Raw genomic sequence first — 69,659 nt, 5'->3', positions numbered from 1 at the left:
CTCAGCTCCCGAGTGCCTCATGCAGGTCCCCTCAGGTCTACTCCGCTCCGACTGCCAGTAAGGTAGGCCTCAACCAAATCCCCAGTCTGTAGTTATAGGCGCTGTTCAGCTCCGGACTGTCTCGCGTGGGTCCACTCCGCACTGCTGAGCTCCGACTCCCTTCAAGGTAGGCCTCACCCAAATCCCCAGTCTGTAATTATAGGCGCTGCTCAGCTCCGGACTGTCTCGTGTGGGTCCGCTCCGCACTGCTGCGCTCCGACTCCCTTCAAGGTAGGCCTCACCCAAGTCCCTGGTGTGTAGTTATAGGCGCTGCTCAGCTGCTGACTGTCTCATGCAGGTTTGCTCTGCTCTGCTCCAACTCCCAGCAAGTTAGGCCTCACCCGAATCCCCAGTCTGTAGTTATAGGCGCTGCTCTGCTCAAGAGTGTCTCATGCAGGTCCGCTCAGCCTTGCTCCGCTCTGGCCGCCAACAAGGTAGGCCTCGCCCCAATCCCCAGTCTATAGTTACAGGCGCTGCTCAGCTCCCAACCATCTCGTGCAAATCAGCTCCACTCCGACTACAAGCAAGTTAGGCCTCACCCAAATCGTCGGTCTGTAGTTACAGGCGCTGCTCAGCTCCCGAGTGTCTCATGCAGGTCCCCTCTGGTCTACTCCGCTCCGACGGCCAGCAAGGTAGGCCTCACCCAAATCCCCAGCCTGTAGTTATATGCGCAGCTCAGCTCCTGACTGTCTCATGCAGGTCGTCTCCGCTCTGACTCCCAGCAAGGTAGGCCTGAGCCAAATCCTCGGTCTGCAGTAATAGGCGCTGCTCAGCTCCAGACTGTCTCATGCAGGTACGCTCCCCTCTGCTTCGCTCCGACTCCCAGCAAGATAGGCCTCACCCCAATCCCCAGTCTGGACTAATAGGCGCTGCTCAGCTCCTGACAGACTCATGCAAATCAGCTCCGCTCCGACTCCCAGCAAAGAAGGCCTCACCCCAATCCCCAGTCTGTAGTTAAAGGCGCTGCTCAGCTCCCGACTCTCTCATGCAGGTCCGCTCCGACTCTCAACAAGGTAGGCCTCGCCCCAATCCCCAGTCTATAGTTATAGGCGCTGCTCAGCTTCCGACTGTCTAATGCAAATCAGCTCCGCTCCGACTCCTAGCAAGGTAGGCCTCACCCAAATCCCTGGTCTGTAGTTATAGCCGCTGCTCAACTCCAGACTGTGTCATGTAGGTCCGCTCCACTCCGACTTGCAGCAAGGTAGGCCTCACCCAAATCCCCAGTCTGTAGTTATAGGCGCTGCTCAGCTCCCGAATGTCTCATGCTGGTCTGCTCCAATCTGCTCCGCTCCAACTCCCAGAAATTTGGGCCACACCAAAACGTCCAGTCTCAAGTTATAGGGGCTGCTCAGCTCCCGACTGTCTCATGCAGGACCTCTCCGCTCTGCGCCGACTCCCAGCAAGATAGGCCTCACCCCAATCCCCAGTCTGGAGTTATAGGCGCTGCTCAGCTCCTGAGTGTCTCAGGCAAATCAGATCCGCTCCGCCTCCAATCAAGGTAAGCCTCAGCCAAATCCTAGATCTGTAGCTACAGGCGCTGCTCAGCTCCCGGATGTCTCATGCAGGACCCCTCCGCTCTGCTCCAACTCTCAGCAAGATAGGCCCCACCTCAATCCCCAGTCTGGAGTTATAGGCGCTGCTCAGTTCCCGACTGTCTCATGCAGGTCCGGTCCGCTCTGCTCCGACTCCCAACAAGTTAAGCCAAACCAAAATCCCCGGTCTGTAGTTACAGGTGCTGATCAACTCAAGAATGTCTCATGCAGGTCCGCTCAGCCCTGCTCCTCTCTGACCGCCAGCAAGGTAGGCCTCGCCCCAATCCCCAGTCTATAGTTACAGGCGCTGCTCAGCTCCCAACCATCTCGTGCAAATCAGCTCCACTCCGACTACAAGCAAGGTAGGCCTCACCCAAATCCTCGGTCTGTAGTTACAGGCACTGCTCAGCTCCCAAGTGTCTCATGCAGGTCCCCTCCGGTCTACTCCGCTCCGACTGCCAGCAAGGTAGGCCTCACCCAAATCCCCAGTCTGTAGTTATAGGCGCTGCTCAGCTCCCGACTGTCTCATGCAGGTCCGCTCTGCTCTGCTCCAACTCCCAGCAAGTTAGGCCTCACCTGAATCCCCGATCTGTAGTTATAGGCGCTGCTCATCTCCCAACTATCTCATGCAGGTCCACTCCGCCCTGCTCCGACTCCCAGCAAGTAGTGCTCACCCCAATCCCTGGTCTGTAGTTATAGGCGCTGCTCAGCTCCCGACTGTCTCATGCTGGTCCGCTCCGCTCTGCTCCGCTCCAACTCCCAGCAAGTTAGGCCACACCAAAATCCCCAGTCTGAAGTTATAGGGGCTGCTCAGCTCCCGAGTGTCTCACGCAGATCTGCTCTGCTCCGCTGCGACTACCAGCATGGTAGGCCTTAGCCAAATCCCCAGCCTGTAGTTATATGCGCAGCTCAGCTCCCGACTGTCTCATGCAGGTCTGCTCCGCTCCGACTCCTAGCAAGGTAGGCCTCACCCAAATCCCTGGTCTGTAGTTATAGCCGCTGCTCAGCTCCAGACAGTGTCATGTAGGTCTGGCCACTCCGACTTGCAGCAAGGTAGGCCTCACCCAAATCCCCAGTCTGTAGTTATAGGCACTGCTCAGCTCCCGACTGTCTCATGCTGGTCCGCTCCAATCTGCTCCGCTCCAACTCCCAGAAAGTTAGGCCATACCAAAACACCCAGTCTGAAGTTATAGGCGCTGCTCAGCTCCCGACTGTCTCATGCAAATCAGCTCCGCTCCGTCTCCCAGCAATGTAGGCCTCACCCAAATCCCCGGTCTGTAGTAACAGGCGCTGCTCAGCTCCCGAGTGTCTCATGCAGGTCCCCTCCGATCTGCTCTTCTCCGCTGCTACTCCCAGCATGGTAGGCCTCACCCAAATCCACAGCCTGTAGTTATATGCGCAGCTCAGCTCCTGACTGCCTCATGCAGGTCCTCTCTGGTCTACTCCGCTCCGACTCCCAGCAAGGTAGGTCTCACCCAAATCCCTGATCTGTAGTTATAGCCACTGATCAGCTCCCGACTGTCTCATGCTGGTCCGCTCCAATCTGCTCCGCTCCAACTCCCAGCTATGTAGGCCTCACCCAAATACCCGGTCTGTAGTTATAGGCACTGCTTAGCTCCGGACTGTCTCGTGTAGGTCTGCTCCGGTCCAACTCCTAGCAAGGCAGGTCTCACCCAAATCCCTGACTGTGGTTATAGCCGCTGCTCAGCTCCCGACTGTCTCATGCTGGTCCACTCCAATCTGCCCCGCTCCAACTCCCAGTGAGATAGGCCTCACCCAAATCCCCGGTCTGTAGTTATAGGCGCTGCTCAGCTCCCGAATGTCTCATGCAGGTCTGCGCCGCTCTGCGCTGCTCCGACTCCCAGCGTGGTAGGCCTCACCGAAATCCACCGTCTGTAGTAATACGCGCTGATCAGCTCCTGACTGTCTCATGCAGATCCGCTCTGCTCAGACTCCCAGCAATGTAGGCCTCACCCAAATCCCTGGTCTGTAGTTATAGGCGCTGCTCAGCTCCCTAGTGTCTCCTGCAGGTCCCCTCTGGTCGGCTCTGCTCCGCTCCGACTCCCAGCAAGGTAGGCCTCAACCAAATCCCCAGTCTGTAGTTATACGCGCTGTTCAGCTCCGGACTGTCTCGTGTGGGTCCCCTCCGCACTGCTGCACTCCGACTCCCTTCAAGGTAGCCCTCACCCAAATCCCCAGTCTGTAGTTATAGGTGCTGTTCAGCTCCCGAGTGTCTCATGCAGGTCCCCTCCGGTCTGCTCTTCTCTGCTCCGCTCCGCTCTGCTACATCTCCCACCGAGGTCGGCCTCACCCAAATCGCGGCCTGTAGTAATTCGTGCTGATCAGCTTCTAACTGTCTCATGAACGTCCGCTCTTCTCGTACTCCCAGCAATGTAGGCCTCACCCAAATCCCCGGTCTGTAGCTACAGGCGCTGCTCAGCTCCCGAGTGTCTCATGCAGGTCCCCTCCGGTCTGCTCTGCTCCTCTGCGACTCTCAGCATGGTAGGCCTCACCCAAATCCCCAGCCTGTAGTTATATGCGCAGCTCAGCTCCCAACTGTCGCATGCAGGTCTTCTCCGCTCCGACTCCTAGCAAGGTAGGCCTCACCCAAATCCCTGGTCTGTAGTTATAGCCGCTGCTCAGCTCTCGACTGTCTCATGCTGGTCTGCTCCAATCTGCTCCGCTCCAACTCCCAGCAAGTTAGGCCACACCAAAATCCCCAGTCTCAAGTTATAGGGGCTGCTCAGCTCCCGACTGTCTCATGCAAATCAGCTCAGGTCCGACTCCCAGCAAGGTAGGCCTCAGCCAAATCCTCGGTCTGTAGTTACAGGCGCTGCTCAGCTCCCGGATGTCTCATGCAGGACCCCTCCGCTCTGCTCCGACTCCCAGCAAGATAGGCCTCACCCCAATCCCCAGTCTGGAGTTATAGGCGCTGCTCAGCTTCCGACAGACTCATGCATAACATCTCCGCTCCGACTCCCAGCAAGGGAGACCTCAGCCAAATCCTCGGTCTGCAGTTATAGGCGCTGCTCAGCTCCAGACTGTCCCATGCAGGTCTGCTCCCCTCTGCTACGACTACCAGCGTGGTAGGCCTCACCCAAATCCACCGCCTGTAGTAATACGCGCTGATCAGCTGCTGACTGTCTCATGCAGATCCGCTCTGCTCAGACTCCCAGCAATGTAGGCCTCACCCAAATCCCCGGTCTGTAGCTACAGGCGCTGCTCAGCTCCCGGGTGTCTCATGCAGGTCCCCTCCGGTCTGCTCTGCTCCTCTGCGACTCTCAGCATGGTAGGCCTCACCCAAATCCCCAGCCTGTAGTTATATGCGCAGCTCAGCTCCCGACTGTCTCATGCAGGTCTGCTCCGCTCCGACTCCTAGCAAAGTAGGCCTCACCCAAATCCCTGGTCTGTAGTTATAGCTGCTGCTCAGCTCCAGACAGTGTCATGTAGGTCTGGCCACTCCGACTTGCAGCAAGGTAGGCCTCACCCAAATCCCCAGTCTGTAGTTATAGGCACTGCTCAGCTCCCGACTGTCTCATGCTGGTCCGCTCCAATCTGCTCCGCTCCAACTCCCAGAAAGTTAGGCCACACCAAAACACCCAGTCTGAAGTTATAGGCGCTGCTCAGCTCCCGATTGTCTCATGCAAATCAGCTCCGCTCCGTCTCCCAGCAATGTAGGCCTCACCCAAATCCCCGGTCTGTAGTTATAGGCGCTGCTCAGCTCCCGATTGTCTCATGCAGGTCTGCGCCGCTCTGCGCTGCTCCGACTCCCAGCGTGGTAGGCCTCACCGAAATCCACCGCCTGTAGTAATACGCGCTGAGCAGCTCCTGACTGTCTCATGCAGATCCGCTCTGCTCAGACTCCCAGCAATGTAGGCCTCACCCAAATCCCTGGTCTGTAGTTATAGGCGCTGCTCAGCTCCCTAGTGTCTCATGCAGGTCCCCTCTGGTCGGCTCTGCTCCGCTCCGACTCCCAGCAAGGTAGGCCTCAACCAAATCCCCAGTCTGTAGTTATACGCGCTGTTCAGCTCCGGACTGTCTCGTGTGGGTCCCCTCCGCACTGCTGCACTCCGACTCCCTTCAAGGTAGCCCTCACCCAAATCCCCAGTCTGTAGTTATAGGTGCTGTTCAGCTCCCGACTGTCTCATGCAGGTCCGCTCCGCTCTGCTACATCTCCCACCGAGGTCGGCCTCACCCAAATCCCGGCCTGTAGTAATTCGTGCTGATCAGCTTCTAACTGTCTCATGAACGTCCGCTCTTCTCGTACTCCCAGCAATGTAGGCCTCACCCAAATCCCCGGTCTGTAGCTACAGGCGCTGCTCAGCTCCCGAGTGTCTCATGCAGGTCCCCTCCGGTCTGCTCTGCTCCTCTGCGACTCTCAGCATGGTAGGCCTCACCCAAATCCCCAGCCTGTAGTTATATGCGCAGCTCAGCTCCCAACTGTCTCATGCAGGTCTTCTCCGCTCCGACTCCTAGCAAGGTAGGCCTCACCCAAATCCCTGGTCTGTAGTTATAGCCGCTGCTCAGCTCTCGACTGTCTCATGCTGGTCTGCTCCAATCTGCTCCGCTCCAACTCCCAGCAAGTTAGGCCACACCAAAATCCCCAGTCTCAAGTTATAGGGGCTGCTCAGCTCCCGACTGTCTCATGCAAATCAGCTCCGGTCCGACTCCCAGCAAGGTAGGCCTCAGCCAAATCCTCGGTCTGTAGTTACAGGCGCTGCTCAGCTCCCGGATGTCTCATGCAGGACCCCTCCGCTCTGCTCCGACTCCCAGCAAGATAGGCCTCACCCCAATCCCCAGTCTGGAGTTATAGGCGCTGCTCAGCTTCCGACAGACTCATGCATAACATCTCCGCTCCGACTCCCAGCAAGGGAGACCTCAGCCAAATCCTCGGTCTGCAGTTATAGGCGCTGCTCAGCTCCAGACTGTCCCATGCAGGTCTGCTCCCCTCTGCTACGACTACCAGCGTGGTAGGCCTCACCCAAATCCACCGCCTGTAGTAATACGCGCTGATCAGCTGCTGACTGTCTCATGCAGATCCGCTCTGCTCAGACTCCCAGCAATGTAGGCCTCACCCAAATCCCCGGTCTGTAGTTACAGGCGCTGCTCAGCTCCCGACTGTCTCATGCAGGTCCTCTCCGGTCTGCTCCGCTCCGCTGCGACTCCCAGCATGGTAGGCCTCACCTAAATCCCCAGCCTGTAGTTATATGCGCAGCTCAGCTCCCGACTGCGTCATGCAGGTCCTCTCTGGTCTACTCCGCTCCGACTCCCAGCAAGGTAGGCCTCACCCAAATCCCCAGTCTGTAGTTATAGGCGCTGCTCAGCTCCCGACTGTCTCATGCAGGTCCGCTCCGCTCTGCTACATCTCCCACCGAGGTCGGCCTCACCCAAATCCCGGCCTGTAGTAATTCGTGCTGATCAGCTTCTAACTGTCTCATGCAGGTCCGCTCTTCTCAGACTCCCAGCAATGTAGGCCTCACCCTAATCCCCGGTCTGTAGCTACAGGCGCTGCTCAGCTCCCGAGTGTCTCATGCACGTCCCCCCGGTCTGCTCTGCTCCTCTGCGACTCTGAGCATGGTAGGCCTCACCCAAATCCCCAGCCTGTAGTTATATGCGCAGCTCAGCTCCCAACTGTCTCATGCTGGTCTGCTCCGCTCCGACTCCTAGCAAGGTAGGCCTCAGCCAAATCCTCGGTCTGTAGTTACAGGCGCTGCTCAGCTCCCGGATGTCTCATGCAGGACCACTCCGCTCTGCTCCGACTCCCAGCAAGATAGGCCTCACCCCAATCCCCAGTCTGGATTTATAGGCGCTGCTCAGCTCCCGACTGACTCATGCAAATCATCTCCGCTCCGACTCCCAGCGAAGTAGGCCTCACCCCAATCCCCAGTCTGGAGTTATAGGCACTGCTCTGCTCTCGACTGACGCATCCAGGTCCGCTCAGCTTCGACTCCCAGCAAGGTAGGCCTGACCCAAATCCCCAGTCTGTAGTTATAGGCGCTGCTCAGCTCCGGACTGTCTTGTGTGGGTCCGCTCCGCACTGCTGTGCTCCGACTCTCTTCAAGGTAGGCCTCACCCAAATCCCCAGTCTGTAGTTATAGGCGCTGCTCAGCTCCCGACTGTCTCATGCAGGTCCGCTCTGCTCCACTCCCAGCAAGTTAGGCCTCACCTGAATCCCCGATCTGTAGGTATAGGCGCTGCTCATCTCCCAACTATCTCATGCAGGTCCACTCCACTCTGCTCCGACTCCCAGCAAGTAGGCCTCACCTGAATCCCCGATCTGTAGGTATAGGCGCTGCTCATCTCCCAACTATCTCATGCAGGTCCGCTCCGCTCTGCTCTGATTCCCAATAAGGTAGGCCTCGCCCCAATCCCCAGTCTATAGTTATAGGCGCTGCTCAGCTCCCGACTGTCTCATGCAAATCAGCTCCGCTCCGACTCCCACCGAGGTCGGCCGCACCCAAACCCTCGGTCTGTAGTTACAGGCGCTGCTCAGCTCCCGGATGTCTCATGCAGGACCACTCCGCTCTGCTCCGACTCCCAGCAAGATAGGCCTCACCCCAATCCCCAGTCTGGAGTTATAGGCGCTGCTCAGCTCCCGACTGAATCATGCAAATCAGCTCCGCTCCGACTCCCAGCAAGGTAGGCCTAACCCACATCCACGGTCTGTAGTTGTACGCGCTGCTCAGCTCCGGACTGTCTCGTGTGGGTCCGCTCCGCACTGCTGCGCTCCGACTCCCTTCAAGGTAGGCCTCACCCAAATGCCTGGTTAGTAGCTATAGGCACTGCTCAGCTACCGACTGTCTCAAGCAGGTCCGGTCCGCTCTCCTCCAACTCCCAGAAAGTTAGGCCAAACCCAAATCCCCGGTCTGTATTTACAGGCGCTGCTCAGCTCCTGACTGTCTCATGCAGGTCCGCTCCGCTCTGCTCTGCTCCGACTCCCAATAAGGTAGGCCTCAGCCAAATTCTCGGTTTGTAATTACAGGCGCTGCTCAGCTCCCGAGTGTCCCATGCAGGTCCCCTCCGGTCAACGCCGCTCCAACTCCCAACAAGGTAGCCCTGGCCCAATTCCCCAGTCTATAGTTATAGGCGCTGCTCAGCTCCCGACTGTCTCATGCAGGACCCCTCCGCTCTGCTCCGACTCCCAGCAAGATAGGCCTCACCCCACTCCCCAGTCTGGACGTATAGGCGCTGCTCAGCTCCTGACTGACTCATGCAAATCAGCACCGCTCCGACTCCCAGCAAGATAGGCCTCAGCCAAATCCTCGGTCTGTAGTTACAGGCGCTGCTCAGCTCCAGAGTGTCTCATGCAGGTCCCCTCCGGTCTACTCCGCTCCGACTGCCAGCAAGGTAGGCCTCAACCAAATCCCCAGTCTGTAGTTATAGGCGCTGTTCAGCTCCCGACTGTCTCGTGTGGGTCCACTCCGCACTGCTGCGCCCCGACTCCCTTCAAGGTAGGCCTCACCCAAATCCCCAGTCTGTAGTTACAGGCGCTGCTCAGCTTCGGACTGTCTCGTGCAAATCAGCTCCACTCCGACTACAAGCAAGGTAGGCCTCACCAAATCCTCAGTCTGTAGTTACAGGCGCTGCTCAGCTCCCGAGTGTCTCCTGCAGGTCCCCTCCGGTCTACTCCGCTCCGACTGCCAGCAAGGTAGGCCTCACCCAAATCCCCAGTCTGTAGTTATAGGTGCTGTTCAGCTTCCGACTGTCTCATGTAGGTCCGCTCCGCTCTGCCACGTCTCCCACCAAGGTCGGCCTCACCCAAATCCCGGCCTGTAGTAATACGTGCTGATCTGCTTCTAACTGTCTCATGCAGGTCCGCTCTGCTCAGACTCCCAGCAATGTAGGCCTCACCCTAATCCCCGGTCTGTAGTTATAGGCGCTGCTCAGCTCCCGAGTGTCTCATGCAGGTCACCTCCGGTCCGCTCTGCTCCTCTGTGACTCTCAGCATGGTAGGCCTCACCCAAATCCCCAGCCTGTAGTTATATGCGCAGCTCAGCTCCCAACTGTCTAATGCAGGTCTGCTCCGCTCCGACTCCTAGCAAGGTAGGCCTCACCCAAATCCTCGGTCTGTAGTTACAGTCGCTGCTCAGCTCCCGAGTGTCTCCTGCACGTCCCCTCCGGTCTACTCCGCTCCGACTGCCAGCAAGGTAGGCCTCAACCAAATCCCCAGTCTGTAGTTATAGGCAGGCGCTGTTCAGCTCCGGACTGTCTCGTGTGGGTCCACTCCGCACTGCTGCGCTCCGACTCTCTTCAAGGTAGGCCTCACCCAAATCCCCAGTCTGTAGTTATAGGTGCTGTTCAGCTCCGGACTGTCTCGTGTGGGTCTGCTCCGCTCCAACTCCTAGCAAGGTAGGTCTCACCCAAATCCCTGACTGTAGTTATAGCCGCTGCTCAGCTCCCGACTGTCTCATGCTGGTCCGCTCCAATCTGCTCCGCTCCAACTCCCAGTGAGATAGGCCTCACCCAAATCCCCGGTCTGTAGTAATAGGCGCTGCTCAGCTCCCGATTGTCTCATGCAGGTCTGCGCCGCTCTGCGCTGCTCCGACTCCCAGCGTGGTAGGCCTCACCGAAATCCACCGCCTGTAGTAATACGCGCTGATCAGCTCCTGACTGTCTCATGCAGATTCGCTCTGCTCAGACTCCCAGCAATGTAGGCCTCACCCAAATCCCTGGTCTGTAGTTATAGGCGCTGCTCAGCTCCCTAGTGTCTCATGCAGGTACCCTCTGGTCGGCTCTGCTCCGCTCCGACTCCCAGCAAGGTAGGCCTCAACCAAATCCCCAGTCTGTAGTTATACGCGCTGTTCAGCTCCGGACTGTCTCGTGTGGGTCCCCTCCGCACTGCTGCACTCCGACTCCCTTCAAGGTAGCCCTCACCCAAATCCCCAGTCTGTAGTTATAGGTGCTGTTCAGCTCCCGACTGTCTCATGCAGGTCCGCTCCGCTCTGCTACATCTCCCACCGAGGTCGGCCTCACCCAAATCCCGGCCTGTAGTAATTCGTGCTGATCAGCTTCTAACTGTCTCATGAACGTCCGCTCTTCTCGTACTCCCAGCAATGTAGGCCTCACCCAAATCCCCGGTCTGTAGCTACAGGCGCTGCTCAGCTCCCGAGTGTCTCATGCAGGTAACCTCCGGTCTGCTCCGCTCCAACTCCCAACAAGGTTGGTCTCGCCCAAATCCCCAGTCTATAGTTATAGGCACTGCTCAGCTCCCGAGTGTCTCATGCAAATCAGCTCCGGTCCGACTCCAAGCAAGGTAGGCCTCAGCCAAATCCTCGGTCTGTAGTTACAGGCGCTGCTCAGCTCCCGGATGTCTCATGCAGGACCCCTCCGCTCTGCTCCGACTCCCAGCAAGATAGGCCTCACCCCAATCCCCAGTCTGGAGTTATTGGCGCTGCTCAGCTTCCGACAGACTCATGCATAACATCTCCGCTCCGACTCCCAGCAAGGGAGACCTCAGCCAAATCCTCGGTCTGCAGTTATAGGCGCTACTCAGCTCCAGACTGTCCCATGCAGGTCTGCTCCCCTCTGCTACGACTACCAGCGTGGTAGGCCTCACCCAAATCCACCGCCTGTAGTAATACGCGCTGATCAGCTGCTGACTGTCTCATGCAGATCTGCTCTGCTCAGACTCCCAGCAATGTAGGCCTCACCCAAATCCCCGGTCTGTAGTTACAGGCGCTGCTCAGCTCCCGACTGTCTCATGCAGGTCCTCTCCGGTCTGCTCCGCTCCGCTGCGACTCCCAGCATGGTAGGCCTCACCTAAATCCCCAGCCTGTAGTTATATGCGCAGCTCAGCTCCCGACTGCGTCATGCAGGTCCTCTCTGGTCTACTCCGCTCCGACTCCCAGCAAGGTAGGCCTCACCCAAATCCCCAGTCTGTAGTTATAGGCGCTGCTCAGCTCCCGACTGTCTCATGCAGGTCCGCTCTGCTCTGCTCCGACTCCCAGCAAGTTAGGCCTCACCTGAATCGCCGATCTGTAGTTATAGGCGCTGCTCACCTCCCAACTATCTCATGCAGGTCCACTCCGCTCTGCTCCGACTCCCAGGAAGTAGGGCTCACCCAAATCCCTGGTCTGTAGTTATAGGCGCTGCTCAGCTCCGGACTGTCTCGTGTGGGTCCACTCCGCACTGCTGCGCTCCTACTCTCTTCAAGGTAGGCCTCACCCAAATCCCCAGTCTGTAGTTATAGGTGCTGTTCAGCTCCCGACTGTCTCATGCAGGTCCGCTCCGCTCTGCTACGTCTCCCACCGAGGTCGGCCTCACCCAAATCCCGGCCTGTAGTAATTCGTGCTGATCAGCTTCTAACTGTCTCATGCAGGTCCGCTCTTCTCAGACTCCCAGCAATGTAGGCCTCACCCTAATCCCCGGTCTGTAGCTACAGGCGCTGCTCAGCTCCCGAGTGTCTCATGCAGGTCCCCTCCGGTCTGCTCTGCTCCTCTGCGACTCTCAGCATGGTAGGCCTCACCCAAATCCCCAGCCTGTAGTTATATGCGCAGCTCAGCTCCCAACTGTCTCATGCTGGTCTGCTCCGCTCCGACCCCTAGCAAGGTAGGCCTCACCCCAATCCCCAGTTTGTAGTTATAGGCGCTGCTCAGCTCCCGACTCTCTCATGCAGGTCCGCTCCGCTCTGCTCTGCTCCAACTCCCAGCAAGATAGTCCTCACCCCAATCCCCAGTCTGGAGTTATAGGCGCTGCTCAGCTCCCAACTGACTCATGCAAATCAGCTCCGCTCCGACTCCCAGCAAGGTAGGCCTAACCCAAATCCACGGTCTGTAGTTGTAGACGCTGCTCAGCTCCGGACTGTCTCGAGTGGGTCCGCTCCGCACTGCTGCGCTCCGACTCCCTTCAAGGTAGGCCTCACCCAATTGCCTGGTCTGTAGCTATAGGCGCTGCTCAGCTACCGACTGTCTCATGCAGGTCCGGTCCGCTCTGCTCCGACTCCCAGAAAGTTAGGCCAAACCCAAATCTCCAGTCTGTAGTTACAGGCGCTGCTCAGCTCGCGAGTGTCTCATGCAGGTCCGCTCAGCTCTGCTACGCTCTGACCCCCAGCAAGTTAGGCCTCAACCAAATCCCTGGTCTGTTGTTATAGGCGCTGCTCAGCTCCTGACTGTCTCATGCAGGTCTGCTCCGCTCTGCTCTGCTCCGACTCCCAATAAGGTAGGCCTCAGCCAAATCCTCGGTTTGTAATTACAGGCGCTGTTCAGCTCCCGACTGTCTCATGCAAATCAGCTCCGCTCCGACTCCACGCTAGGAAGGCTTCAGCCAAATCCTCGGCCTGTAGTTACAGGTGCTGCTCAGCTCCCGAGTGCCTCATGCAGGTCCCCTCCGGTCTACTCCGTTCCGACTGCCAGTAAGGTAGGCCTCAACCAAATCCCCAGTCTGTAGTTATAGGCGCTGTTCAGCTCCGGACTGTCTCGCGTGGGTCCACTCCGCACTGCTGCGCTCCGACTCCCTTCAAGGTAGGCCTCACCCAAATCCCCAGTCTGTAGTTATAGGCGCTGCTCAGCTCCGGAGTGTCTCGTGTGGGTCCGCTCCGCACTGCTGCGCTCCGACTCCCTTCAAGGTAGGCCTCACCCAAATCCCTGGTGTGTAATTATAGGCGCTGCTCAGCTGCTGACTGTCTCATGCAGGTTTGCTCTGCTCTGCTCTGCTCCAACTCCCAGCAAGTTAGGCCTCACCCGAACCCCGGTCTGTAGTTATAGGCGCTGCTCTGCTCCCGACTGTCTCATGCAGGTCCGCTCCGCTCTGCTCCGACTCCCAACAAGTTAGGCCAAACCCAAATCCCCGGTCTGTAGTTACAGGTGCTGCTCAACTCAAGAATGTCTCATGCAGGTCCGCTCAGCCCTGCTCCGCTCTGGCCGCCAGCAAGGTAGGCCTCGCCCCAATCCCCAGTCTATTGTTACAGGCGCTGCTCAGCTCCAACCATCTCGTGCAAATCAGCTCCACTCCGACTACAAGCAAGGTAGGCCTCACCCAAATCCTCGATCTATAGTTACAGGCGCTGCTCAGCTCCCAACCATCTCGTGCAAATCAGCTCCACTCCGACTACAAGCAAGGTAGGCCTCACCCAAATCCTCGATCTGTAGTTACAGGCGCTGCTAAGCTCCCGAGTGTCTCATGCAGGTCCCCTCCGGTCTACTCCGCTCCGACTGCCAGCAAGGTAGGCCTCAACCAAATCCCCAGTCTGTAGTTATAGGCGCTGCTCAGCTCCCAACTGTCTCATGCAGGTCCGGTCCGCTCTGCTCCGACTCCCAGCAAGTTAGGCCACACCAAAATCCCCAGTCTCAAGTTATAGGGGCTGCTCAGCTCCCGACTGTCTCATGCAAATCAGCTCCGCTCTGACTCCCAGCAAGGTAGGCCTCACCCAAATCCTCGGTCTGTAATTACAGGCGCTGCTCAGCCCCCGAGTGTCTCATGCAGGTAACCTCCGGTCTGCTCCACTCCGCTGCGACTCCCAGCATGGTAGGCCTCACCCAAATCCCCAGCCTGTAGTTATATGCGCAGCTCAGCTCCCGACTGCCTCATTCAGGTCCTCTCCGGTCTACTCCGCGCCGACTCCCAGCAAGGTAGGCCTCACCCAAATCCCCAGTCTGTAGTTATAGGTGCTGCTCAGCTCCGGACTGTCTCGTGTGGGTCCGCTACGCACTGCTGTGCTCCGACTCCCTTCAAGGTAGGCCTCACCCAAATCCCCAGTCTGTAGTTATAGGCGCTGCTCATCTCCCGACTGTCTCATGCAGGTCCGCTCTGCTCTGCTCCAACTCCCAGCAAGTTAGGCCTCACCTGAATCCCCGATCTGTAGTTATAGGCGCTGCTCATCTCCCAACTATCTCATGCAGGTCCACTCCGCCCTGCTCCGACTCCCAGCAAGTAGGGCTCACCCCAATCCCCGGTCTGTAGTTATAGGCGCTGCTCAGCTCCCGACTGTCTCATGCTGGTCCGCTCCGCTCTGCTCCGCTCCAACTCCCAGCAAGTTAGGCCACACCAAAATCCCCAGTCTGAAGTTATAGGGGCTGCTCAGCTCCCGAGTGTCTCACGCAGATCTGCTCTGCTCCGCTGCGACTACCAGCATGGTAGGCCTTAGCCAAATCCCCAGCCTGTAGTTATATGCGCAGCTCAGCTCCCGACTGTCTCATGCAGGTCTGCTCCGCTCCGACTCCTAGCAAGGTAGGCCTCACCCAAATCCCTGGTCTGTAGTTATAGCCGCTGCTCAGCTCCAGACAGTGTCATGTAGGTCTGCTCCGCTCCGACTTGCAGCAAGGTAGGCCTCACCCAAATCCCCAGTCTGTAGTTATAGGCGCTGCTCAGCTCCCGACTGTCTCATGCTGGTCCGCTCCAATCTGCTCCGCTCCAACTCCCAGAAAGTTAGGCCACACCAAAACACCCAGTCTGAAGTTATAGGCGCTGCTCAGCTCCCGACTGTCTCATGCAAATCAGCTCTGCTCCGTCTCCCAGCAATGTAGGCCTCACCCAAAGCCCCGGTCTGTAGTAACAGGCGCTGCTCAGCTCCCGAGTGTCTCATGCAGGTCCCCTCCGGTCTGCTCTTCTCCGCTGCTACTCCCAGCATGGTAGGCCTCACCCAAATCCCCAGCCTGTAGTTATATGCGCAGCTCAGCTCCCGACTGCCTCATGCAGGTCCTCTCTGGTCTACTCCGCTCCGACTCCCAGCAAGGTAGGCCTCACCCAAATCCACGGTCTGTAGTTATAGGCGCTGCTCAGCTCCGGAGTGTCTCGTGTGGGTCTGCTCCGCTCCGACTCCTAGCAAGGTAGGTCTCACCCAAATTCCTGATCTGTAGTTATAGCCACTGCTCAGCTCCCGAGTGTCTCATGCTGGTCCGCTCCAATCTGCTCCGCTCCAACTCCCAGCGAGATAGGCCTCACCCAAATCCCCGGTCTGTAGTTTTAGGCGCTGCTCAGCTCCCGATTGTCTCATGCAGGTCTGTGCCGCTCTGCGCTGCTCCGACTCCCAGCGTGGTAGGCCTCACCTAAATCCACCACCTGTAGTAATACGCGCTGATCAGCTCCTGACTGTCTCATGCAGATCCGCTCTGCTCAGACTCCCAGCAATGTAGGCCTCACCCAAATCCCTGGTCTGTAGTTACAGGCGCTGCTCAGCTCCTTAGTGTCTCATGCAGTTCCCCTCCGGTCTGCTCTGCTCCGCTCCGACTCCCAGCAAGGTAGGCCTCAACCAAATCCCCAGTCTGTAGTTATACGCGCTGTTCAGCTCCGGACTGTCTCATGCAGGTCCGCTCTGCTCTGCTCTGCTCCACTCCAAGCAAGTTAGGCCTCACCTGAATCCCCGATCTGTAGTTATGGGCGCTGCTCATCTCCCAACTATCTCATGCAGGTCCACTCCGCTCTGCTCCGACTCCCAGCAAGTAGGGCTCACCCCAATCCCTAGTCTGTAGTTATAGGCGCTGCTCAGCTCCCGACTGTCTCATGCTGGTCCGCTCCAATCTGCTCCGCTCCAACTCCCAGCAAGTTAGGCCACACCAAAATCCCCAGTCTGAAGTTATAGGGGCTGCTCAGCTCCCGATTGTCTCATGCAGATCTGCTCTGCTCCGACTCCCAGCATGGTAGGCCTCACACAAATCCCCGGTCTGTAGTTATAGGCGCTACTCAGCTCCAGACTGTCTCATCCAGGTTTGCCCTGCTCTGCTCTGTTCCGACTCCCAGCAAGTTAGGCCAAACCCAAATCCCCGGTCTGTAGTTACAGGTGCTGCTCAGCTCGAGAGTGTCTCATGCAGTTCCGCTCCGCTCTGCTCTGCTCGGATGCCCAACAAGGTAGGCCTCGCCCCAATCCCCAGTCTATGGTTATAGGCGCTGCTCAGCTCCCAACTGTCTCATGCAAATCAGCTCCACTCCGACTACAAGCAAGGTAGGCCTCACCCAAATTCTTGGTCTCTAATTACAGGCGCTGCTCAGCTCCGGACTGTCTCATGCGGGTCCGCTCCGCTCTGCTCCTACTCCCACCGAGGGGGCCTCACCCAAATCCCCGGCCTGTTGTAATACGGGCTGATCAGCTTCTGACTGTCTCATGCAGATCCGCTCTGCTCAGATTCCCAGCAATGTAGGCCTCACCCAAATCCCCGGTCTGTAGTTACAGGCGCTGCTCAGCTCCCGAGTGTCTCATGCAGGTCCCCTCCGGTCTGCTCTGCTCCGCTGCGACTCTCTGCAAGGTAGGCCTCGCTCAAATCCCCAGCCTGTAGATATATGCGCAGCTCAGCTCCTGACTGTCTCATGCAGGTCTGCTCCGCTCTGCTCTGCTCCGACACCCATCAAGGTAGGCCTCACCCCAATCCCTGGTCTGTAGTTATAGGCGCTGCTCAGCTCCCGACTGTCTCAGGCTGGTCCGCTCCGCTCTGCTCCGCTCCAACTCCCAGCAAGTTAGGCCACACCAAAATCCCCAGTCTGAAGTTATAGGGGCTGCTCAGCTCCCGACTGTCTCATGCAGATCTGCTCTGCTCCGATTCCCAGCATGGTAGGCCTCACACAAATCCCCGGTCTGTAGTTATAGGCGCTACTCAGTTCCTGACTGTCTCATCCAGGTTTGCCCTGCTCAGCTCTGTTCCGACTCCCAGCAAGTTAGGCCAAACCCAAATTCCTGGTCTGTAGTTACAGGTGCTGCTCAGCTCGAGAGTGTCTCATGCAGTTCCGCTCCGCTCTGCTCTGCTCGGACGCCCAACAAGGTAGGCCTCACCCAAATCCCCGGTCTGTAGTTATATGCGCCGCTCAGCTCCCGACTGTCTCATGCAGGTTTGCTCTGCTCTGCTCTGCTCCAACTCCCACCAAGTTAGGCCTCACCCGAATTCCCAGTCTGTAGTTATAGGCGCTGCTCTGCTGCAGACTGTCTCATGCAGGTCCGGTCCGCTCTGCTCCGACTCCCAACAAGTTAGGCCAAACCCAAATCCCCGGTCTGTAGTTACAGGTGCTGCTCAGCTCAAGAGTGTCTCATGCAGGTCCGCTCAGCCCTGCTCCGCTCTGACCGCCAGCAAGGTAGGCCTCGCCCCAATCGCCAGTCTGTAGTTACAGGCGCTGCTCAGCTCCCAACCATCTCGTGCAAATCAGCTCCACTCCGACTACAAGCAAGGTAGGCCTCACCAAAATCCTCAGTCTGTAGTTACAAGCGCTGCTCAGCTCCCGAGTGTCTCCTGCAGGTCCCGTCCGGTCTACTCCGCTCCGACTCTCTTCAAGGTAGGCCTCACCCAAATCCCCAGTCTGTAGTTATAGGTGCTGTTCAGCTCTCGACTGTCTCATGCAGGTCATCTCCGCTCTGCCACGTCTCCCCCAACGAGGTCGGCCTCACCCAAATCCCGGCCTGTAGTAATACGTGCTGATCAGCTTCTAACTGTCTCATGCAGGTGCGCTCTTCTCAGACTCCCAGCAATGTAGGCCTCACCCTAATCCCCGGTCTGTAGTTATAGGCGCTGCTCAGCTCCCGAGTGTCTCATGCAGGTCACCTCCGGTCCGCTCTGCTCCTCTGCGACTCTCAGCATGGTAGGCCTCACCCAAATCCCCAGCCTGTAGTTATATGCGCAGCTCAGCTCCCAACTGTCTCATGCTGGTCCGCTCCAATCTGCTCCGCTCCAACTGCCAGCAAGGAAGGCTTCACCCAAATCCCCGGTCTGTAGTTATAGGGGCTGATCAGCTCCAGACTGTCTCATGCAGGTTCGCTCCCCTCTGCTCCGCTCTGACTCCCAGCAAGGAAGGCTTCACCCAAATCCCCGGTCTGTAGTTATAGGCGCTGCTCAGCTGCTGACTGTCTCATGCAGGTTTGCTCTGCTCTGCTCCAACTCCCAGAAAGTTAGGCCTCACCCGAATCCCCGGTCTGTAGTTATAGGGTCTGCTCAGCTCCCGAGTGTCTCATGCAGGTCCGCTCCGGTCCACTCCGCTCCAACTCCCAACAAGGTAGGCCTCGCCCAAATCCCCAGTCTATAGTTATAGGCGCTGCTCAGCTCCCGACTTTCTCATGCAAATCAGCTCCGCTCCGACTCCAAGCAAGGTACGCCTCAGCCAAATCCTCGGTCTGTAGTTACAGGCACTGTTCAGCTCCCGGATGTCTCATGCAGGAATCCTCCGCTCTGCTCCGACTCCCAGCAAGATAGGCCTCATCCCAATCCCCAGTCTGGAGTTATAGGCGCTGCTCAGCTCCCGACTGACTCATGCAAATCAGCTCCGCTCCGACTCCCAGCAAGGTAGGCCTGAGCCAAATCCCCAGTCTGTTGTTATAGGCGCTGCTCAGCTCCTGACTGTCTCATGCAGGTCCACCCCGTTCTGCTCTGCTCCGACTCCCAACAAGGTAGGCCTCGTCCCAATCCCCAGTCTATAGTTATAGGCGCTGCTCAGCTCCCGACTTTCTCATGCAAATCAGCTCCGCTCCGACTCCAAGCAAGGTACGCCTCAGCCAAATCCTCGGTCTGTAGTTACAGGCACTGTTCAGCTCCCGGATGTCTCATGCAGGAATCCTCCGCTCTGCTCCGACTCCCAGCAAGATAGGCCTCATCCCAATCCCCAGTCTGGAGTTATAGGCGCTGCTCAGCTCCCGACTGACTCATGCAAATCAGCTCCGCTCCGACTCCCAGCAAGGTAGGCCTGAGCCAAATCCCCAGTCTGTTGTTATAGGCGCTGCTCAGCTCCTGACTGTCTCATGCAGGTCCACCCCGTTCTTCTCTGCTCCGACTCCCAACAAGGTAGGCCTCGTCCCAATCCCCAGTCTATAGTTATAGGCGCTGCTCAGCTCCCGACTTTCTCATGCAAATCAGTTCCGCTCCGACTCCAAGCAAGGTACGCCTCAGCCAAATCCTCGGTCTGTAGTTACAGGCACTGTTCAGCTCCCGGATGTCTCATGCAGGAACCCTCCGCTCTGCTCCGACTCCCAGCAAGATAGGCCTCATCCCAATCCCCAGTCTGGAGTTATAGGCGCTGCTCAGCTCCCGACTGACTCATGCAAATCAGCTCCGCTCCGACTCCCAGCAAGGTAGGCCTGAGCCAAATCCCCAGTCTGTTGTTATAGGCGCTGCTCAGCTCCTGACTGTCTCATGCAGGTCCACCCCGTTCTGCTCTGCTCCGACTCCCAACAAGGTAGGCCTCGTCCCAATCCCCAGTCTATAGTTATAGGCGCTGCTCAGCTCCCGACTGACTCATGCAAATCAGCTCCGCTCCGACTCCCAGCAAGGTAGGCCTCACACAAATCCTCGGCCTGTAGTTACAGGCGCTGCTCAGCTCCTGAGTGTCTCATGCAGATCCCCTCCGGTGTGCTCTGCTCAGCTCGAACTCCCAGCAAGGTAGGCCTCACCCAAATCCCCGTTCTGTAGTTATAGGCGCTGCTCAGCTTCCGACTGTCTCATGCAGGTCCGGTCCACTCTGTTCCGACTCCCAGCAAGTTAGGCCACACCAAAATCCCCAGTCTGAAGTTATAGGCGCTGGTCAGCTCCCGACTGTCTCATGCAGGTCTGCTCCCCTCTGCTACGACTCCCAGTGAGGTAGGCCTCACCCAAATCCCCAGCCTGTAGTTATATGCGCAGCTCAGCTCCCGACTGTCTCATGCAGGTCCGTTCCGCTCTGCTCCGCTCCGACTCCTAGCAAGGTAGACCTCACCCAAATCCCCAGCCTGTAGTTATATGCGCAGCTCAGCTCCCGACTGTCTCATGCAGGTCTGTTCCGCTCCGACTCCTAGCAAGGGAGGCCTCACCCAAATCCCTGGTCTGTAGTTATAGCCACTGCTCAGCTCCAGACTGTGTCATGTAGGTCCGCTCCACTCCGACTTGCAGCAAAGTAGGCCTCACCCAAATCCCCAGTCTGTAGTTATAGGTGCTGCTCAGCTCCCGAATGTCTCATGCTGGTCCGCTCCAATCTGCTCTGCTCCAACTCCCAGAAATTTAGGCCACACCAAAACCCCCAGTCTGAAGTTATTGGGGCTGCTCAGCTCCCGACTGTCTCATGCAGGACCTCTCCGCTCTGGCCGACTCCCAGCAAGATAGGCCTTACCCCAATCCCCAGTCTGGAGTTATAGGCGCTGCTCAGCTCCCAACTGTCTCATGCAAATCAGCTCCGCTCGGACTCCCAGCAAGTTAGGCCAAACCCAAATTCCCGGTCTGTAGTTACAGGTGCTGCTCAGCTCGAGAGTGTCTCATGCAGTTCCGCTCCGCTCTGCTCTGCTCGGACGCCCAACAAGGTAGGCCTCACCCAAATCCCCGGTCTGTAGTTATATGCGCCGCTCAGCTCCCGACTGTCTCATGCAGGTTTGCTCTGCTCTGCTCTGCTCCAACTCCCACCAAGTTAGGCCTCACCCGAATTCCCAGTCTGTAGTTATAGGCGCTGCTCTGCTGCAGACTGTCTCATGCAGGTCCGGTCCGCTCTGCTCCGACTCCCAACAAGTTAGGCCAAACCCAAATCCCCGGTCTGTAGTTACAGGTGCTGCTCAGCTCAAGAGTGTCTCATGCAGGTCCGCTCAGCCCTGCTCCGCTCTGACCGCCAGCAAGGTAGGCCTCGCCCCAATCGCCAGTCTGTAGTTACAGGCGCTGCTCAGCTCCCAACCATCTCGTGCAAATCAGCTCCACTCCGACTACAAGCAAGGTAGGCCTCACCAAAATCCTCAGTCTGTAGTTACAAGCGCTGCTCAGCTCCCGAGTGTCTCCTGCAGGTCCCGTCCGGTCTACTCCGCTCCGACTCTCTTCAAGGTAGGCCTCACCCAAATCCCCAGTCTGTAGTTATAGGTGCTGTTCAGCTCTCGACTGTCTCATGCAGGTCATCTCCGCTCTGCCACGTCTCCCCCAACGAGGTCGGCCTCACCCAAATCCCGGCCTGTAGTAATACGTGCTGATCAGCTTCTAACTGTCTCATGCAGGTGCGCTCTTCTCAGACTCCCAGCAATGTAGGCCTCACCCTAATCCCCGGTCTGTAGTTATAGGCGCTGCTCAGCTCCCGAGTGTCTCATGCAGGTCACCTCCGGTCCGCTCTGCTCCTCTGCGACTCTCAGCATGGTAGGCCTCACCCAAATCCCCAGCCTGTAGTTATATGCGCAGCTCAGCTCCCAACTGTCTCATGCTGGTCCGCTCCAATCTGCTCCGCTCCAACTGCCAGCAAGGAAGGCTTCACCCAAATCCCCGGTCTGTAGTTATAGGGGCTGATCAGCTCCAGACTGTCTCATGCAGGTTCGCTCCCCTCTGCTCCGCTCTGACTCCCAGCAAGGAAGGCTTCACCCAAATCCCCGGTCTGTAGTTATAGGCGCTGCTCAGCTGCTGACTGTCTCATGCAGGTTTGCTCTGCTCTGCTCCAACTCCCAGAAAGTTAGGCCTCACCCGAATCCCCGGTCTGTAGTTATAGGGTCTGCTCAGCTCCCGAGTGTCTCATGCAGGTCCGCTCCGGTCCACTCCGCTCCAACTCCCAACAAGGTAGGCCTCGCCCAAATCCCCAGTCTATAGTTATAGGCGCTGCTCAGCTCCCGACTTTCTCATGCAAATCAGCTCCGCTCCGACTCCAAGCAAGGTACGCCTCAGCCAAATCCTCGGTCTGTAGTTACAGGCACTGTTCAGCTCCCGGATGTCTCATGCAGGAATCCTCCGCTCTGCTCCGACTCCCAGCAAGATAGGCCTCATCCCAATCCCCAGTCTGGAGTTATAGGCGCTGCTCAGCTCCCGACTGACTCATGCAAATCAGCTCCGCTCCGACTCCCAGCAAGGTAGGCCTGAGCCAAATCCCCAGTCTGTTGTTATAGGCGCTGCTCAGCTCCTGACTGTCTCATGCAGGTCCACCCCGTTCTGCTCTGCTCCGACTCCCAACAAGGTAGGCCTCGTCCCAATCCCCAGTCTATAGTTATAGGCGCTGCTCAGCTCCCGACTTTCTCATGCAAATCAGCTCCGCTCCGACTCCAAGCAAGGTACGCCTCAGCCAAATCCTCGGTCTGTAGTTACAGGCACTGTTCAGCTCCCGGATGTCTCATGCAGGAATCCTCCGCTCTGCTCCGACTCCCAGCAAGATAGGCCTCATCCCAATCCCCAGTCTGGAGTTATAGGCGCTGCTCAGCTCCCGACTGACTCATGCAAATCAGCTCCGCTCCGACTCCCAGCAAGGTAGGCCTGAGCCAAATCCCCAGTCTGTTGTTATAGGCGCTGCTCAGCTCCTGACTGTCTCATGCAGGTCCACCCCGTTCTTCTCTGCTCCGACTCCCAACAAGGTAGGCCTCGTCCCAATCCCCAGTCTATAGTTATAGGCGCTGCTCAGCTCCCGACTTTCTCATGCAAATCAGTTCCGCTCCGACTCCAAGCAAGGTACGCCTCAGCCAAATCCTCGGTCTGTAGTTACAGGCACTGTTCAGCTCCCGGATGTCTCATGCAGGAACCCTCCGCTCTGCTCCGACTCCCAGCAAGATAGGCCTCATCCCAATCCCCAGTCTGGAGTTATAGGCGCTGCTCAGCTCCCGACTGACTCATGCAAATCAGCTCCGCTCCGACTCCCAGCAAGGTAGGCCTGAGCCAAATCCCCAGTCTGTTGTTATAGGCGCTGCTCAGCTCCTGACTGTCTCATGCAGGTCCACCCCGTTCTGCTCTGCTCCGACTCCCAACAAGGTAGGCCTCGTCCCAATCCCCAGTCTATAGTTATAGGCGCTGCTCAGCTCCCGACTGACTCATGCAAATCAGCTCCGCTCCGACTCCCAGCAAGGTAGGCCTCACACAAATCCTCGGCCTGTAGTTACAGGCGCTGCTCAGCTCCTGAGTGTCTCATGCAGATCCCCTCCGGTGTGCTCTGCTCAGCTCGAACTCCCAGCAAGGTAGGCCTCACCCAAATCCCCGTTCTGTAGTTATAGGCGCTGCTCAGCTTCCGACTGTCTCATGCAGGTCCGGTCCACTCTGTTCCGACTCCCAGCAAGTTAGGCCACACCAAAATCCCCAGTCTGAAGTTATAGGCGCTGGTCAGCTCCCGACTGTCTCATGCAGGTCTGCTCCCCTCTGCTACGACTCCCAGTGAGGTAGGCCTCACCCAAATCCCCAGCCTGTAGTTATATGCGCAGCTCAGCTCCCGACTGTCTCATGCAGGTCCGTTCCGCTCTGCTCCGCTCCGACTCCTAGCAAGGTAGACCTCACCCAAATCCCCAGCCTGTAGTTATATGCGCAGCTCAGCTCCCGACTGTCTCATGCAGGTCTGTTCCGCTCCGACTCCTAGCAAGGGAGGCCTCACCCAAATCCCTGGTCTGTAGTTATAGCCACTGCTCAGCTCCAGACTGTGTCATGTAGGTCCGCTCCACTCCGACTTGCAGCAAAGTAGGCCTCACCCAAATCCCCAGTCTGTAGTTATAGGTGCTGCTCAGCTCCCGAATGTCTCATGCTGGTCCGCTCCAATCTGCTCTGCTCCAACTCCCAGAAATTTAGGCCACACCAAAACCCCCAGTCTGAAGTTATTGGGGCTGCTCAGCTCCCGACTGTCTCATGCAGGACCTCTCCGCTCTGGCCGACTCCCAGCAAGATAGGCCTTACCCCAATCCCCAGTCTGGAGTTATAGGCGCTGCTCAGCTCCCAACTGTCTCATGCAAATCAGCTCCGCTCCGACTCCCAGCAAGGTAGGTCTAACCCAAATCCCCGGTCTATAGTTACAGGTGCTGCTCAGCTCGCGAGTGTCTCATGCAGGTCCGCTCAGCTCTGCTCCGCTCTGACCCCCAGCAAGGTAGGCCTCAACCAAATCCCCGGTCTGTTGTTATAGGCGCTCCACAGCTCCCGACTGTCTCATGCAGGTCCGCTCCGCTCTGCTCTGATTCCCAATAAGGTAGGCCTCGCCCCAATCCCCAGTCTATAGTTATAGGCGCTGCTCAGCTCCCGACTGTCTCATGCAAATCAGCTCCGCTCCGACTCCCACCGAGGTCGGCCGCACCCAAACCCTCGGTCTGTAGTTACAGGCGCTGCTCAGCTCCCGGATGTCTCATGCAGGACCACTCCGCTCTGCTCCGACTCCCAGCAAGATAGGCCTCACCCCAATCCCCAGTCTGGAGTTATAGGCGCTGCTCAGCTCCCGACTGACTCATGCAAATCAGCTCCGCTCCGACTCCCAGCAAGGTAGGTCTAACCCAAATCCACGGTCTGTAGTTGTACGCGCTGCTCAGCTCCGGACTGTCTCGTGTGGGTCCGCTCCGCACTGCTGCGCTCCGACTCCCTTCAAGGTAGGCCTCACCCAAATGCCTGGTCTGTAGCTATAGGCACTGCTCAGCTACCGACTGTCTCATGCAGGTCCGGTCCGCTCTCCTCCAACTCCCAGAAAGTTAGGCCAAACCCAAATCCCCGGTCTGTATTTACAGGCGCTGCTCAGCTCCTGACTGTCTCATGCGGGTCCGCTCCGCTCTGCTCTGCTCCGACTCCCAATAAGGTAGGCCTCAGCCAAATTCTCGGTTTGTAATTACAGGCGCTGCTCAGCTCCCGAGTGTCCCATGCAGGTCCCCTCCGGTCAACGCCGCTCCAACTCCCAACAAGGTAGCCCTGGCCCAATTCCCCAGTCTATAGTTATAGGCGCTGCTCAGCTCCCGACTGTCTCATGCAGGACCCCTCCGCTCTGCTCCGACTCCCAGCAAGATAGGCCTCACCCTACTCCCCAGTCTGGACGTATAGGCGCTGCTCAGCTCCCGACTGACTCATGCAAATCAGCACCGCTCCGACTCCCAGCAAGATAGGCCTCAGCCAAATCCTCGGCCTGTAGTTACAGGTGCTGCTCAGCTCCCGAGTGCCTCATGCAGGTCCCCTCCGGTCTACTCCGCTCCGACTGCCAGTAAGGTAGGCCTCAACCAAATCCCCAGTCTGTAGTTATAGGCGCTGTTCAGCTCCGGACTGTCTCGCGTGGGTCCACTCCGCACTGCTGCACTCCGACTCCCTTCAAGGTAGGCCTCACCCAAATCCCCAGTCTGTAGTTATAGGCGCTGCTCAGCTCCGGACTGTCTCGTGTGGGTCCGCTCCGCACTGCTGCGCTCCGACTCCCTTCAAGGTAGGCCTCACCCAAATCCCTGGTGTGTAGTTATAGGCGCTGCTCAGCTGCTGACTGTCTCATGCAGGTTTGCTCTGCTCTGCTCTGCTCCGCTCCAACTCCCAGCAAGTTAGGCCTCACCCGAACCCCGGTCTGTAGTTATAGGCGCTGCTCTGCTCCCGACTGTCTCATGCAGGTCCGCTCCGCTCTGCTCCGACTCCCAACAAGTTAGGCCAAACCCAAATCCCCGGTCTGTAGTTACAGGTGCTGCTCAACTCAAGAGTGTCTCATGCAGGTCCGCTCAGCCCTGCTCCGCTCTGACCGCCAGCAAGGTAGGCCTCGCCCCAATCCCCAGTCTATAGTTACAGGCGCTGCTCAGCTCCCAACCATCTCGTGCAAATCAGCTCCACTCCGACTACAAGCAAGGTAGGCCTCGCCCAAATCCTCGATCTATAGTTACAGGCGCTGCTCAGCTCCCAACCATCTCGTGCAAATCAGCTCCACTCCGACTACAAGCAAGGTAGGCCTCACCCAAATCCTCGATCTGTAGTTACAGGCGCTGCTCAGCTCCCGAGTGTCTCATGCAGGTCCCCTCCGGTCTACTCCGCTCCGACTGCCAGCAAGGTAGGCCTCAACCAAATCCCCAGTCTGTAGTTATAGGCGCTGCTCAGCTCCGGACTGTCTTGTGTGGGTCCGCTCCGCACTGCTGTGCTCCGACTCTCTTCAAGGTAGGCCTCACCCAAATCCCCAGTCTGTAGTTATAGGCGCTGCTCAGCTCCCGACTGTCTCATGCAGGTCCGCTCTGCTCCACTCCCAGCAAGTTAGGCCTCACCTGAATCCCCGATCTGTAGGTATAGGCGCTGCTCATCTCCCAACTATCTCATGCAGGTCCACTCCACTCTGCTCCGACTCCCAGCAAGTAGGCCTCACCTGAATCCCCGATCTGTAGGTATAGGCGCTGCTCATCTCCCAACTATCTCATGCAGGTCCGCTCCGCTCTGCTCTGATTCCCAATAAGGTAGGCCTCGCCCCAATCCCCAGTCTATAGTTATAGGCGCTGCTCAGCTCCCGACTGTCTCATGCAAATCAGCTCCGCTCCGACTCCCACCGAGGTCGGCCGCACCCAAACCCTCGGTCTGTAGTTACAGGCGCTGCTCAGCTCCCGGATGTCTCATGCAGGACCACTCCGCTCTGTTCCGACTCCCGGCAAGATAGGCCTCACCCCAATCCCCAGTCTGGAGTTATAGGCGCTGCTCAGCTCCCGACTGACTCATGCAAATCAGCTCCGCTCCGACTCCCAGCAAGGTAGGCCTAACCCAAATCCACGGTCTGTAGTTGTACGCGCTGCTCAGCTCCGGACTGTCTCGTGTGGGTCCGCTCCACACTGCTGCGCTCCGACTCCCTTCAAGGTAGGCCTCACCCAAATGCCTGGTTAGTAGCTATAGGCACTGCTCAGCTACCGACTGTCTCAAGCAGGTCCGGTCCGCTCTCCTCCAACTCCCAGAAAGTTAGGCCAAACCCAAATCCCCGGTCTGTATTTACAGGCGCTGCTCAGCTCCTGACTGTCTCATGCGGGTCCGCTCCGCTCTGCTCTGCTCCGACTCCCAATAAGGTAGGCCTCAGCCAAATTCTCGGTTTGTAATTACAGGCGCTGCTCAGCTCCCGAGTGTCCCATGCAGGTCCCCTCCGGTCAACGCCGCTCCAACTCCCAACAAGGTAGCCCTGGCCCAATTCCCCAGTCTATAGTTATAGGCGCTGCTCAGCTCCCGACTGTCTCATGCAGGACCCCTCCGCTCTGCTCCGACTCCCAGCAAGATAGGCCTCACCCCACTCCCCAGTCTGGACGTATAGGCGCTGCTCAGCTCCTGACTGACTCATGCAAATCAGCACCGCTCCGACTCCCAGCAAGATAGGCCTCAGCCAAATCCTCGGTCTGTAGTTACAGGCGCTGCTCAGCTCCAGAGTGTCTCATGCAGGTCCCCTCCGGTCTACTCCGCTCCGACTGCCAGCAAGGTAGGCCTCAACCAAATCCCCAGTCTGTAGTTATAGGCGCTGTTCAGCTCCGGACTGTCTCGTGTGGGTCCACTCCGCACTGCTGCGCTCCGACTCCCTTCAAGGTAGGCCTCACCCAAATCCCCGGTGTGTAGTTATAGGCGCTGCTCAGCTGCTGACTGTCTCATGCAGGTTTGTTCTGCTCTGCTCTGCTCCAACTCCCAGCAAGTTAGGCCTCACCCGAATCCCCGGTCTGTAGTTACAGGTGCTGCTCAGCTCAAGAGTGTCTCATGCAGGTCCGCTCAGCCCTGCTCTGCTCTGACCGCCAGCAAGGTAGGCCTCGCCCCAATCGCCAGTCTATAGTTACAGGCGCTGCTCAGCTCCCAACCATCTCGTGCAAATCAGCTCCACTCCGACTACAAGCAAGGTAGGCCTCACCAAATCCTCAGTCTGTAGTTACAGGCGCTGCTCAGCTCCCGAGTGTCTCCTGCAGGTCCCCTCCGGTCTACTCCGCTCCGACTGCCAGCAAGGTAGGCCTCACCCAAATCCCCAGTCTGTAGTTATAGGTGCTGTTCAGCTCCCGACTGTCTCATGTAGGTCCGCTCCGCTCTGCCACGTCTCCCACCAAGGTCGGCCTCACCCAAATCCCGGCCTGTAGTAATACGTGATGATCTGCTTCTAACTGTCTCATGCAGGTCCGCTCTGCTCAGACTCCCAGCAATGTAGGCCTCACCCTAATCCCCGGTCTGTAGTTATAGGCGCTGCTCAGCTCCCGAGTGTCTCATGCAGGTCACCTCCTGTCCGCTCTGCTCCTCTGTGACTCTCAGCATGGTAGGCCTCACCCAAATCCCCAGCCTGTAGTTATATGCGCAGCTCAGCTCCCAACTGTCTAATGCAGGTCTGCTCCGCTCCGACTCCTAGCAAGGTAGGCCTCACCAAAATCCTCGGTCTGTAGTTACAGTCGCTGCTCAGCTCCCGAGTGTCTCCTGCACGTCCCCTCCGGTCTACTCCGCTCCGACTGCCAGCAAGGTAGGCCTCAACCAAATCCCCAGTCTGTAGTTATAGGCAGGCGCTGTTCAGCTCCGGACTGTCTCGTGTGGGTCCACTCCGCACTGCTGCGCTCCGACTCTCTTCAAGGTAGGCCTCACCCAAATCCCCAGTCTGTAGTTATAGGTGCTGTTCAGCTCCGGACTGTCTCGTGTGGGTCTGCTCCGCTCCAACTCCTAGCAAGGTAGGTCTCACCCAAATCCCTGACTGTAGTTATAGCCGCTGCTCAGCTCCCGACTGTCTCATGCTGGTCCGCTCCAATCTGCTCCGCTCCAACTCCCAGTGAGATAGGCCTCACCCAAATCCCCGGTCTGTAGTTATAGGCGCTGCTCAGCTCCCGATTGTCTCATGCAGGTCTGCGCCGCTCTGCGCTGCTCCGACTCCCAGCGTGGTAGGCCTCACCGAAATCCACCGCCTGTAGTAATACGCGCTGATCAGCTCCTGACTGTCTCATGCAGATTCGCTCTGCTCAGACTCCCAGCAATGTAGGCCTCACCCAAATCCCTGGTCTGTAGTTACAGGCGCTGCTCAGCTCCCTAGTGTCTCATGCAGGTCCCCTCTGGTCGGCTCTGCTCCGCTCCGACTCCCAGCAAGGTAGGCCTCAACCAAATCCCCAGTCTGTAGTTATACACGCTGTTCAGCTCCGGACTGTCTCGTGTGGGTCCCCTCCGCACTGCTGCACTCCGACTCCCTTCAAGGTAGCCCTCACCCAAATCCACAGTCTATAGTTACAGGCGCTGCTCAGCTCCCAACCATCTCGTGCAAATCAGCTCCACTCCGACTACAAGCAAGGTAGGCCTCACCCAAATCCTCAGTCTGTAGTTACAGGCGCTGCTCAGCTCCCGAGTGTCTCCTGCAGGTCCCCTCCGGTCTACTCCGCTCCGACTGCCAGCAAGGTAGGCCTCACCCAAATCCCCAGTTTGTAGTTATAGGTGCTGTTCAGCTCCCGACTGTCTCATGCAGGTCCGCTCCGCTCTGCCACGTCTCCCACCGAGGTCGGCCTCACCCAAATCCCAGCCTGTAGTAATACGTGCTGATCTGCTTCTAACTGTCTCATGCAGGTCCGCTCTGCTCAGACTCCCAGCAATGTAGGCCTCACCCTAATCCCCGGTCTGTAGTTATAGGCGCTGCTCAGCTCCCGAGTGTCTCATGCAGGTCCCCTCCGGTCCGCTCTGCTCCTCTGTGACTCTCAGCATGGTAGGCCACACCCAAATCCCCAGCCTGTAGTTATATGCGCAGCTCAGCTCCCAACTGTCTCATGCAGGTCTGCTCCGCTCCGACTCCTAGCAAGGTAGGCCTCACCCAAATCCTCGGTCTGTAGTTACAGTCGCTGCTCAGCTCCCGAGTGTCTCCTGCACGTCCCCTCCGCACTGCTGCACTCCGACTCCCTTCAAGGTAGCCCTCACCCAAATCCCCAGTCTGTAGTTATAGGTGCTGTTCAGCTCCCGACTGTCTCATGCAGGTCCGCTCCGCTCTGCTACATCTCCCACCGAGGTCGGCCTCACCCAAATCCCGGCCTGTAGTAATTCGTGCTGATCAGCTTCTAACTGTCTCATGAACGTCCGCTCTTCTCGTACTCCCAGCAATGTAGGCCTCACCCAAATCCCCGGTCTGTAGCTACAGGCGCTGCTCAGCTCCCGAGTGTCTCATGCAGGTCCCCTCCGGTCTGCTCTGCTCCTCTGCGACTCTCAGCATGGTAGGCCTCACCCAAATCCCCAGCCTGTAGTTATATGCGCAGCTCAGCTCCCAACTGTCTCATGCAGGTCTGCTCCGCTCCGACTCCTAGCAAGGTAGGCCTCACCCAAATCCCTGGTCTGTAGTTATAGCCGCTGCTCAGCTCCCGACTGTCTCATGCTGGTCTGCTCCAATCTGCTCCGCTCCAACTCCCAGCAAGTTAGGCCACACCAAAATCCCCAGTCTCAAGTTATAGGGGCTGCTCAGCTCCCGACTGTCTCATGCAAATCAGCTCCGCTCTGACTCCCAGCAAGGTAGGCCTCACCCAAATCCTCGGTCTGTAATTACAGGCGCTGCTCAGCCCCCGAGTGTCTCATGCAGGTAACCTCCGGTCTGCTCCGCTCCAACTCCCAACAAGGTTGGTCTCGCCCAAATCCCCAGTCTATAGTTATAGGCACTGCTCAGCTCCCGAGTGTCTCATGCAAATCAGCTCCGGTCCGACTCCAAGCAAGGTAGGCCTCAGCCAAATCCTCGGTCTGTAGTTACAGGCGCTGCTCAGCTCCCGGATGTCTCATGCAGGACCCCTCCGCTCTGCTCCGACTCCCAGCAAGATAGGCCTCACCCCAATCCCCAGTCTGGAGTTATAGGCGCTGCTCAGCTTCCGACAGACTCATGCATAACATCTCCGCTCCGACTCCCAGCAAGGGAGACCTCAGCCAAATCCTCGGTCTGCAGTTATAGGCGCTGCTCAGCTCCAGACTGTCCCATGCAGGTCTGCTCCCCTCTGCTACGACTACCAGCGTGGTAGGCCTCACCCAAATCCACCGCCTGTAGTAATACGCGCTGATCAGCTGCTGACTGTCTCATGCAGATCCGCTCTGCTCAGACTCCCAGCAATGTAGGCCTCACCCAAATCCCCGGTCTGTAGTTACAGGCGCTGCTCAGCTCCCGACTGTCTCATGCAGGTCCTCTCCGGTCTGCTCCGCTCCGCTGCGACTCCCAGCATGGTAGGCCTCACCTTATTCCCCAGCCTGTAGTTATATGCGCAGCTCAGCTCCCGACTGCGTCATGCAGGTCCTCTCTGGTCTACTCCGCTCCGACTCCCAGCAAGGTAGGCCTCACCCAAATCCCCAGTCTGTAGTTATAGGCGCTGCTCAGCTCCCGACTGTCTCATGCAGGTCCGCTCTGCTCTGCTCCGACTCCCAGCAAGTTAGGCCTCACCTGAATCCCCGATCTGTAGTTATAGGCGCTGCTCACCTCCCAACTATCTCATGCAGGTCCACTCCGCTCTGCTCCGACTCCCAGGAAGTAGGGCTCACCCAAATCCCCGGTCTGTAGTTATAGGCGCTGCTCAGCTCCGGACTGTCTCGTGTGGGTCCACTCCGCACTGCTGCGCTCCGACTCTCTTCAAGGTAGGCCTCACCCAAATCCCCAGTCTGTAGTTATAGGTGCTGTTCAGCTCCCGACTGTCTCATGCAGGTCCGCTCCGCTCTGCTACGTCTCCCACCGAGGTCGGCCTCACCCAAATCCCGGCCTGTAGTAATTCGTGCTGATCAGCTTCTAACTGTCTCATGCAGGTCCGCTCTTCTCAGACTCCCAGCAATGTAGGCCTCACCCTAATCCCCGGTCTGTAGCTACAGGCGCTGCTCAGCTCCCGAGTGTCTCATGCAGGTCCCCTCCGGTCTGCTCTGCTCCTCTGCGACTCTCAGCATGGTAGGCCTCACCCAAATCCCCAGCCTGTAGTTATATGCGCAGCTCAGCTCCCAACTGTCTCATGCTGGTCTGCTCCGCTCCGACCCCTAGCAAGGTAGGCCTCACCCCAATCCCCAGTTTGTAGTTATAGGCGCTGCTCAGCTCCCGACTCTCTCATGCAGGTCCGCTCCGCTCTGCCCTGCTCCAACTCTTAACAAGGTAGGCCTCGTCCCAATCCCCAGTCTATAGTTATAGGCGCTGCTCAGCTCCCGACTGTCTAATGCAAATCAGCTCCACTCCGACTCCAAGCAAGATAGGCCTCACCCAAACCCTCGGTCTGTAGTTACAGGCGCTGCTCAGCTCCCGGATGTCTCATGCAGGACCACTCCGCTCTGCTCCGACTCCCAGCAAGGTAGGCCTCACCCCAATCCCCAGTCTGGACTTACAGGCGCTGCGCAGCTCCCGACTGACTCATGCAAATCAGCTCCGCTCCGACTCCCAGCAAGGTAGGCCTAACCCAAATCCACGGTCTGTAGTTGTAGGTGCTGCTCAGCTCCGGACTGTCTCGTGTGGGTCCGCTCCGCACTGCTGCGCTCCGACTCCCTTCAAGGTAGGCCTCACCCAAATGCCTGGTCTGTAGCTATAGGCGCTGCTCAGCTACCGACTGTCTCATGCAGGTCCGGTCCGCTCTGCTCCGACTCCCAGAAAGTTAGGCCAAACCCAAATCTCCAGTCTGTAGTTACAGGCGCTGCTCAGCTCGCGAGTGTCTCATGCAGGTCCGCTCAGCTCTGCTCCGCTCTGACCCCCAGCAAGTTAGGCCTCAACCAAATCCCTGGTCTGTTGTTATAGGCGCTGCTCAGCTCCTGACTGTCTCATGCAGGTCTGCTCCGCTCTGCTCTGCTCCGACTCCCAATAAGGTAGGCCTCAGCCAAATCCTCGGTTTGTAATTACAGGCGCTGTTCAGCTCCCGACTGTCTCATGCAAATCAGCTCCGCTCCGACTCCACGCTAGGAAGGCTTCAGCCAAATCCTCGGCCTGTAGTTACAGGTGCTGCTCAGCTCCCGAGTGCCTCATGCAGGTCTCCTCCGGTCTACTCCGCTCCGACTGCCAGTAAGGTAGGCCTCAACCAAATCCCCAGTCTGTAGTTATAGGCGCTGTTCAGCTCCGGACTGTCTCGCGTGGGTCCACTCCGCACTGCTGCACTCCGACTCCCTTCAAGGTAGGCCTCACCCAAATCCCCAGTCTGTAGTTATAGGCGCTGTTCAGCTCCGGACTGTCTCGTGTGGGTCCGCTCCGCACTGCTGCGCTCCGACTCCCTTCAAGGTAGGCCTCACCCAAATCCCTGGTGTGTAGTTATAGGCGCTGCTCAGCTGCTGACTGTCTCATGCAGGTTTGCTCTGCTCTGCTCTGCTCCGCTCCAACTCCCAGCAAGTTAGGCCTCACCCGAACCCCGGTCTGTAGTTATAGGCGCTGCTCTGCTCCCGACTGTCTCATGCAGGTCCGGTCCGCTCTGCTCCGACTCCCAACAAGTTAGGCCAAACCCAAATCCCCGGTCTGTAGTTACAGGTGCTGCTCAACTCAAGAATGTCTCATGCAGGTCCGCTCAGCCCTGCTCCGCTCTGACCGCCAGCAAGGTAGGCCTCGCCCCAATCGCCAGTCTGTAGTTACAGGCGCTGCTCAGCTCCCAACCATCTCGTGCAAATCAGCTCCACTCCGACTACAAGCAAGGTAGGCCTCACCAAAATCCTCAGTCTGTAGTTACAAGCGCTGCTCAGCTCCCGAGTGTCTCCTGCAGGTCCCGTCCGGTCTACTCCGCTCCGACTCTCTTCAAGGTAGGCCTCACCCAAATCCCCAGTCTGTAGTTATAGGTGCTGTTCAGCTCTCGACTGTCTCATGCAGGTCATCTCCGCTCTGCCACGTCTCCCCCAACGAGGTCGGCCTCACCCAAATCCCGGCCTGTAGTAATACGTGCTGATCAGCTTCTAACTGTCTCATGCAGGTGCGCTCTTCTCAGACTCCCAGCAATGTAGGCCTCACCCTAATCCCCGGTCTGTAGTTATAGGCGCTGCTCAGCTCCCGAGTGTCTCATGCAGGTCACCTCCGGTCCGCTCTGCTCCTCTGCGACTCTCAGCATGGTAGGCCTCACCCAAATCCCCAGCCTGTAGTTATATGCGCAGCTCAGCTCCCAACTGTCTCATGCTGGTCCGCTCCAATCTGCTCCGCTCCAACTGCCAGCAAGGAAGGCTTCACCCAAATCCCCGGTCTGTAGTTATAGGGGCTGATCAGCTCCAGACTGTCTCATGCAGGTTCGCTCCCCTCTGCTCCGCTCTGACTCCCAGCAAGGAAGGCTTCACCCAAATCCCCGGTCTGTAGTTATAGGCGCTGCTCAGCTGCTGACTGTCTCATGCAGGTTTGCTCTGCTCTGCTCCAACTCCCAGAAAGTTAGGCCTCACCCGAATCCCCGGTCTGTAGTTATAGGGTCTGCTCAGCTCCCGAGTGTCTCATGCAGGTCCGCTCCGGTCCACTCCGCTCCAACTCCCAACAAGGTAGGCCTCGCCCAAATCCCCAGTCTATAGTTATAGGCGCTGCTCAGCTCCCGACTTTCTCATGCAAATCAGCTCCGCTCCGACTCCAAGCAAGGTACGCCTCAGCCAAATCCTCGGTCTGTAGTTACAGGCACTGTTCAGCTCCCGGATGTCTCATGCAGGAACCCTCCGCTCCGCTCCGACTCCCAGCAAGATAGGCCTCATCCCAATCCCCAGTCTGGAGTTATAGGCGCTGCTCAGCTCCCGACTGACTCATGCAAATCAGCTCCGCTCCGACTCCCAGCAAGGTAGGCCTGAGCCAAATCCCCAGTCTGTTGTTATAGGCGCTGCTCAGCTCCTGACTGTCTCATGCAGGTCCACCCCGTTCTGCTCTGCTCCGACTCCCAACAAGGTAGGCCTCGTCCCAATCCCCAGTCTATAGTTATAGGCGCTGCTCAGCTCCCGACTGACTCATGCAAATCAGCTCCGCTCCGACTCCCAGCAAGGTAGGCCTCACACAAATCCTCGGCCTGTAGTTACAGGCGCTGCTCAGCTCCTGAGTGTCTCATGCAGATCCCCTCCGGTGTGCTCTGCTCAGCTCGAACTCCCAGCAAGGTAGGCCTCACCCAAATCCCCGTTCTGTAGTTATAGGCGCTGCTCAGCTTCCGACTGTCTCATGCAGGTCCGGTCCACTCTGTTCCGACTCCCAGCAAGTTAGGCCACACCAAAATCCCCAGTCTGAAGTTATAGGCGCTGGTCAGCTCCCGACTGTCTCATGCAGGTCTGCTCCCCTCTGCTACGACTCCCAGTGAGGTAGGCCTCACCCAAATCCCCAGCCTGTAGTTATATGCGCAGCTCAGCTCCCGACTGTCTCATGCAGGTCCGTTCCGCTCTGCTCCGCTCCGACTCCTAGCAAGGTAGACCTCACCCAAATCCCCAGCCTGTAGTTATATGCGCAGCTCAGCTCCCGACTGTCTCATGCAGGTCTGTTCCGCTCCGACTCCTAGCAAGGGAGGCCTCACCCAAATCCCTGGTCTGTAGTTATAGCCACTGCTCAGCTCCAGACTGTGTCATGTAGGTCCGCTCCACTCCGACTTGCAGCAAAGTAGGCCTCACCCAAATCCCCAGTCTGTAGTTATAGGTGCTGCTCAGCTCCCGAATGTCTCATGCTGGTCCGCTCCAATCTGCTCTGCTCCAACTCCCAGAAATTTAGGCCACACCAAAACCCCCAGTCTGAAGTTATTGGGGCTGCTCAGCTCCCGACTGTCTCATGCAGGACCTCTCCGCTCTGGCCGACTCCCAGCAAGATAGGCCTTACCCCAATCCCCAGTCTGGAGTTATAGGCGCTGCTCAGCTCCCAACTGTCTCATGCAAATCAGCTCCGCTCGGACTCCCAGCAAGTTAGGCCAAACCCAAATCCCCGGTCTATAGTTACAGGTGCTGCTCAGCTCGCGAGTGTCTCATGCAGGTCCGCTCAGCTCTGCTCCGCTCTGACCCCCAGCAAGGTAGGCCTCAACCAAATCCCCGGTCTGTTGTTATAGGCGCTCCACAGCTCCCGACTGTCTCATGCAGGTCCGCTCCGCTCTGCTCTGATTCCCAATAAGGTAGGCCTCGCCCCAATCCCCAGTCTATAGTTATAGGCGCTGCTCAGCTCCCGACTGTCTCATGCAAATCAGCTCCGCTCCGACTCCCACCGAGGTCGGCCGCACCCAAACCCTCGGTCTGTAGTTACAGGCGCTGCTCAGCTCCCGGATGTCTCATGCAGGACCACTCCGCTCTGCTCCGACTCCCAGCAAGATAGGCCTCACCCCAATCCCCAGTCTGGAGTTATAGGCGCTGCTCAGCTCCCGACTGACTCATGCAAATCAGCTCCGCTCCGACTCCCAGCAAGGTAGGTCTAACCCAAATCCACGGTCTGTAGTTGTACGCGCTGCTCAGCTCCGGACTGTCTCGTGTGGGTCCGCTCCGCACTGCTGCGCTCCGACTCCCTTCAAGGTGGGCCTCACCCAAATGCCTGGTCTGTAGCTATAGGCACTGCTCAGCTACCGACTGTCTCATGCAGGTCCGGTCCGCTCTCCTCCAACTCCCAGAAAGTTAGGCCAAACCCAAATCCCCGGTCTGTATTTACAGGCGCTGCTCAGCTCCTGACTGTCTCATGCGGGTCCGCTCCGCTCTGCTCTGCTCCGACTCCCAATAAGGTAGGCCTCAGCCAAATTCTCGCTTTGTAATTACAGGCGCTGCTCAGCTCCCGAGTGTCCCATGCAGGTCCCCTCCGGTCAACGCCGCTCCAACTCCCAACAAGGTAGCCCTGGCCCAATTCCCCAGTCTATAGTTATAGGCGCTGCTCAGCTCCCGACTGTCTCATGCAGGACCCCTCCGCTCTGCTCCGACTCCCAGCAAGATAGGCCTCACCCTACTCCCCAGTCTGGACGTATAGGCGCTGCTCAGCTCCCGACTGACTCATGCAAATCAGCACCGCTCCGACTCCCAGCAAGATAGGCCTCAGCCAAATCCTCGGCCTGTAGTTACAGGTGCTGCTCAGCTCCCGAGTGCCTCATGCAGGTCCCCTCCGGTCTACTCCGCTCCGACTGCCAGTAAGGTAGGCCTCAACCAAATCCCCAGTCTGTAGTTATAGGCGCTGTTCAGCTCCGGACTGTCTCGCGTGGGTCCACTCCGCACTGCTGCACTCCGACTCCCTTCAAGGTAGGCCTCACCCAAATCCCCAGTCTGTAGTTATAGGCGCTGCTCAGCTCCGGACTGTCTCGTGTGGGTCCGCTCCGCACTGCTGCGCTCCGACTCCCTTCAAGGTAGGCCTCACCCAAATCCCTGGTGTGTAGTTATAGGCGCTGCTCAGCTGCTGACTGTCTCATGCAGGTTTGCTCTGCTCTGCTCTGCTCCGCTCCAACTCCCAGCAAGTTAGGCCTCACCCGAACCCCGGTCTGTAGTTATAGGCGCTGCTCTGCTCCCGACTGTCTCATGCAGGTCCGGTCCGCTCTGCTCCGACTCCCAACAAGTTAGGCCAAACCCAAATCCCCGGTCTGTAGTTACAGGTGCTGCTCAACTCAAGAATGTCTCATGCAGGTCCGCTCAGCCCTGCTCCGCTCTGACCGCCAGCAAGGTAGGCCTCGCCCCAATCCCCAGTCTATAGTTACAGGCGCTGCTCAGCTCCCAACCATCTCGTGCAAATCAGCTCCACTCCGACTACAAGCAAGGTAGGCCTCGCCCAAATCCTCGATCTATAGTTACAGGCGCTGCTCAGCTCCCAACCATCTCGTGCAAATCAGCTCCACTCCGACTACAAGCAAGGTAGGCCTCACCCAAATCCTCGATCTGTAGTTACAGGCGCTGCTCAGCTCCCGAGTGTCTCATGCAGGTCCCCTCCGGTCTACTCCGCTCCGACTGCCAGCAAGGTAGGCCTCAACCAAATCCCCAGTCTGTAGTTATAGGCGCTGCTCAGCTCCGGACTGTCTTGTGTGGGTCCGCTCCGCACTGCTGTGCTCCGACTCTCTTCAAGGTAGGCCTCACCCAAATCCCCAGTCTGTAGTTATAGGCGCTGCTCAGCTCCCGACTGTCTCATGCAGGTCCGCTCTGCTCCACTCCCAGCAAGTTAGGCCTCACCTGAATCCCCGATCTGTAGGTATAGGCGCTGCTCATCTCCCAACTATCTCATGCAGGTCCACTCCACTCTGCTCCGACTCCCAGCATGTAGGCCTCACCTGAATCCCCGATCTGTAGGTATAGGCGCTGCTCATCTCCCAACTATCTCATGCAGGTCCGCTCCGCTCTGCTCTGATTCCCAATAAGGTAGGCCTCGCCCCAATCCCCAGTCTATAGTTATAGGCGCTGCTCAGCTCCCGACTGTCTCATGCAAATCAGCTCCGCTCCGACTCCCACCGAGGTCGGCCGCACCCAAACCCTCGGTCTGTAGTTACAGGCGCTGCTCAGCTCCCGGATGTCTCATGCAGGACCACTCCGCTCTGCTCTGACTCCCGGCAAGATAGGCCTCACCCCAATCCCCAGTCTGGAGTTATAGGCGCTGCTCAGCTCCCGACTGACTCATGCAAATCAGCTCCGCTCCGACTCCCAGCAAGGTAGGCCTAACCCAAATCCACGGTCTGTAGTTGTACGCGCTGCTCAGCTCCGGACTGTCTCGTGTGGGTCCGTTCCACACTGCTGCGCTCCGACTCCCTTCAAGGTAGGCCTCACCCAAATGCCTGGTTAGTAGCTATAGGCACTGCTCAGCTACCGACTGTCTCAAGCAGGTCCGGTCCGCTCTCCTCCAACTCCCAGAAAGTTAGGCCAAACCCAAATCCCCGGTCTGTATTTACAGGCGCTGCTCAGCTCCTGACTGTCTCATGCGGGTCCGCTCCGCTCTGCTCTGCTCCGACTCCCAATAAGGTAGGCCTCAGCCAAATTCTCGGTTTGTAATTACAGGCGCTGCTCAGCTCCCGAGTGTCCCATGCAGGTCCCCTCCGGTCAACGCCGCTCCAACTCCCAACAAGGTAGCCCTGGCCCAATTCCCCAGTCTATAGTTATAGGCGCTGCTCAGCTCCCGACTGTCTCATGCAGGACCCCTCCGCTCTGCTCCGACTCCCAGCAAGATAGGCCTCACCCCACTCCCCAGTCTGGACGTATAGGCGCTGCTCAGCTCCTGACTGACTCATGCAAATCAGCACCGCTCCGACTCCCAGCAAGATAGGCCTCAGCCAAATCCTCGGTCTGTAGTTACAGGCGCTGCTCAGCTCCAGAGTGTCTCATGCAGGTCCCCTCCGGTCTACTCCGCTCCGACTGCCAGCAAGGTAGGCCTCAACCAAATCCCCAGTCTGTAGTTATAGGCGCTGTTCAGCTCCGGACTGTCTCGTGTGGGTCCACTCCGCACTGCTGCGCTCCGACTCCCTTCAAGGTAGGCCTCACCCAAATCCCCGGTGTGTAGTTATAGGCGCTGCTCAGCTGCTGACTGTCTCATGCAGGTTTGTTCTGCTCTGCTCTGCTCCAACTCCCAGCAAGTTAGGCCTCACCCGAATCCCCGGTCTGTAGTTACAGGTGCTGCTCAGCTCAAGAGTGTCTCATGCAGGTCCGCTCAGCCCTGCTCTGCTCTGACCGCCAGCAAGGTAGGCCTCGCCCCAATCGCCAGTCTATAGTTACAGGCGCTGCTCAGCTCCCAACCATCTCGTGCAAATCAGCTCCACTCCGACTACAAGCAAGGTAGGCCTCACCAAATCCTCAGTCTGTAGTTACAGGCGCTGCTCAGCTCCCGAGTGTCTCCTGCAGGTCCCCTCCGGTCTACTCCGCTCCGACTGCCAGCAAGGTAGGCCTCACCCAAATCCCCAGTCTGTAGTTATAGGTGCTGTTCAGCTCCCGACTGTCTCATGTAGGTCCGCTCCGCTCTGCCACGTCTCCCACCAAGGTCGGCCTCACCCAAATCCCGGCCTGTAGTAATACGTGATGATCTGCTTCTAACTGTCTCATGCAGGTCCGCTCTGCTCAGACTCCCAGCAATGTAGGCCTCACCCTAATCCCCGGTCTGTAGTTATAGGCGCTGCTCAGCTCCCGAGTGTCTCATGCAGGTCACCTCCTGTCCGCTCTGCTCCTCTGTGACTCTCAGCATGGTAGGCCTCACCCAAATCCCCAGCCTGTAGTTATATGCGCAGCTCAGCTCCCAACTGTCTAATGCAGGTCTGCTCCGCTCCGACTCCTAGCAAGGTAGGCCTCACCCAAATCCTCGGTCTGTAGTTACAGTCGCTGCTCAGCTCCCGAGTGTCTCCTGCACGTCCCCTCCGGTCTACTCCGCTCCGACTGCCAGCAAGGTAGGCCTCAACCAAATCCCCAGTCTGTAGTTATAGGCAGGCGCTGTTCAGCTCCGGACTGTCTCGTGTGGGTCCACTCCGCACTGCTGCGCTCCGACTCTCTTCAAGGTAGGCCTCACCCAAATCCCCAGTCTGTAGTTATAGGTGCTGTTCAGCTCCGGACTGTCTCGTGTGGGTCTGCTCCGCTCCAACTCCTAGCAAGGTAGGTCTCACCCAAATCCCTGACTGTAGTTATAGCCGCTGCTCAGCTCCCGACTGTCTCATGCTGGTCCGCTCCAATCTGCTCCGCTCCAACTCCCAGTGAGATAGGCCTCACCCAAATCCCCGGTCTGTAGTTATAGGCGCTGCTCAGCTCCCGATTGTCTCATGCAGGTCTGCGCCGCTCTGCGCTGCTCCGACTCCCAGCGTGGTAGGCCTCACCGAAATCCACCGCCTGTAGTAATACGCGCTGATCAGCTCCTGACTGTCTCATGCAGATTCGCTCTGCTCAGACTCCCAGCAATGTAGGCCTCACCCAAATCCCTGGTCTGTAGTTATAGGCGCTGCTCAGCTCCCTAGTGTCTCATGCAGGTCCCCTCTGGTCGGCTCTGCTCCGCTCCGACTCCCAGCAAGGTAGGCCTCAACCAAATCCCCAGTCTGTAGTTATACACGCTGTTCATCTCCGGACTGTCTCGTGTGGGTCCCCTCCGCACTGCTGCACTCCGACTCCCTTCAAGGTAGCCCTCACCCAAATCCACAGTCTATAGTTACAGGCGCTGCTCAGCTCCCAACCATCTCGTGCAAATCAGCTCCACTCCGACTACAAGCAAGGTAGGCCTCACCCAAATCCTCAGTCTGTAGTTACAGGCGCTGCTCAGCTCCCGAGTGTCTCCTGCAGGTCCCCTCCGGTCTACTCCGCTCCGACTGCCAGCAAGGTAGGCCTCACCCAAATCCCCAGTTTGTAGTTATAGGTGCTGTTCAGCTCCCGACTGTCTCATGCAGGTCCGCTCCGCTCTGCCACGTCTCCCACCGAGGTCGGCCTCACCCAAATCCCAGCCTGTAGTAATACATGCTGATCTGCTTCTAACTGTCTCATGCAGGTCCGCTCTGCTCAGACTCCCAGCAATGTAGGCCTCACCCTAATCCCCGGTCTGTAGTTATAGGCGCTGCTCAGCTCCCGAGTGTCTCATGCAGGTCACCTCCGGTCCGCTCTGCTCCTCTGTGACTCTCAGCATGGTAGGCCACACCCAAATCCCCAGCCTGTAGTTATATGCGCAGCTCAGCTCCCAACTGTCTCATGCAGGTCTGCTCCGCTCCGACTCCTAGCAAGGTAGGCCTCACCCAAATCCTCGGTCTGTAGTTACAGTCGCTGCTCAGCTCCCGAGTGTCTCCTGCACGTCCCCTCCGCACTGCTGCACTCCGACTCCCTTCAAGGTAGCCCTCACCCAAATCCCCAGTCTGTAGTTATAGGTGCTGTTCAGCTCCCGACTGTCTCATGCAGGTCCGCTCCGCTCTGCTACATCTCCCACCGAGGTCGGCCTCACCCAAATCCCGGCCTGTAGTAATTCGTGCTGATCAGCTTCTAACTGTCTCATGAACGTCCGCTCTTCTCGTACTCCCAGCAATGTAGGCCTCACCCAAATCCCCGGTCTGTAGCTACAGGCGCTGCTCAGCTCCCGAGTGTCTCATGCAGGTCCCCTCCGGTCTGCTCTGCTCCTCTGCGACTCTCAGCATGGTAGGCCTCACCCAAATCCCCAGCCTGTAGTTATATGCGCAGCTCAGCTCCCAACTGTCTCATGCAGGTCTGCTCCGCTCCGACTCCTAGCAAGGTAGGCCTCACCCAAATCCCTGGTCTGTAGTTATAGCCGCTGCTCAGCTCCCGACTGTCTCATGCTGGTCTGCTCCAATCTGCTCCGCTCCAACTCCCAGCAAGTTAGGCCACACCAAAATCCCCAGTCTCAAGTTATAGGGGCTGCTCAGCTCCCGACTGTCTCATGCAAATCAGCTCCGCTCTGACTCCCAGCAAGGTAGGCCTCACCCAAATCCTCGGTCTGTAATTACAGGCGCTGCTCAGCCCCCGAGTGTCTCATGCAGGTAACCTCCGGTCTGCTCCGCTCCAACTCCCAACAAGGTTGGTCTCGCCCAAATCCCCAGTCTATAGTTATAGGCACTGCTCAGCTCCCGAGTGTCTCATGCAAATCAGCTCCGGTCCGACTCCAAGCAAGGTAGGCCTCAGCCAAATCCTCGGTCTGTAGTTACAGGCGCTGCTCAGCTCCCGGATGTCTCATGCAGGACCCCTCCGCTCTGCTCCGACTCCCAGCAAGATAGGCCTCACCCCAATCCCCAGTCTGGAGTTATAGGCGCTGCTCAGCTTCCGACAGACTCATGCATAACATCTCCGCTCCGACTCCCAGCAAGGGAGACCTCAGCCAAATCCTCGGTCTGCAGTTATAGGCGCTGCTCAGCTCCAGACTGTCCCATGCAGGTCTGCTCCCCTCTGCTACGACTACCAGCGTGGTAGGCCTCACCCAAATCCACCGCCTGTAGTAATACGCGCTGATCAGCTGCTGACTGTCTCATGCAGATCCGCTCTGCTCAGACTCCCAGCAATGTAGGCCTCACCCAAATCCCCGGTCTGTAGTTACAGGCGCTGCTCAGCTCCCGACTGTCTCATGCAGGTCCTCTCCGGTCTGCTCCGCTCCGCTGCGACTCCCAGCATGGTAGGCCTCACCTTATTCCCCAGCCTGTAGTTATATGCGCAGCTCAGCTCCCGACTGCGTCATGCAGGTCCTCTCTGGTCTACTCCGCTCCGACTCCCAGCAAGGTAGGCCTCACCCAAATCCCCGATCTGTAGTTATAGGCGCTGCTCACCTCCCAACTATCTCATGCAGGTCCGCTCCGCTCTGCTACGTCTCCCACCGAGGTCGGCCTCACCCAAATCCCGGCCTGTAGTAATTCGTGCTGATCAGCTTCTAACTGTCTCATGCAGGTCCGCTCTTCTCAGACTCCCAGCAATGTAGGCCTCACCCTAATCCCCGGTCTGTAGCTACAGGCGCTGCTCAGCTCCCGAGTGTCTCATGCAGGTCCCCTCCGGTCTGCTCTGCTCCTCTGCGACTCTCAGCATGGTAGGCCTCACCCAAATCCCCAGCCTGTAGTTATATGCGCAGCTCAGCTCCCAACTGTCTCATGCTGGTCTGCTCCGCTCCGACCCCTAGCAAGGTAGGCCTCACCCCAATCCCCAGTTTGTAGTTATAGGCGCTGCTCAGCTCCCGACTCTCTCATGCAGGTCCGCTCCGCTCTGCTCTGCTCCAACTCTTAACAAGGTAGGCCTCGTCCCAATCCCCAGTCTATAGTTATAGGCGCTGCTCAGCTCCCGACTGTCTAATGCAAATCAGCTCCACTCCGACTCCAAGCAAGATAGGCCTCACCCAAACCCTCGGTCTGTAGTTACAGGCGCTGCTCAGCTCCCGGATGTCTCATGCAGGACCACTCCGCTCTGCTCCGACTCCCAGCAAGGTAGGCCTCACCCCAATCCCCAGTCTGGACTTACAGGCGCTGCGCAGCTCCCGACTGACTCATGCAAATCAGCTCCGCTCCGACTCCCAGCAAGGTAGGCCTAACCCAAATCCACGGTCTGTAGTTGTAGGTGCTGCTCAGCTCCGGACTGTCTCGTGTGGGTCCGCTCCGCACTGCTGCGCTCCGACTCCCTTCAAGGTAGGCCTCACCCAAATGCCTGGTCTGTAGCTATAGGCGCTGCTCAGCTACCGACTGTCTCATGCAGGTCCGGTCCGCTCTGCTCCGACTCCCAGAAAGTTAGGCCAAACCCAAATCTCCAGTCTGTAGTTACAGGCGCTGCTCAGCTCGCGAGTGTCTCATGCAGGTCCGCTCAGCTCTGCTCCGCTCTGACCCCCAGCAAGGTAGGCCTCAACCAAATCCCCGGCCTGTTGTTATAGGCGCTGCTCAGCTCCCGACTGTCTCATGCAGGTCTGCTCCGCTCTGCTCTGCTCCGACTCCCAATAAGGTAGGCCTCAGCCAAATCCTCGGTTTGTAATTACAGGCGCTGTTCAGCTCCCGACTGTCTCATGCAAATCAGCTCCGCTCCGACTCCACGCTAGGAAGGCTTCAGCCAAATCCTCGGCCTGTAGTTACAGGTGCTGCTCAGCTCCCGAGTGCCTCATGCAGGTCCCCTCCGGTCTACTCCGCTCCGACTGCCAGTAAGGTAGGCCTCAACCAAATCCCCAGTCTGTAGTTATAGGCGCTGTTCAGCTCCGGACTGTCTCGCGTGGGTCCACTCCGCACTGCTGCACTCCGACTCCCTTCAAGGTAGGCCTCACCCAAATCCCCAGTCTGTAGTTATAGGCGCTGCTCAGCTCCGGACTGTCTCGTGTGGGTCCGCTCCGCACTGCTGCGCTCCGACTCCCTTCAAGGTAGGCCTCACCCAAATCCCTGGTGTGTAGTTATAGGCGCTGCTCAGCTGCTGACTGTCTCATGCAGGTTTGCTCTGCTCTGCTCTGCTCCGCTCCAACTCCCAGCAAGTTAGGCCTCACCCGAACCCCGGTCTGTAGTTATAGGCGCTGCTCTGCTCCCGACTGTCTCATGCAGGTCCGGTCCGCTCTGCTCCGACTCCCAACAAGTTAGGCCAAACCCAAATCCCCGGTCTGTAGTTACAGGTGCTGCTCAACTCAAGAATGTCTCATGCAGGTCCGCTCAGCCCTGCTCCGCTCTGACCGCCAGCAAGGTAGGCCTCGCCCCAATCCCCAGTCTATAGTTACAGGCGCTGCTCAGCTCCCAACCATCTCGTGCAAATCAGCTCCACTCCGACTACAAGCAAGGTAGGCCTCGCCCAAATCCTCGATCTATAGTTACAGGCGCTGCTCAGCTCCCAACCATCTCGTGCAAATCAGCTCCACTCCGACTACAAGCAAGGTAGGCCTCACCCAAATCCTCGATCTGTAGTTACAGGCGCTGCTCAGCTCCCGAGTGTCTCATGCAGGTCCCCTCCGGTCTATTCCGCTCCGACTGCCAGCAAGGTAGGCCTCAACCAAATCCCCAGTCTGTAGTTATAGGCGCTGCTCATCTCCCAACTATCTCATGCAGGTCCACTCCACTCTGCTCCGACTCCCAGCAAGTAGGCCTCACCTGAATCCCCGATCTGTAGGTATAGGCGCTGCTCATCTCCCAACTATCTCATGCAGGTCCGCTCCGCTCTGCTCTGATTCCCGATAAGGTAGGCCTCGCCCCAATCCCCAGTCTATAGTTATAGGCGCTGCTCAGCTCCCGACTGTCTCATGCAAATCAGCTCCGCTCCGACTCCCACCGAGGTCGGCCGCACCCAAACCCTCGGTCTGTAGTTACAGGCGCTGCTCAGCTCCCGGATGTCTCATGCAGGACCACTCCGCTCTGCTCCGACTCCCGGCAAGATAGGCCTCACCCCAATCCCCAGTCTGGAGTTATAGGCGCTGCTCAGCTCCCGACTGACTCATGCAAATCAGCTCCGCTCCGACTCCCAGCAAGGTAGGCCTAACCCAAATCCACGGTCTGTAGTTGTACGCGCTGCTCAGCTCCGGACTGTCTCGTGTGGGTCCGCTCCACACTGCTGCGCTCCGACTCCCTTCAAGGTAGGCCTCACCCAAATGCCTGGTTAGTAGCTATAGGCACTGCTCAGCTACCGACTGTCTCAAGCAGGTCCGGTCCGCTCTCCTCCAACTCCCAGAAAGTTAGGCCAAACCCAAATCCCCGGTCTGTATTTACAGGCGCTGCTCAGCTCCTGACTGTCTCATGCGGGTCCGCTCCGCTCTGCTCTGCTCCGACTCCCAATAAGGTAGGCCTCAGCCAAATTCTCGGTTTGTAATTACAGGCGCTGCTCAGCTCCCGAGTGTCCCATGCAGGTCCCCTCCGGTCAACGCCGCTCCAACTCCCAACAAGGTAGCCCTGGCCCAATTCCCCAGTCTATAGTTATAGGCGCTGCTCAGCTCCCGACTGTCTCATGCAGGACCCCTCCGCTCTGCTCCGACTCCCAGCAAGATAGGCCTCACCCCACTCCCCAGTCTGGACGTATAGGCGCTGCTCAGCTCCTGACTGACTCATGCAAATCAGCACCGCTCCGACTCCCAGCAAGATAGGCCTCAGCCAAATCCTCGGTCTGTAGTTACAGGCGCTGCTCAGCTCCAGAGTGTCTCATGCAGGTCCCCTCCGGTCTACTCCGCTCCGACTGCCAGCAAGGTAGGCCTCAACCAAATCCCCAGTCTGTAGTTATAGGCGCTGTTCAGCTCCGGACTGTCTCGTGTGGGTCCACTCCGCACTGCTGCGCTCCGACTCCCTTCAAGGTAGGCCTCACCCAAATCCCCAGTCTGTAGTTACAGGCGCTGCTCAGCTCCGGACTGTCTCGTGTGGGTCCGCTCCGCACTGCTGCGCTCCGACTCCCTTCAAGGTAGGCCTCACCCAAATCCCCGGTGTGTAGTTATAGGCGCTGCTCTGCTCCAGACTGTCTCATGCAGGTTTGTTCTGCTCTGCTCTGCTCCAACTCCCAACAAGTTAGGCCAAACCCAAATCCCCGGTCTGTAGTTACAGGTGCTGCTCAGCTCAAGAGTGTCTCATGCAGGTCCGCTCAGCCCTGCTCTGCTCTGACCGCCAGCAACGTAGGCCTCGCCCCAATCGCCAGTCTATAGTTACAGGCGCTGCTCAGCTCCCAACCATCTCGTGCAAATCAGCTCCACTCCGACTACAAGCAAGGTAGGCCTCACCAAATCCTCAGTCTGTAGTTACAGGCGCTGCTCAGCTCCCGAGTGTCTCCTGCAGGTCCCCTCCGGTCTACTCCGCTCCGACTGCCAGCAAGGTAGGCCTCACCCAAATCCCCAGTCTGTAGTTATAGGTGCTGTTCAGCTCCCGACTGGCTCATGTAGGTCCGCTCCGCTCTGCCACGTCTCCCACCAAGGTCGGCCTCACCCAAATCCCGGCCTGTAGTAATACCTGCTGATCTGCTTCTAACTGTCTCATGCAGGTCCGCTCTGCTCAGACTCCCAGCAATGTAGGCCTCACCCTAATCCCCGGTCTGTAGTTATAGGCGCTGCTCAGCTCCCGAGTGTCTCATGCAGGTCACCTCCGGTCTACTCCGCTCCGACTGCCAGTAAGGTAGGCCTCAACCAAATCCCCAGTCTGTAGTTATAGGCGCTGTTCAGCTCCGGACTGTCTCGCGTGGGTCCACTCCGCACTGCTGCACTCCGACTCCCTTCAAGGTAGGCCTCACCCAAATCCCCAGTCTGTAGTTATAGGCGCTGCTCAGCTCCGGACTGTCTCGTGTGGGTCCGCTCCGCACTGCTGCGCTCTGACTCCCTTCAAGGTAGGCCTCACCCAAATCCCTGGTGTGTAGTTATAGGCGCTGCTCAGCTGCTGACTGTCTCATGCAGGTTTGCTCTGCTCTGCTCTGCTCCGCTCCAACTCCCAGCAAGTTAGGCCTCACCCGAACCCCGGTCTGTAGTTATAGGCGCTGCTCTGCTCCCGACTGTCTCATGCAGGTCCGGTCCGCTCTGCTCCGACTCCCAACAAGTTAGGCCAAACCCAAATCCCCGGTCTGTAGTTACAGGTGCTGCTCAACTCAAGAATGTCTCATGCAGGTCCGCTCAGCCCTGCTCCGCTCTGACCGCCAGCAAGGTAGGCCTCGCCCCAATCCCCAGTCTATAGTTACAGGCGCTGCTCAGCTCCCAACCATCTCGTGCAAATCAGCTCCACTCCGACTACAAGCAAGGTAGGCCTCGCCCAAATCCTCGATCTATAGTTACAGGCGCTGCTCAGCTCCCAACCATCTCGTGCAAATCAGCTCCACTCCGACTACAAGCAAGGTAGGCCTCACCCAAATCCTCGATCTGTAGTTACAGGCGCTGCTCAGCTCCCGAGTGTCTCATGCAGGTCCCCTCCGGTCTATTCCGCTCCGACTGCCAGCAAGGTAGGCCTCAACCAAATCCCCAGTCTGTAGTTATAGGCGCTGCTCAGCTCCGGACTGTCTTGTGTGGGTCCGCTCCGCACTGCTGTGCTCCGACTCTCTTCAAGGTAGGCCTCACCCAAATCCCCAGTCTGTAGTTATAGGCGCTGCTCAGCTCCCGACTGTCTCATGCAGGTCCGCTCTGCTCCACTCCCAGCAAGTTAGGCCTCACCTGAATCCCCGATCTGTAGGTATAGGCGCTGCTCATCTCCCAACTATCTCATGCAGGTCCACTCCACTCTGCTCCGACTCCCAGCAAGTAGGCCTCACCTGAACCCCCGATCTGTAGGTATAGGCGCTGCTCATCTCCCAACTATCTCATGCAGGTCCACTCCACTCTGCTCCGACTCCCAGCAAGTAGGCCTCACCTGAATCCCCGATCTGTAGGTATAGGCGCTGCTCATCTCCCAACTATCTCATGCAGGTCCGCTCCGCTCTGCTCTGATTCCCAATAAGGTAGGCCTCGCCCCAATCCCCAGTCTATAGTTATAGGCGCTGCTCAGCTCCCGACTGTCTCATGCAAATCAGCTCCGCTCCGACTCCCACCGAGGTCGGCCGCACCCAAACCCTCGGTCTGTAGTTACAGGCGCTGCTCAGCTCCCGGATGTCTCATGCAGGACCACTCCGCTCTGCTCCGACTCCCGGCAAGATAGGCCTCACCCCAATCCCCAGTCTGGAGTTATAGGCGCTGCTCAGCTCCCGACTGACTCATGCAAATCAGCTCCGCTCCGACTCCCAGCAAGGTAGGCCTAACCCAAATCCACGGTCTGTAGTTGTACGCGCTGCTCAGCTCCGGACTGTCTCGTGTGGGTCCGCTCCGCACTGCTGCGCTCCGACTCCCTTCAAGGTAGGCCTCACCCAAATGCCTGGTTAGTAGCTATAGGCACTGCTCAGCTACCGACTGTCTCAAGCAGGTCCGGTCCGCTCTCCTCCAACTCCCAGAAAGTTAGGCCAAACCCAAATCCCCGGTCTGTATTTACAGGCGCTGCTCAGCTCCTGACTGTCTCATGCGGGTCCGCTCCGCTCTGCTCTGCTCCGACTCCCAATAAGGTAGGCCTCAGCCAAATTCTCGGTTTGTAATTACAGGCGCTGCTCAGCTCCCGAGTGTCCCATGCAGGTCCCCTCCGGTCAACGCCGCTCCAACTCCCAACAAGGTAGCCCTGGCCCAATTCCCCAGTCTATAGTTATAGGCGCTGCTCAGCTCCCGACTGTCTCATGCAGGACCCCTCCGCTCTGCTCCGACTCCCAGCAAGATAGGCCTCACCCCACTCCCCAGTCTGGACGTATAGGCGCTGCTCAGCTCCTGACTGACTCATGCAAATCAGCACCGCTCCGACTCCCAGCAAGATAGGCCTCAGCTAAATCCTCGGTCTGTAGTTACAGGCGCTGCTCAGCTCCAGAGTGTCTCATGCAGGTCCCCTCCGGTCTACTCCGCTCCGACTGCCAGCAAGGTAGGCCTCAACCAAATCCCCAGTCTGTAGTTATAGGCGCTGTTCAGCTCCGGACTGTCTCGTGTGGGTCCACTCCGCACTGCTGCGCTCCGACTCCCTTCAAGGTAGGCCTCACCCAAATCCCCAGTCTGTAGTTACAGGCGCTGCTCAGCTCCGGACTGTCTCGTGTGGGTCCGCTCCGCACTGCTGCGCTCCGACTCCCTTCAAGGTAGGCCTCACCCAAATCCCCGGTGTGTAGTTATAGGCGCTGCTCAGCTGCTGACTGTCTCATGCAGGTTTGTTCTGCTCTGCTCTGCTCCAACTCCCAGCAAGTTAGGCCTCACCCGAATCCCCAGTCTGTAGTTATAGGCGCTGCTCTGCTCCAGACTGTCTCATGCAGGTCCGGTCCGCTCTGCTCCGACTCCCAACAAGTTAGGCCAAACCCAAATCCCCGGTCTGTAGTTACAGGTGCTGCTCAGCTCAAGAGTGTCTCATGCAGGTCCGCTCAGCCCTGCTCTGCTCTGACCGCCAGCAAGGTAGGCCTCGCCCCAATCGCCAGTCTATAGTTACAGGCGCTGCTCAGCTCCCAACCATCTCGTGCAAATCAGCTCCACTCCGACTACAAGCAAGGTAGGCCTCACCAAATCCTCAGTCTGTAGTTACAGGCGCTGCTCAGCTCCCGAGTGTCTCCTGCAGGTCCCCTCCGGTCTACTCCGCTCCGACTGCCAGCAAGGTAGGCCTCACCCAAATCCCCAGTCTGTAGTTATAGGTGCTGTTCAGCTCCCGACTGTCTCATGTAGGTCCGCTCCGCTCTGCCACGTCTCCCACCAAGGTCGGCCTCACCCAAATCCCGGCCTGTAGTAATACGTGCTGATCTGCTTCTAACTGTCTCATGCAGGTCCGCTCTGCTCAGACTCCCAGCAATGTAGGCCTCACCCTAATCCCCGGTCTGTAGTTATAGGCGCTGCTCAGCTCCCGAGTGTCTCATGCAGGTCACCTCCGGTCCGCTCTGCTCCTCTGTGACTCTCAGCATGGTAGGCCTCACCCAAATCCCCAGCCTGTAGTTATATGCGCAGCTCAGCTCCCAACTGTCTAATGCAGGTCTGCTCCGCTCCGACTCCTAGCAAGGTAGGCCTCACCCAAATCCTCGGTCTGTAGTTACAGTCGCTGCTCAGCTCCCGAGTGTCTCCTGCACGTCCCCTCCGGTCTACTCCGCTCCGACTGCCAGCAAGGTAGGCCTCAACCAAATCCCCTGTCTGTAGTTATAGGCAGGCGCTGTTCAGCTCCGGACTGTCTCGTGTGGGTCCACTCCGCACTGCTGCGCTCCGACTCTCTTCAAGGTAGGCCTCACCCAAATCCCCAGTCTGTAGTTATAGGTGCTGTTCAGCTCCGGACTGTCTCGTGTGGGTCTGCTCCGCTCCAACTCCTAGCAAGGTAGGTCTCACCCAAATCCCTGACTGTAGTTATAGCCGCTGCTCAGCTCCCGACTGTCTCATGCTGGTCCGCTCCAATCTGCTCCGCTCCAACTCCCAGTGAGATAGGCCTCACCCAAATCCCCGGTCTGTAGTTATAGGCGCTGCTCAGCTCCCGATTGTCTCATGCAGGTCTGCGCCGCTCTGCGCTGCTCCGACTCCCAGCGTGGTAGGCCTCACCGAAATCCACCGCCTGTAGTAATACGCGCTGATCAGCTCCTGACTGTCTCATGCAGATTCGCTCTGCTCAGACTCCCAGCAATGTAGGCCTCACCCAAATCCCTGGTCTGTAGTTATAGGCGCTGCTCAGCTCCCTAGTGTCTCATGCAGGTCCCCTCTGGTCGGCTCTGCTCCGCTCCGACTCCCAGCAAGGTAGGCCTCAACCAAATCCCCAGTCTGTAGTTATACGCGCTGTTCAGCTCCGGACTGTCTCGTGTGGGTCCCCTCCGCACTGCTGCACTCCGACTCCCTTCAAGGTAGCCCTCACCCAAATCCACAGTCTATAGTTACAGGCGCTGCTCAGCTCCCAACCATCTCGTGCAAATCAGCTCCACTCCGACTACAAGCAAGGTAGGCCTCACCCAAATCCTCAGTCTGTAGTTACAGGCGCTGCTCAGCTCCCGAGTGTCTCCTGCAGGTCCCCTCCGGTCTACTCCGCTCCGACTGCCAGCAAGGTAGGCCTCACCCAAATCCCCAGTTTGTAGTTATAGGTGCTGTTCAGCTCCCGACTGTCTCATGCAGGTCCGCTCCGCTCTGCCACGTCTCCCACCGAGGTCGGCCTCACCCAAATCCCAGCCTGTAGTAATACGTGCTGATCTGCTTCTAACTGTCTCATGCAGGTCCGCTCTGCTCAGACTCCCAGCAATGTAGGCCTCACCCTAATCCCCGGTCTGTAGTTATAGGCGCTGCTCAGCTCCCGAGTGTCTCATGCAGGTCACCTCCGGTCCGCTCTGCTCCTCTGTGACTCTCAGCATGGTAGGCCACACCCAAATCCCCAGCCTGTAGTTATATGCGCAGCTCAGCTCCCAACTGTCTCATGCAGGTCTGCTCCGCTCCGACTCCTAGCAAGGTAGGCCTCACCCAAATCCTCGGTGTGTAGTTACAGTCGCTGCTCAGCTCCCGAGTGTCTCCTGCACGTCCCCTCCGGTCTACTCCGCTCCGACTGCCAGCAAGGTAGGCCTCAACCAAATCCCCTGTCTGTAGTTATAGGCAGGCGCTGTTCAGCTCCGGACTGTCTCATGTGGGTCTGCTCCGCTCCAACTCCTAGCAAGGTAGGTCTCACCCAAATCCCTGACTGTAGTTATAGCCGCTGCTCAGCTCCCGACTGTCTCATGCTGGTCCGCTCCAATCTGCTCCGCTCCAACTCCCAGTGAGATAGGCCTCACCCAAATCCCCGGTCTGTAGTTATAGGCGCTGCTCAGCTCCCGATTGTCTCATGCAGGTCTGCGCCGCTCTGCGCTGCTCCGACTCCCAGCGTGGTAGGCCTCACCGAAATCCACCGCCTGTAGTAATACGCGCTGATCAGCTCCTGACTGTCTCATGCAGATCCGCTCTGCTCAGACTCCCAGCAATGTAGGCCTCACCCAAATCCCTGGTCTGTAGTTATAGGCTCCCTAGTGTCTGATGCAGGTCCCCTCTGGTCGGCTCTGCTCCGCTCCGACTCCACGCTAGGAAGGCTTCAGCCAAATCCTCGGCCTGTAGTTACAGGTGCTGCTCAGCTCCCGAGTGCCTCATGCAGGTCCCCTCCGGTCTACTCCGCTCCGACTGCCAGTAAGGTAGGCCTCAACCAAATCCCCAGTCTGTAGTTATAGGCGCTGTTCAGCTCCGGACTGTCTCGCGTGGGTCCACTCCGCACTGCTGCACTCCGACTCCCTTCAAGGTAGACCTCACCCAAATCCCCAGTCTGTAGTTATAGGCGCTGCTCAGCTCCGGACTGTCTCGTGTGGGTCCGCTCCGCACTGCTGCGCTCCGACTCCCTTCAAGGTAGGCCTCACCCAAATCCCTGGTGTGTAGTTATAGGCGCTGCTCAGCTGCTGACTGTCTCATGCAGGTTTGCTCTGCTCTGCTCTGCTCCGCTCCAACTCCCAGCAAGTTAGGCCTCACCCGAACCCCGGTCTGTAGTTATAGGCGCTGCTCTGCTCCCGACTGTCTCATGCAGGTCCGGTCCGCTCTGCTCCGACTCCCAACAAGTTAGGCCAAACCCAAATCCCCGGTCTGTAGTTACAGGTGCTGCTCAACTCAAGAATGTCTCATGCAGGTCCGCTCAGCCCTGCTCCGCTCTGACCGCCAGCAAGGTAGGCCTCGCCCCAATCCCCAGTCTATAGTTACAGGCGCTGCTCAGCTCCCAACCATCTCGTCCAAATCAGCACCACTCCGACTACAAGCAAGGTAGGCCTCGCCCAAATCCTCGATCTATAGTTACAGGCGCTGCTCAGCTCCCAACCATCTCGTGCAAATCAGCTCCACTCCGACTACAAGCAAGGTAGGCCTCACCCAAATCCTCGATCTGTAGTTACAGGCGCTGCTCAGCTCCCGAGTGTCTCATGCAGGTCCCCTCCGGTCTACTCCGCTCCGACTGCCAGCAAGGTAGGCCTCAACCAAATCCCCAGTCTGTAGTTATAGGCGCTGCTCAGCTCCGGACTGTCTTGTGTGGGTCCGCTCCGCACTGCTGTGCTCCGACTCTCTTCAAGGTAGGCCTCACCCAAATCCCCAGTCTGTAGTTATAGGCGCTGCTCAGCTCCCGACTGTCTCATGCAGGTCCGCTCTGCTCCACTCCCAGCAAGTTAGGCCTCACCTGAATCTCCGATCTGTAGGTATAGGCGCTGCTCATCTCCCAACTATCTCATGCAGGTCCACGCCACTCTGCTCCGACTCCCAGCAAGTAGGCCTCACCTGAATCCCCGATCTGTAGGTATAGGCGCTGCTCATCTCCCAACTATCTCATGCAGGTCCGCTCCGCTCTGCTCTGATTCCCAATAAGGTAGGCCTCGCCCCAATCCCCAGTCTATAGTTATAGGCGCTGCTCAGCTCCCGACTGTCTCATGCAAATCAGCTCCGCTCCGACTCCCACCGAGGTCGGCCGCACCCAAACCCTCGGTCTGTAGTTACAGGCGCTGCTCAGCTCCCGGATGTCTCATGCAGGACCACTCCGCTCTGCTCCGACTCCCGGCAAGATAGGCCTCACCCCAATCCCCAGTCTGGAGTTATAGGCGCTGCTCAGCTCCCGACTGACTCATGCAAATCAGCTCCGCTCCGACTCCCAGCAAGGTAGGCCTAACCCAAATCCACGGTCTGTAGTTGTACGCGCTGCTCAGCTCCGGACTGTCTCGTGTGGGTCCGCTCCACACTGCTGCGCTCCGACTCCCTTCAAGGTAGGCCTCACCCAAATGCCTGGTTAGTAGCTATAGGCACTGCTCAGCTACCGACTGTCTCAAGCAGGTCCGGTCCGCTCTCCTCCAACTCCCAGAAAGTTAGGCCAAACCCAAATCCCCGGTCTGTATTTACAGGCGCTGCTCAGCTCCTGACTGTCTCATGCGGGTCCGCTCCGCTCTGCTCTGCTCCGACTCCCAATAAGGTAGGCCTCAGCCAAATTCTCGGTTTGTAATTACAGGCGCTGCTCAGCTCCCGAGTGTCCCATGCAGGTCCCCTCCGGTCAACGCCGCTCCAACTCCCAACAAGGTAGCCCTGGCCCAATTCCCCAGTCTATAGTTATAGGCGCTGCTCAGCTCCCGACTGTCTCATGCAGGACCCCTCCGCTCTGCTCCAACTCCCAGCAAGATAGGCCTCACCCCACTCCCCAGTCTGGACGTATAGGCGCTGCTCAGCTCCTGACTGACTCATGAAAATCAGCACCGCTCCGACTCCCAGCAAGATAGGCCTCAGCCAAATCCTCGGTCTGTAGTTACAGGCGCTGCTCAGCTCCAGAGTGTCTCATGCAGGTCCCCTCCGGTCTACTCCGCTCCGACTGCCAGCAAGGTAGGCCTCAACCAAATCCCCAGTCTGTAGTTATAGGCGCTGTTCAGCTCCGGACTGTCTCGTGTGGGTCCGCTCCGCACTGCTGCGCTCCGACTCCCTTCAAGGTAGGCCTCACCCAAATCCCCGGTGTGTAGTTATAGGCGCTGCTCAGCTGCTGACTGTCTCATGCAGGTTTGTTCTGCTCTGCTCTGCTCCAACTCCCAGCAAGTTAGGCCTCACCCGAATCCCCAGTCTGTAGTTATAGGCGCTGCTCTGCTCCAGACTGTCTCATGCAGGTCCGGTCCGCTCTGCTCCGACTCCCAACAAGTTAGGCCAAACCCAAATCCCCGGTCTGTAGTTACAGGTGCTGCTCAGCTCAAGAGTGTCTCATGCAGGTCCGCTCAGCCCTGCTCTGCTCTGACCGCCAGCAAGGTAGGCCTCGCCCCAATCGCCAGTCTATAGTTACAGGCGCTGCTCAGCTCCCAACCATCTCGTGCAAATCAGCTCCACTCCGACTACAAGCAAGGTAGGCCTCACCAAATCCTCAGTCTGTAGTTACAGGCGCTGCTCAGCTCCCGAGTGTCTCCTGCAGGTCCCCTCCGGTCTACTCCGCTCCGACTGCCAGCAAGGTAGGCCTCACCCAAATCCCCAGTCTGTAGTTATAGGTGCTGTTCAGCTCCCGACTGTCTCATGTAGGTCCGCTCCGCTCTGCCACGTCTCCCACCAAGGTCGGCCTCACCCAAATCCCGGCCTGTAGTAATACGTGCTGATCTGCTTCTAACTGTCTCATGCAGGTCCGCTCTGCTCAGACTCCCAGCAATGTAGGCCTCACCCTAATCCCCGGTCTGTAGTTATAGGCGCTGCTCAGCTCCCGAGTGTCTCATGCAGGTCACCTCCGGTCCGCTCTGCTCCTCTGTGACTCTCAGCATGGTAGGCCTCACCCAAATCCCCAGCCTGTAGTTATATGCGCAGCTCAGCTCCCAACTGTCTAATGCAGGTCTGCTCCGCTCCGACTCCTAGCAAGGTAGGCCTCACCCAAATCCTCGGTCTGTAGTTACAGTCGCTGCTCAGCTCCCGAGTGTCTCCTGCACGTCCCCTCCGGTCTACTCCGCTCCGACTGCCAGCAAGGTAGGCCTCAACCAAATCCCCAGTCTGTAGTTATAGGCAGGCGCTGTTCAGCTCCGGACTGTCTCGTGTGGGTCCACTCCGCACTGCTGCGCTCCGACTCTCTTCAAGGTAGGCCTCACCCAAATCCCCAGTCTGTAGTTATAGGTGCTGTTCAGCTCCGGACTGTCTCGTGTGGGTCTGCTCCGCTCCAACTCCTAGCAAGGTAGGTCTCACCCAAATCCCTGACTGTAGTTATAGCCGCTGCTCAGCTCCCGACTGTCTCATGCTGGTCCGCTCCAATCTGCTCCGCTCCAACTCCCAGTGAGATAGGCCTCACCCAAATCCCCGGTCTGTAGTTATAGGCGCTGCTCAGCTCCCGATTGTCTCATGCAGGTCTGCGCCGCTCTGCGCTGCTCCGACTCCCAGCGTGGTAGGCCTCACCGAAATCCACCGCCTGTAGTAATACGCGCTGATCAGCTCCTGACTGTCTCATGCAGATTCGCTCTGCTCAGACTCCCAGCAATGTAGGCCTCACCCAAATCCCTGGTCTGTAGTTATAGGCGCTGCTCAGCTCCCTAGTGTCTCATGCAGGTCCCCTCTGGTCGGCTCTGCTCCGCTCCGACTCCCAGCAAGGTAGGCCTCAACCAAATCCCCAGTCTGTAGTTATACGCGCTGTTCAGCTCCGGACTGTCTCGTGTGGGTCCCCTCCGCACTGCTGCACTCCGACTCCCTTCAAGGTAGCCCTCACCCAAATCCACAGTCTATAGTTACAGGCGCTGCTCAGCTCCCAACCATCTCGTGCAAATCAGCTCCACTCCGACTACAAGCAAGGTAGGCCTCACCCAAATCCTCAGTCTGTAGTTACAGGCGCTGCTCAGCTCCCGAGTGTCTCCTGCAGGTCCCCTCCGGTCTACTCCGCTCCGACTGCCAGCAAGGTAGGCCTCACCCAAATCCCCAGTCTGTAGTTATAGGTGCTGTTCAGCTCCCGACTGTCTCATGCAGGTCCGCTCCGCTCTGCCACGTCTCCCACCGAGGTCGGCCTCACCCAAATCCCAGCCTGTAGTAATACGTGCTGATCTGCTTCTAACTGTCTCATGCAGGTCCGCTCTGCTCAGACTCCCAGCAATGTAGGCCTCACCCTAATCCCCGGTCTGTAGTTATAGGCGCTGCTCAGCTCCCGAGTGTCTCATGCAGGTCACCTCCGGTCCGCTCTGCTCCTCTGTGACTCTCAGCATGGTAGGCCACACCCAAATCCCCAGCCTGTAGTTATATGCGCAGCTCAGCTCCCGAACTGTCTCATGCAGGTCTGCTCCGCTCCGACTCCTAGCAAGGTAGGCCTCACCCAAATCCTCGGTCTGTAGTTACAGTCGCTGCTCAGCTCCCGAGTGTCTCCTGCACGTCCCCTCCGGTCTACTCCGCTCCGACTGCCAGCAAGGTAGGCCTCAACCAAATCCCCTGTCTGTAGTTATAGGCAGGCGCTGTTCAGCTCCGGACTGTCTCGTGTGGGTCCACTCTGCACTGCTGCGCTCCGACTCTCTTCAAGGTAGGCCTCACCCAAATCCCCAGTCTGTAGTTATAGGTGCTGTTCAGCTCCGGTCTGTCTCGTGTGGGTCTGCTCCGCTCCAACTCCTAGCAAGGTAGGTCTCACCCAAATCCCTGACTGTAGTTATAGCCGCTGCTCAGCTCCCGACTGTCTCATGCTGGTCCGCTCCAATCTGCTCCGCTCCAACTCCCAGTGAGATAGGCCTCACCCAAATCCCCGGTCTGTATTTATAGGCGCTGCTCAGCTCCCGATTGTCTCATGCAGGTCTGCGCCGCTCTGCGCTGCTCCGACTCCCAGCGTGGTAGGCCTCACCGAAATCCACCGCCTGTAGTAATACGCGCTGATCAGCTCCTGACTGTCTCATGCAGATCCGCTCTGCTCAGACTCCCAGCAATGTAGGCCTCACCCAAATCCCTGGTCTGTAGTTATAGGCGCTGCTCAGCTCCCTAGTGTCTCATGCAGGTCCCCTCTGGTCGGCTCTGCTCCGCTCCGACTCCCAGCAAGGTAGGCCTCAACCAAATCCCCAGTCTGTAGTTATACGCGCTGTTCAGCTCCGGACTGTCTCGTGTGGGTCCCCTCCGCACTGCTGCACTCCGACTCCCTTCAAGGTAGCCCTCACCCAAATCCCCAGTCTGTAGTTATAGATGCTGTTCAGCTCCCGACTGTCTCATGCAGGTCCGCTCCGCTCTGCTACATCTCCCACCGAGGTCGGCCTCACCCAAATCCCGGCCTGTAGTAATTCGTGCTGATCAGCTTCTAACTGTCTCATGAACGTCCGCTCTTCTCGTACTCCCAGCAATGTAGGCCTCACCCAAATCCCCGGTCTGTAGCTACAGGCGCTGCTCAGCTCCCGAGTGTCTCATGCAGGTCCCCTCCGGTCTGCTCTGCTCCTCTGCGACTCTCAGCATGGTAGGCCTCACCCAAATCCCCAGCCTGTCGTTATATGCGCAGCTCAGCTCCCAACTGTCTCATGCAGGTCTGCTCCGCTCCGACTCCTAGCAAGGTAGGCCTCACCCAAATCCCCAGCCTGTAGTTATATGCGCAGCTCAGCTCCCAACTGTCTCATGCAGGTCTTCTCCGCTCCGACTCCTAGCAAGGTAGGCCTCACCCAAATCCCTGGTCTGTAGTTATAGCCGCTGCTCAGCTCTCGACTGTCTCATGCTGGTCTGCTCCAATCTGCTCCGCTCCAACTCCCAGCAAGTTAGGCCACACCAAAATCCCCAGTCTCAAGTTATAGGGGCTGCTCAGCTCCCGACTGTCTCATGCAAATCAGCTCCGCTCTGACTCCCAGCAAGGTAGGCCACACCCAAATCCTCGGTCTGTAATTACAGGCGCTGCTCAGCCCCCGAGTGTCTCATGCAGGTAACCTCCGGTCTGCTCCGCTCCAACTCCCGAGTGTCTCATGCAAATCAGCTCCGGTCCGACTCCAAGCAAGGTAGGCCTCAGCCAAATCCTCGGTCTGTAGTTACAGGCGCTGCTCAGCTCCCGGATGTCTCATGCAGGACCCCTCCGCTCTGCTCCGACTCCCAGCAAGATAGGCCTCACCCCAATCCCCAGTCTGGAGTTATAGGCGCTGCTCAGCTTCCGACAGACTCATGCATAACATCTCCGCTCCGACTCCCAGCAAGGGAGACCTCAGCCAAATCCTCGGTCTGCAGTTATAGGCGCTGCTCAGCTCCAGACTGTCCCATGCAGGTCTGCTCCCCTCTGCTACGACTACCAGCGTGGTAGGCCTCACCCAAATCCACCGCCTGTAGTAATACGCGCTGATCAGCTGCTGACTGTCTCATGCAGATCCGCTCTGCTCAGACTCCCAGCAATGTAGGCCTCACCCAAATCCCCGGTCTGTAGTTACAGGCGCTGCTCAGCTCCCGACTGTCTCATGCAGGTCCTCTCCGGTCTGCTCCGCTCCGCTGCGACTCCCAGCATGGTAGGCCTCACCTAAATCCCCAGCCTGTAGTTATATGCGCAGCTCAGCTCCCGACTGCGTCATGCAGGTCCTCTCTGGTCTACTCCGCTCCGACTCCCAGCAAGGTAGGCCTCACCCAAATCCCCAGTCTGTAGTTATAGGCGCTGCTCAGCTCCCGACTGTCTCATGCAGGTCCGCTCCGCTCTGCTACATCTCCCACCGAGGTCGGCCTCACCCAAATCCCGGCCTGTAGTAATTCGTGCTGATCAGCTTCTAACTGTCTCATGCAGGTCCGCTCTTCTCAGACTCCCAGCAATGTAGGCCTCACCCTAATCCCCGGTCTGTAGCTACAGGCGCTGCTCAGCTCCCGAGTGTCTCATGCACGTCCCCCGGGTCTGCTCTGCTCCTCTGCGACTCTGAGCATGGTAGGCCTCACCCAAATCCCCAGCCTGTAGTTATATGCGCAGCTCAGCTCCCAACTGTCTCATGCTGGTCTGCTCCGCTCCGACTCCTAGCAAGGTAGGCCTCAGCCAAATCCTCGGTCTGTAGTTACAGGCGCTGCTCAGCTCCCGGATGTCTCATGCAGGACCACTCCGCTCTGCTCCGACTCCCAGCAAGATAGGCCTCACCCCAATCCCCAGTCTGGATTTATAGGCGCTGCTCAGCTCCCGACTGACTCATGCAAATCATCTCCGCTCCGACTCCCAGCGAAGTAGGCCTCACCCCAATCCCCAGTCTGGAGTTATAGGCACTGCTCTGCTCTCGACTGACGCATCCAGGTCCGCTCAGCTTCGACTCCCAGCAAGGTAGGCCTGACCCAAATCCCCAGTCTGTAGTTATAGGCGCTGTTCAGCTCCGGACTGTCTCGTGTGGGTCCACTCCGCACTGCTGCGCTCCGACTCCCTTCAAGGTAGGCCTCACCCAAATCCCCAGTCTGTAGTTACAGGCGCTGCTCAGCTCCGGACTGTCTCGTGCAAATCAGCTCCACTCTGACTACAAGCAAGGTAGGCCTCACCAAATCCTCAGTCTGTAGTTACAGGCGCTGCTCAGCTCCCGACTGTCTCATGCAGGTCCTCTCCGGTCTGCTCCGCTCCGCTGCGACTCCCAGCATGGTAGGCCTCACCTAAATCCCCAGCCTGTAGTTATATGCGCAGCTCAGCTCCCGACTGCGTCATGCAGGTCCTCTCTGGTCTACTCCGCTCCGACTCCCAGCAAGGTAGGCCTCACCCAAATCCCCAGTCTGTAGTTATAGGCGCTGCTCAGCTCCCGACTGTCTCATGCAGGTCCGCTCTGCTCTGCTCCGACTCCCAGCAAGTTAGGCCTCACCTGAATCCCCGATCTGTAGTTATAGGCGCTGCTCACCTCCCAACTATCTCATGCAGGTCCACTCCGCTCTGCTCCGACTCCCAGGAAGTAGGGCTCACCCAAATCCCCGGTCTGTAGTTATAGGCGCTGCTCAGCTCCGGACTGTCTCGTGTGGGTCCACTCCGCACTGCTGCGCTCCGACTCTCTTCAAGGTAGGCCTCACCCAAATCCCCAGTCTGTAGTTATAGGTGCTGTTCAGCTCCCGACTGTCTCATGCAGGTCCGCTCCGCTCTGCTACGTCTCCCACCGAGGTCGGCCTCACCCAAATCCCGGCCTGTAGTAATTCGTGCTGATCAGCTTCTAACTGTCTCATGCAGGTCCGCTCTTCTCAGACTCCCAGCAATGTAGGCCTCACCCTAATCCCCGGTCTGTAGCTACAGGCGCTGCTCAGCTCCCGAGTGTCTCATGCAGGTCCCCTCCGGTCTGCTCTGCTCCTCTGCGACTCTCAGCATGGTAGGCCTCACCCAAATCCCCAGCCTGTAGTTATATGCGCAGCTCAGCTCCCAACTGTCTCATGCTGGTCTGCTCCGCTCCGACCCCTAGCAAGGTAGGCCTCACCCCAATCCCCAGTTTGTAGTTATAGGCGCTGCTCAGCTCCCGACTCTCTCATGCAGGTCCGCTCCGCTCTGCTCTGCTCCAACTCTTAACAAGGTAGGCCTCGTCCCAATCCCCAGTCTATAGTTATAGGCGCTGCTCAGCTCCCGACTGTCTAATGCAAATCAGCTCCACTCTGACTCCAAGCAAGATAGGCCTCACCCAAACCCTCGGTCTGTAGTTACAGGCGCTGCTCAGCTCCCGGATGTCTCATGCAGGACCACTCCGCTCTGCTCCGACTCCCAGCAAGGTAGGCCTCACCCCAATCCCCAGTCTGGACTTACAGGCGCTGCGCAGCTCCCGACTGACTCATGCAAATCAGCTCCGCTCCGACTCCCAGCAAGGTAGGCCTAACCCAAATCCACGGTCTGTAGTTGTAGGTGCTGCTCAGCTCCGGACTGTCTCGTGTGGGTCCGCTCCGCACTGCTGCGCTCCGACTCCCTTCAAGGTAGGCCTCACCCAAATGCCTGGTCTGTAGCTATAGGCGCTGCTCAGCTACCGACTGTCTCATGCAGGTCCGGTCCGCTCTGCTCCGACTCCCAGAAAGTTAGGCCAAACCCAAATCTCCAGTCTGTAGTTACAGGCGCTGCTCAGCTCGCGAGTGTCTCATGCAGGTCCGCTCAGCTCTGCTCCGCTCTGACCCCCAGCAAGTTAGGCCTCAACCAAATCCCTGGTCTGTTGTTATAGGCGCTGCTCAGCTCCTGACTGTCTCATGCAGGTCTGCTCCGCTCTGCTCTGCTCCGACTCCCAATAAGGTAGGCCTCAGCCAAATCCTCGGTTTGTAATTACAGGCGCTGTTCAGCTCGCGACTGTCTCATGCAAATCAGCTCCGCTCCGACTCCACGCTAGGAAGGCTTCAGCCAAATCCCTGGTCTGTTGTTATAGGCGCTGCTCAGCTCCTGACTGTCTCATGCAGGTCCCCTCCGGTCTACTCCGCTCCGACTGCCAGCAAGGTAGGCCTCACCCAAATCCCCAGTCTGTAGTTATAGGTGCTGTTCAGCTCCCGACTGTCTCATGTAGGTCCGCTCCGCTCTGCCACGTCTCCCACCAAGGTCGGCCTCACCCAAATCCCGGCCTGTAGTAATACCTGCTGATCTGCTTCTAACTGTCTCATGCAGGTCCGCTCTGCTCAGACTCCCAGCAATGTAGGCCTCACCCTAATCCCCGGTCTGTAGTTATAGGCGCTGCTCAGCTCCCGAGTGTCTCATGCAGGTCACCTCCGGTCCGCTCTGCTCCTCTGTGACTCTCAGCATGGTAGGCCTCACCCAAATCCCCAGCCTGTAGTTATATGCGCAGCTCAGCTCCCAACTGTCTAATGCAGGTCTGCTCCGCTCCGACTCCTAGCAAGGTAGGCCTCACCCAAATCCTCGGTCTGTAGTTACAGTCGCTGCTCAGCTCCCGAGTGTCTCCTGCACGTCCCCTCCGGTCTACTCCGCTCCGACTGCCAGCAAGGTAGGCCTCAACCAAATCCCCAGTCTGTAGTTATAGGCAGGCGCTGTTCAGCTCCGGACTGTCTCGTGTGGGTCCACTCCGCACTGCTGCGCTCCGACTCTCTTCAAGGAAGGCCTCACCCAAATCCCCAGTCTGTAGTTATAGGTGCTGTTCAGCTCCGGACTGTCTCGTGTGGGTCTGCTCCGCTCCAACTCCTAGCAAGGTAGGTCTCACCCAAATCCCTGACTGTAGTTATAGCCGCTGCTCAGCTCCCGACTGTCTCATGCTGGTCCGCTCCAATCTGCTCCGCTCCAACTCCCAGTGAGATAGGCCTCACCCAAATCCCCGGTCTGTAGTTATAGGCGCTGCTCAGCTCCCGATTGTCTCATGCAGGTCTGCGCCGCTCTGCGCTGCTCCGACTCCCAGCGTGGTAGGCCTCACCGAAATCCACCGCCTGTAGTAATACGCGCTGATCAGCTCCTGACTGTCTCATGCAGATTCGCTCTGCTCAGACTCCCAGCAATGTAGGCCTCACCCAAATCCCTGGTCTGTAGTTATAGGCGCTGCTCAGCTCCCTAGTGTCTCATGCAGGTCCCCTCTGGTCGGCTCTGCTCCGCTCCGACTCCCAGCAAGGTAGGCCTCAACCAAATCCCCAGTCTGTAGTTATACGCGCTGTTCAGCTCCGGACTGTCTCGTGTGGGTCCCCTCCGCACTGCTGCACTCCGACTCCCAGCAAGGTAGGCCTCACCCAAATCCCCAGTCTGTAGTTATAGGTGCTGTTCAGCTCCCGACTGTCTCATGCAGGTCCGCTCCGCTCTGCTACATCTCCCACCGAGGTCGGCCTCACCCAAATCCCGGCCTGTAGTAATTCGTGCTGATCAGCTTCTAACTGTCTCATGAACGTCCGCTCTTCTCGTACTCCCAGCAATGTAGGCCTCACCCAAATCCCCGGTCTGTAGCTACAGGCGCTGCTCAGCTCCCGAGTGTCTCATGCAGGTCCCCTCCGGTCTGCTCTGCTCCTCTGCGACTCTCAGCATGGTAGGCCTCACCCAAATCCCCAGCCTGTAGTTATATGCGCAGCTCAGCTCCCAACTGTCTCATGCAGGTCTGCTCCGCTCCGACTCCTAGCAAGGTAGGCCTCACCCAAATCCCTGGTCTGTAGTTATAGCCGCTGCTCAGCTCCCGACTGTCTCATGCTGGTCTGCTCCAATCTGCTCCGCTCCAACTCCCAGCAAGTTAGGCCACACCAAAATCCCCAGTCTCAAGTTATAGGGGCTGCTCAGCTCCCGACTGTCTCATGCAAATCAGCTCCGCTCTGACTCCCAGCAAGGTAGGCCTCACCCAAATCCTCGGTCTGTAATTACAGGCGCTGCTCAGCCCCCGAGTGTCTCATGCAGGTAACCTCCGGTCTGCTCCGCTCCAACTCCCAACAAGGTTGGTCTCGCCCAAATCCCCAGTCTATAGTTATAGGCACTGCTCAGCTCCCAAGTGTCTCATGCAAATCAGCTCCGGTCCGACTCCAAGCAAGGTAGGCCTCAGCCAAATCCTCGGTCTGTAGTTACAGGCGCTGCTCAGCTCCCGGATGTCTCATGCAGGACCCCTCCGCTCTGCTCCGACTCCCAGCAAGATAGGCCTCACCCCAATCCCCAGTCTGGAGTTATAGGCGCTGCTCAGCTTCCGACAGACTCATGCATAACATCTCCGCTCCGACTCCCAGCAAGGGAGACCTCAGCCAAATCCTCGGTCTGCAGTTATAGGCGCTGCTCAGCTCCAGACTGTCCCATGCAGGTCTGCTCCCCTCTGCTACGACTACCAGCGTGGTAGGCCTCACCCAAATCCACCGCCTGTAGTAATACGCGCTGATCAGCTGCTGACTGTCTCATGCAGATCCGCTCTGCTCAGACTCCCAGCAAGTAGGGCTCACCCAAATCCCCGGTCTGTAGTTACAGGCGTTGCTCAGCTCCCGACTGTCTCATGCAGGTCCTCTCCGGTCTGCTCCGCTCCGCTGCAACTCCCAGCATGGTAGGCCTCACCTAAATCCCCAGCCTGTAGTTATATGCGCAGCTCAGCTCCCGACTGCGTCATGCAGGTCCTCTCTGGTCTACTCCGCTCCGACTCCCAGCAAGGTAGGCCTCACCCAAATCCCCAGTCTGTAGTTATAGGCGCTGCTCAGCTCCCGACTGTCTCATGCAGGTCCGCTCTGCTCTGCTCCGACTCCCAGCAAGTTAGGCCTCACCTGAATCCCCGATCTGTAGTTATAGGCGCTGCTCACCTCCCAACTATCTCATGCAGGTCCGCTCCGCTCTGCTACGTCTCCCACCGAGGTCGGCCTCACCCAAATCCCGGCCTGTAGTAATTCGTGCTGATCAGCTTCTAACTGTCTCATGCAGGTCCGCTCTTCTCAGACTCCCAGCAATGTAGGCCTCACCCTAATCCCCGGTCTGTAGCTACAGGCGCTGCTCAGCTCCCGAGTGTCTCATGCAGGTCCCCTCCGGTCTGCTCTGCTCCTCTGCGACTCTCAGCATGGTAGGCCTCACCCAAATCCCCAGCCTGTAGTTATATGCGCAGCTCAGCTCCCAACTGTCTCATGCTGGTCTGCTCCGCTCCGACCCCTAGCAAGGTAGGCCTCACCCCAATCCCCAGTTTGTAGTTATAGGCGCTGCTCAGCTCCCGACTCTCTCATGCAGGTCCGCTCCGCTCTGCTCTGCTCCAACTCTTAACAAGGTAGGCCTCGTCCCAATCCCCAGTCTATAGTTATAGGCGCTGCTCAGCTCCCGACTGTCTAATGCAAATCAGCTCCACTCTGACTCCAAGCAAGATAGGCCTCACCCAAACCCTCGGTCTGTAGTTACAGGCGCTGCTCAGCTCCCGGATGTCTCATGCAGGACCACTCCGCTCTGCTCCGACTCCCAGCAAGGTAGGCCTCACCCCAATCCCCAGTCTGGACTTACAGGCGCTGCGCAGCTCCCGACTGACTCATGCAAATCAGCTCCGCTCCGACTCCCAGCAAGGTAGGCCTAACCCAAATCCACGGTCTGTAGTTGTAGGTGCTGCTCAGCTCCGGACTGTCTCGTGTGGGTCCGCTCCGCACTGCTGCGCTCCGACTCCCTTCAAGGTAGGCCTCACCCAAATGCCTGGTCTGTAGCTATAGGCGCTGCTCAGCTACCGACTGTCTCATGCAGGTCCGGTCCGCTCTGCTCCGACTCCCAGAAAGTTAGGCCAAACCCAAATCTCCAGTCTGTAGTTACAGGCGCTGCTCAGCTCGCGAGTGTCTCATGCAGGTCCGCTCAGCTCTGCTCCGCTCTGACCCCCAGCAAGTTAGGCCTCAACCAAATCCCTGGTCTGTTGTTATAGGCGCTGCTCAGCTCCTGACTGTCTCATGCAGGTCTGCTCCGCTCTGCTCTGCTCCGACTCCCAATAAGGTAGGCCTCAGCCAAATCCTCGGTTTGTAATTACAGGCGCTGTTCAGCTCGCGACTGTCTCATGCAAATCAGCTCCGCTCCGACTCCACGCTAGGAAGGCTTCAGCCAAATCCCTGGTCTGTTGTTATAGGCGCTGCTCAGCTCCTGACTGTCTCATGCAGGTCCCCTCCGGTCTACTCCGCTCCGACTGCCAGCAAGGTAGGCCTCACCCAAATCCCCAGTCTGTAGTTATAGGTGCTGTTCAGCTCCCGACTGTCTCATGTAGGTCCGCTCCGCTCTGCCACGTCTCCCACCAAGGTCGGCCTCACCCAAATCCCGGCCTGTAGTAATACCTGCTGATCTGCTTCTAACTGTCTCATGCAGGTCCGCTCTGCTCAGACTCCCAGCAATGTAGGCCTCACCCTAATCCCCGGTCTGTAGTTATAGGCGCTGCTCAGCTCCCGAGTGTCTCATGCAGGTCACCTCCGGTCCGCTCTGCTCCTCTGTGACTCTCAGCATGGTAGGCCTCACCCAAATCCCCAGCCTGTAGTTATATGCGCAGCTCAGCTCCCAACTGTCTAATGCAGGTCTGCTCCGCTCCGACTCCTAGCAAGGTAGGCCTCACCCAAATCCTCGGTCTGTAGTTACAGTCGCTGCTCAGCTCCCGAGTGTCTCCTGCACGTCCCCTCCGGTCTACTCCGCTCCGACTGCCAGCAAGGTAGGCCTCAACCAAATCCCCAGTCTGTAGTTATAGGCAGGCGCTGTTCAGCTCCGGACTGTCTCGTGTGGGTCCACTCCGCACTGCTGCGCTCCGACTCTCTTCAAGGAAGGCCTCACCCAAATCCCCAGTCTGTAGTTATAGGTGCTGTTCAGCTCCGGACTGTCTCGTGTGGGTCTGCTCCGCTCCAACTCCTAGCAAGGTAGGTCTCACCCAAATCCCTGACTGTAGTTATAGCCGCTGCTCAGCTCCCGACTGTCTCATGCTGGTCCGCTCCAATCTGCTCCGCTCCAACTCCCAGTGAGATAGGCCTCACCCAAATCCCCGGTCTGTAGTTATAGGCGCTGCTCAGCTCCCGATTGTCTCATGCAGGTCTGCGCCGCTCTGCGCTGCTCCGACTCCCAGCGTGGTAGGCCTCACCGAAATCCACCGCCTGTAGTAATACGCGCTGATCAGCTCCTGACTGTCTCATGCAGATTCGCTCTGCTCAGACTCCCAGCAATGTAGGCCTCACCCAAATCCCTGGTCTGTAGTTATAGGCGCTGCTCAGCTCCCTAGTGTCTCATGCAGGTCCCCTCTGGTCGGCTCTGCTCCGCTCCGACTCCCAGCAAGGTAGGCCTCAACCAAATCCCCAGTCTGTAGTTATACGCGCTGTTCAGCTCCGGACTGTCTCGTGTGGGTCCCCTCCGCACTGCTGCACTCCGACTCCCAGCAAGGTAGGCCTCACCCAAATCCCCAGTCTGTAGTTATAGGTGCTGTTCAGCTCCCGACTGTCTCATGCAGGTCCGCTCCGCTCTGCTACATCTCCCACCGAGGTCGGCCTCACCCAAATCCCGGCCTGTAGTAATTCGTGCTGATCAGCTTCTAACTGTCTCATGAACGTCCGCTCTTCTCGTACTCCCAGCAATGTAGGCCTCACCCAAATCCCCGGTCTGTAGCTACAGGCGCTGCTCAGCTCCCGAGTGTCTCATGCAGGTCCCCTCCGGTCTGCTCTGCTCCTCTGCGACTCTCAGCATGGTAGGCCTCACCCAAATCCCCAGCCTGTAGTTATATGCGCAGCTCAGCTCCCAACTGTCTCATGCAGGTCTGCTCCGCTCCGACTCCTAGCAAGGTAGGCCTCACCCAAATCCCTGGTCTGTAGTTATAGCCGCTGCTCAGCTCCCGACTGTCTCATGCTGGTCTGCTCCAATCTGCTCCGCTCCAACTCCCAGCAAGTTAGGCCACACCAAAATCCCCAGTCTCAAGTTATAGGGGCTGCTCAGCTCCCGACTGTCTCATGCAAATCAGCTCCGCTCTGACTCCCAGCAAGGTAGGCCTCACCCAAATCCTCGGTCTGTAATTACAGGCGCTGCTCAGCCCCCGAGTGTCTCATGCAGGTAACCTCCGGTCTGCTCCGCTCCAACTCCCAACAAGGTTGGTCTCGCCCAAATCCCCAGTCTATAGTTATAGGCACTGCTCAGCTCCCAAGTGTCTCATGCAAATCAGCTCCGGTCCGACTCCAAGCAAGGTAGGCCTCAGCCAAATCCTCGGTCTGTAGTTACAGGCGCTGCTCAGCTCCCGGATGTCTCATGCAGGACCCCTCCGCTCTGCTCCGACTCCCAGCAAGATAGGCCTCACCCCAATCCCCAGTCTGGAGTTATAGGCGCTGCTCAGCTTCCGACAGACTCATGCATAACATCTCCGCTCCGACTCCCAGCAAGGGAGACCTCAGCCAAATCCTCGGTCTGCAGTTATAGGCGCTGCTCAGCTCCAGACTGTCCCATGCAGGTCTGCTCCCCTCTGCTACGACTACCAGCGTGGTAGGCCTCACCCAAATCCACCGCCTGTAGTAATACGCGCTGATCAGCTGCTGACTGTCTCATGCAGATCCGCTCTGCTCAGACTCCCAGCAAGTAGGGCTCACCCAAATCCCCGGTCTGTAGTTACAGGCGTTGCTCAGCTCCCGACTGTCTCATGCAGGTCCTCTCCGGTCTGCTCCGCTCCGCTGCAACTCCCAGCATGGTAGGCCTCACCTAAATCCCCAGCCTGTAGTTATATGCGCAGCTCAGCTCCCGACTGCGTCATGCAGGTCCTCTCTGGTCTACTCCGCTCCGACTCCCAGCAAGGTAGGCCTCACCCAAATCCCCAGTCTGTAGTTATAGGCGCTGCTCAGCTCCCGACTGTCTCATGCAGGTCCGCTCTGCTCTGCTCCGACTCCCAGCAAGTTAGGCCTCACCTGAATCCCCGATCTGTAGTTATAGGCGCTGCTCACCTCCCAACTATCTCATGCAGGTCCGCTCCGCTCTGCTACGTCTCCCACCGAGGTCGGCCTCACCCAAATCCCGGCCTGTAGTAATTCGTGCTGATCAGCTTCTAACTGTCTCATGCAGGTCCGCTCTTCTCAGACTCCCAGCAATGTAGGCCTCACCCTAATCCCCGGTCTGTAGCTACAGGCGCTGCTCAGCTCCCGAGTGTCTCATGCAGGTCCCCTCCGGTCTGCTCTGCTCCTCTGCGACTCTCAGCATGGTAGGCCTCACCCAAATCCCCAGCCTGT

Source organism: Cetorhinus maximus, unplaced genomic scaffold, assembly GCF_964194155.1.
Source record: "Cetorhinus maximus unplaced genomic scaffold, sCetMax3.hap1.1 HAP1_SCAFFOLD_761, whole genome shotgun sequence".
Lineage (NCBI taxonomy): Eukaryota > Metazoa > Chordata > Chondrichthyes > Lamniformes > Cetorhinidae > Cetorhinus > Cetorhinus maximus.
The sequence above is the reverse complement of the archived record's forward strand: the minus strand, read 5'-3'. Positions refer to the sequence as shown.